The sequence below is a fragment of the Dipodomys spectabilis genome, unplaced genomic scaffold (assembly GCF_019054845.1).
Source record: "Dipodomys spectabilis isolate Male_0828 unplaced genomic scaffold, ASM1905484v1 ptg000513l, whole genome shotgun sequence".
Classification (NCBI taxonomy): Eukaryota; Metazoa; Chordata; class Mammalia; order Rodentia; family Heteromyidae; genus Dipodomys; species Dipodomys spectabilis.
In genome coordinates, this window is record NW_024871190.1 from 414193 (window position 1) to 486281 (window position 72089).

General features: G+C 39.4%; 1 pseudogene; it reads left to right on the forward strand.

The window, feature by feature from the left end:
* Window positions 1–18143: 18143 nt before the first annotated feature.
* Window positions 18144–18243, forward strand: LOC122099432 (annotated as a pseudogene).
* The last annotated feature ends 53846 nt before the right edge of the window (window positions 18244–72089 follow it).

Sequence of the window (72089 nt, forward strand, 5' to 3'; positions counted from 1 at the left end):
GGACCCATTCACCTCTTGGGCCTGCTAGGCCCTGAGTTCAGACCCCAACACTGCCAAAAGAATCATCCTGATATCAGAAGCCAATCGTTGCACATGTTTTCCTTTCCTGTTCAAGTTCGGGTCTCAGCTAGGATGGAGAATGCATGGGTTACTCTGTGGCCATGGGAATTGGTAGTCATCCATGTCAGCGCAGTTATACCTGTCATCATGTACTCAAGAAAATACGCACTACATCCGTGAATAGCATACAAAATAGAGAGAATAACTACACTAAATGATCGATGCAGTCCACACACAGATGTGAATATACATCCCATGTTTCAATGATGCATTGATGTCTATTGTGGCCTCCCTGGGGCTTGATCTCAGTTTCTGGGAACCGCCCAGCTCCTTCATGGCTCACAGGCTGGAGTGCGCACGTGGACCCATTGGCCAGTTGGGCCTCCTAGGCCTCAAGTTCAAATCCCAGCACTGCCAAGAATTCACCCTGATGTAAGAAGCCAGTCTTTGCACCTTATTTTTCTGTGCTGTGCATGTTCTGGGTCTCAGCTAAGATGGAGAATGCATAGGCAACTCTGTAATTATGTGAATAGATTGTCATCCAGGTCAACACGGTTATATTTTTTTTTTCTTTTTTTTTCTCTCTCTTTTTTTTTGAGGGTGGGAGCATTCCAGTCGTGGGCCTTAACTCTGGGCCTGAGCACTGTCCCTTGAGCTTATTTAGCTCAAGTCAAGTTAGCACTCTAGTACTTGAGCCACAGCACCACTTCCAGCTTTTTCTTCATATGTGGTGCTGAGGATTCGAACCCAGGGCCTCATGCATGCAAGTCCAGCGATCGACCACTGAGCCACCTTCCCAGCCCAACACATTTATATTTGTCATTTTGTGCTCAAGAAAATACACATCACATAAATGAATAAGGCAAAATAATGAGAAAGACTACACAGAATGCAAGGTACTGCCCACCCATGTATGGAAATAGAGGTCCTCTGTTTAAATTGGGAATTTATGACTATATTGGCCCCCACCCTGGGGGGATCGATCTCAGGTCCTGGGAATGGCCAAGCTCCTTAGTGGCTCACAGGATGGTATGCTCACCATGTCCTATTAACCAATTGGGCCTGCTAAGCCTTGAGTTCAAATCTCAGCACTGCCAAAAGCTTCACCCTGATGTGAGAAGCCAATTGATCAACCTGTTTTCCTGTCTTGGTAAAGTCCTTGGTATCAGCGCAGATGGGGCATAGTATATAGGCAACTCTATAGCCATGGGAATATGTTGACATCCATGTGAGCACAGTTATATCTGTCATCATACTCAATAAAACATACAATACATCCATGAATAAGACACAAAATAAAAAGAATAACTACACTGAATGCAATTTGCATAACATACCTGTAGATAAAGAGAGATCCTATGTTTAAAAAAGATGGGCTTGTTATTTTGTCCAATGCTGGGGCTTCAAATCAGGCCCGGGACCAGGCCTGACATTCTAGTTTTCAAGGATGGTGAGCTTCCCCTTCCATCACAGTTCAACAGAGCTACCCAGACCCAAATTCACATCCCATCACTGACAAAAGTTTCATCCTAATGTCAGAAGCCAGTCGTTGCAAATGTTTTCCTCTCCTGTGAAAGTTCTGGGTCTCAACTAGGATGGAAAATGAATGCATAGGCAACCCTATAACCATGGGAACAGGTTGTAATCCATGTCAGCACAGTTATACCTGTCACCAATAAAATACACAATACTTCCATGAATTAGGAACAAAATAAGGAGAAGTGCACTGAATGCAAGATGCTGCGCACACATTTATGTAAATATAGATCCTATATTTAAATTATGAATTTATGACTATTTGGCTCTCCCTGGCACTCGATGTCAGGTCCTGGGAATGGCCTATCACCTTCATTGCTCACAGACCTGTGTCGTCACCTTGACCCTTTCCTCAATTGGGTCTGCTAGACTCTGAGTTGAAATCCCAACACAGCGAAAATATGAATCCTGATTTGAGAAGCCAATCGATTTAGCTATTTTCCTGTCTTGCGAATGTCCTGTGTCTCAACTAGGATGGAGAAAGCATTAGAAACCCTATAGACATGGAAATAGGTTGTCATCCATGTAAACACTGTTATATCTGTTACCATACTCAGTAAAATACACAATACCTCCATGGATAAGACACAAAATAAGAAGTACACCGAACACGAGATGCTTTCCACACATATATATATATAAATATAGATCCTATATTTAAACAATGAATTTATAACTATTGTGGCCGACCGTGGGGATCAATGTCATATCCTGGGAATGGCCTTCCTTCTTAGTTGCTCACAGGATGGTGTGTTCACATTGACCTATTTGCCAATTAGTGCTGCTAGGCCCTGAGTTCAGATTCCAGCACTACCAACAATTGGATCATGGAGTAAGAAGCTGAGTGTGAAATTTGTTTTCCTTTTCTCTGAGAGTCCTGGGTGTCAGGCATGATGGAGAACACTTCTACAAATCTAGATGCTATGTTATAGGATGTCATTAATGTAATAAACGGAATGGGTGTCATCATCTTCAGTAAAATCAATGGTAAATAAATGAATACAACAATAAATACAAGGAACAACCACACCAAACTTGTATGGACTGAACATCTATAGGTAAGTACAAAGCCTATCTTTATATAAACAGTATGTTTTCAAAGGCTGGGGCTTGAATTCAGGCCTAGTGAACAGGCCTGAAATTCTTATCTTCAAGTAAGGTGAGCTTCCCCTTCATCCACTGCAGATTCACCCAGACCCTTAGTTCAAATCCAAAACCTGGCAGAATAAATGGTGGGAATTGCAAGCCAGGGAGCTAAATTTATTTTATTTTATTTTTTCCCAGAGCGTTCCTTGAACTCGGGTCCTGGCAACTCTGCTTCAGCTTCGATCTCCCTAAGCTGGGGTGCAGCCACTGGACCCACAGCTGATCCTGGGATCCTAGATCCCTCGACCTTGAAGAGAAAAAAAAATCACAGGAACAATGTGGAGATGGCCTTTTTATATTTTCTTTCTTTGTGAGGTGACCCTCCTGGGTCTGAATGACACTGTTGCAAAGGATATTTTACCTTGCATTGCTGAAGGCTGGTGGACTATCGGGGAAGCCATAGGACCACGTGGCAACATAGGCCCTGATTTCAAATCCCAGTCCTGACACCTACCAATGGCATGAGATACTAAGAGACTCGTTCCCACCCATAGGAATGTTTTCAATGTCAGGTTGAAGGAGTTGAAAGTGAATGATTCTCCTATAAAATTAGACAAGATGATTTGAGGAAGCTGATTGATTTTATTTAATATTTATGAAGCATTAAAAGAATACTATTATTTACAGGAATGCAATAATTTCAAGACACTGATTTAGTTAATAGTTCATTAAGGATGAAAACAATAACATTATTTACATGGAGGCATAATAAATACCCCAGAATTTGTAGAAATGTCGTCTATATAACTGAATAATGTATAGACATCTCTGGCACTATATAAACATATAGATTTATTAGTGTACTGTCATTCGCATGTCAATCTGTTCATATTTTGTCAACCCCTTGGGGCTTGATCTCAGGTCCTGGGAACTGCCTGTCAGCTCAATTTGCCCCAGGATGGCGTGTTGACACTCACCCATTCATGAATTTGGCCTTGTAGGCCATGAGTTCAGATGCCAGGACTCCCAAACCATTAATCGTGGCGTAAGAAGCTGATAGTGACACATTTTTTTTCCTTTTCTGTGAAAGTCCTGGGTGTCAAGTATAAATTGGAATACATATGCAGACCTATAATCCTATGTAATCAATGTAATCGATGTTCTATGTGTCATAATAGTCAATAAAATAAATTATCAATACAAGAAAAGACAAAAAAGAATAAGTATACTGAGTGTAATAGGGATTGAACATATGTATATGAATATTAATCATATATTTATAATGTTCATGAATAGGATGTTTTTTAGTGCTGGGGATCTAATTCAGGCCTAAGGAACAGACTTGAATTTCCTGACTTTAAGGAGGCAAGCTTCCCCTTCCCACACAGTGCAACAAAGTTACCGAGACAATGAGTTCTAATTCCAATTCTGGCAGAAAAAAATTGCATCTTTATATTATGTGAGGTCAAATTCTTAGGTAATTCATTCTGCCTCCATTTAATTAATGTGACTGTTGAAATGCTTAATGAAGTATTAACTAAAATCGATCAGTGTCCTAGGATATAATTGTGTATAATTTGATCCTAGAATCATTCAAGAACTACGCATTCAATCTTGACATTGATCACATTCCATTGGTAATCTTATGGATAAGAATGAGTTTCTTAGGTTCTCCTGCCATTTGGAGGTGGCAAGACCAGGATTCCTACTGTGGGCTCCAGCTCCCACCACTTCAACCCGAGGATAGGGAACTCAGGTCTGTGCCAGAACATCAGCAAGACCAATGATTTGGCAGGCACCAGTGGCTCTCAGCAGTCCTCCTTGATACTTACAAGGCTGTGATAGGAGGATCATGTTCAAACTCACCCTAGGCAGGAAAGTCCTTGAGACCCCTGTCCAACTTCAATGCCCACAAAGTCAGAAGTAGAGCTGTGTGGCTCCAATGGTAGAGGGCTTGTCTTGAACAAAAGCAGCTTACAGACTGTGCCCAGGTCCTGAGTTTAAGGTCCAGGACTGGCAACAAACAGACATACACAACAATCTAAAACCAGTCACTCTCTTGTCCCCAACTGAATTAGTAGACAGAGTTCCCTGGGAAAGGGGCTGAGGAAGCCACTGTCATCTTCACTCTGCCCATTCTGCCTGTATCACAGGATTCCGGCCACACTCCCATTCTTTCATGATTCTTTCTGACCAATGGGATATAAGAATGGTGGTCACACCCACATTCCATGCTGCTTGATAGCACTGGAATTCCTCTGTTGGTTGACACCACTACCAACAGTTGAGGAAGGTAGAGGTGGCTGAGTGGTGATCAAGAGACTCAAGCCATAGGAGGAAAGGCCTTGCTCAGCACTGCCATGCACCTGCCCACTCACCGGTCCCCTTTAGCATTCCACACGGCACTGCATTTCAAACCGAGCACTGCTTGCTTGGACCCATGGCACCTCTTGGAGTCCTCAGGTGATGGCACTCCACAGGCAGGCTTGTGGCCCCAAACTGGTCCAGCCCCCCCTGTCTCTGCTCCAGGCCTGAGTATTTGCCATGCTACTGCCTTTGCTGCTCAAACCCACCCGAAGCTGCCTCCAAAAGCTTCTCCCAGCAGCACAAGTGAATGGCCTCCTCCTGGGCCCATATCCTATGACCCCCAAACCACGTGATACTCCCCCTCCAGACTGGACCTCCGGATCCCCCATGCCCTACAGTCTGGCCAGGGCTGTGCCACAAATGTGCCCCAGGGGTGGGAGTGGGTGTTGACCAGTGTATCCCACCCCCATCCCTAGTTGCCAGTGTCCCAAGAAACAGGGAGATGCAGGGATGGGTGAGGAGGGGGCACCACAGAGGCCCTGGACTGGAGCAGTGGGAGCCACACAGCCACCTATCTGTACCCTTCATCTTCCTGTTGGGAACCTGGTGGCTTTAGTCAGAGGTGGGGTGTAGCACCTTCACACCTGCCTTCTTGGGTCTTTTCTTTTTCTGGGGTTGGGGGAACTGGATGCAGGTCTCTCTTGCTGTGTGAGCCCTTGTCCTCTGTGCTCGGTCACTCTTTCACCTGAAGAGAGGGTCCCAGAAGAGCCCATTAGGGAAGTGAGAGTGCTGGGGGTCAAGGCAGAATGTAAATATTGGGAGGAACACCCCCCCCCAAACACACATACACATACACCCAGCCTGTCCCCTCCCCCAACTCTCAACTGTTCTCACAGAGTGATCACATTTCCCAGCTCTGCCAGTTTCTGCTGGTGCTCCCAGTACATCTGGTCTCCTTGTCCTTCCCAAGAATCTGCCATGTGGACCAGAAGCATGCAGGCTGGATGTAGGGACTAAATCCATGTATGTATCCTTTAGGACCCCATCCATATCCCCAATACCGCCCCCACCTCATGTCAGATACCCCTCTGGGGTCACCATGACCCCCTGCTTGTTTCCTCTCCTGGCTCTGAGGAGCCACTTGTCTCAGAACTCCTTCACCCAGCGTCCTGGCCTATGCTTTTGGTGAATGGGGAGTCAAGGGTCTGGCCCTGGAGAAAGTGATAGGCAGGGTATGCTGCATCATTAGAGTGGTGCTCCCCTTGGGTGGGAGCTCCTGATTACTCCAAGGGAACCCCTGTGCTCTAGCTTGTACATTGTCCCAGATGAGGAACCAACAAACTCTGGAGAGGCACTGCTCTGAGTCTGTGTGTGTGTGTGTGTGTGTGTGGTGCTGCATCATTAGAGTGATGCTCCACTTGGGTGGGAACCCCTGACTCTTCTAAGGGAACTCCTGTGCTCCAGCTTGCACATTGTCCCAGATGAGGAACCAACAACTCTGGAGAGGCACTTCTCTGAGACTCTGTGTGTGTGTGTATGTGTGTGTGTGTGTGTGTGTGTGTGTGTGTGTGTGTGTGTGTGTGTGTGTGTGTGCATGAGAGAGAAAGAAGGAGAGAGAGAGATATAACATCCTCCTCCTTGTATAACCTGACTGTGCTCAGGTGAGTGATCATTTGGAAAATTGCAGGTGCTTCATGGACGAGTCTTCTGTCACTGGTCTGGATTTGTGTGTGTGTGTGTGTGTTTGTGTGTGTGTGTAGAAGTGGATTGTAATGAGGAGGCGTGGTCCTTTGGTAACTTCTGCTTGTTACATTTGGGGGATGCATGGGCTTTGTGACTGAGGTCTGGGGACCTGGAAGTGTGAGACACTTGAAGGGGACTCAGCAATATTATATTATAAGACCAAGGGACCTGTGTGCCTTGGAGCTGTCTACTCCTTTGGGCCTGGTTGGTGGCAGCTGGAGCTTGGTAGGACCTGAGTATGGGGCCCACAGGGGTTGGCTTCCCAGGGGGACAGAAAGCATGGCCAGCACTTAGTAAGGATGTGAGCCCTGCTGGTATGGAGTGCACCAGCATAAGTCAGACTCCGGGTTTTCTCATTATGACTTCTGATGGGTGAGGCCAAACCTATTTTAAATCTTTTGCTGTGATCTTCATATCTCAGCCTCCTGAGTAGCTAGGATTATAGACATGAGCCTCTGCCACCGGGACTCTTGTTCTTTTTGGTGTATTAGGGTTTGAACTCAAGGCCTTACGCTTGCCAGTCAGGTCTTCTACCATGGCAGCCAAGCCTTTCTGTCTTGGGCATTTCCGAAATAGAGACTCACTCAATATGTGCATAGGCTGGGCTGGATCGTGGTCCTCCTATCTGTGACAGGTGTGCACCACGAGGCCCGGTCCTCCTTAGTTGGGATGGTAGACATATAGCGCCATGCTCAGTCATCAGTTTAGATGAGTGTCCCAAACTTAGTTTACAGCAGCCATAGAGCTCTGGGTTGGGCCTCCACCATTGTACCTCAGGCTCATCTTGGGACAGTTGTGAGGAAACAAGGGATCAATACAGAGGGATCTCTGGAGCAGGGCCAGGCACAGAAGGAGCGGCTGTCAGATACGGTTCTTGGCAATATTGTGAGCATACGACAGTAAGATAACTGGGAAAGGGCTCAGATGAGGCCTGTTATTATTCCTGTGACATGTACAGGTTTATGAAACAAAACACAGTTCTCTTTCATCCTTATCCTATTCCTATGAGGAAGGAGATCCTTCCCTGTGTTCAGTTATGTACCTGGGGAAAATGAGGCACAGAGAAGCCAGGTGACCAACTCATGCCCTCCAGTTGACAGAAAGCTCAGCCTGACTTCTTTGCCATGGTCCCTAGGAAAATGTGTGGTATTCAGCAAACTTCTTGTGGTGGGAAGTCCAATTCTTGTCAATTGTGGGGCTTGAACTCTGGGCCTGGGTGCTGTCTTCGAGTTCCTCAGCTCAAGACTAGCACTCTACCACTTGAGCCCCAGTGCCACTTCCAGTTTTCTGGTGGTTCTTTGGAGATTAAGGGTTTCATGGACGTTCCCGGCTGGGCTGGCTATGAACCATGTTCATCATATCTCAGCCTCTTAGTTAGGATTATAGTCCTGAGCCACTGGCACCCGGCTTAATTGTAATTTTGACTTTCTTTCTTTCTTTCTTTCTTTCTTTCTTTCTTTCTTTCTTTCTTTCTTTCTTTCTTTCTTTCTTTCTTTCTTTCTTTCTTTCTTTCTTTCTTTCTTTCTTTCTTTCTTTATTTCTTTATTTCTTTCTCTCTCTCTCTTTCTCTGTCTCTCTCTCTCTGTCTCTCTGTCTCTCTCTCAGGAACTGGTTGAATGGGGACTGAATAGGTGGCCCAGTGTCCCCATGTGGCTGGAACCCAAGGTGGCCCTCTCATTCTGGAGGTGTGCTGTGGGTCCGCAACTGTCTTACTCGGCCTGTTGAACCAGCCCTATGAGGTAAGCCCTCTGTGCCCTGGCTAGACCGTGACAGTTACTCATTGTCCATCCAGCCTTATTGAACTTAATATTGTTTTCTATGTCCTTTTCTAGCAACTGGCCAAAATTATGATACATAGTTATGGAATGAAAATATAATACCATCTTAAGAAAGTCATTTAGAGCTCTGGGAATGTGGCTTCATGGTACGGTGATTGCTTACCATGCGTGAACCCCTGGGTTCCAGTCCCATGACCAACAAAAAGTCCAAATATGACTTTAAGTTTCCCCAAGTGGGAACATGAAGTATGAGGCCACTCCCTTTCTAAATCACACTTCCAATCGTGCAAATTTGTAAAAAGTAGAATAGAAGTATGATTCTGGTTCCATGCAATTCAGATATAAGAGAATGGACTTAACTGGAAAAAACATCCATCTTGAAAGAGCAGGGATTATACTAGCAATGAACCTGGAGGCAAAGATCATATTTCTTTTTATTTCCTTTATATATATATATATATTGTTGTTGTTGTTGTTTTTGGTCATGGCACTTGAACCCTGGGCTCTGTCCCTCTGCTATTCAGCTCCAGGCTAGTGCTCTACCAGTTGAGCCACAGTGCCACTTCCAGTTTTCTTGTAGTTAATTAGAGAAAAGAGTCTCTGGGACTTTCCTACTGTCTTTGAACCTCAATCCTCAGATCTCACCGCCACCCAGCTTAAGATCACATTTCTAACAGTGTACATTCAGCATATGTAATGTGTATGTTCATCTACCTTTATATGAATTCTTGAGTTAAAAATCTGGACTACAGGTTAGACTTAACACTCACAAAAATGTTTGTAGTTTAAAAGTTGATACTCTTGGAAAAATAAAACTTAAGAATGTAAAGGAGTCTGGGAAGTTCAGTTTGCATCCAGCCTGGGCAGAACAATCTTTGAGACACTATCTATAATTAACAGCCAAATCTGCATTGGAAGAACAGTTCAAGTGATGGAATACCACTCATGAGCAAGATTGTTGAATAAGAGCTTGAGGCTTTTGCATACATATATACAAACATACGCATACACACAGAGGCACTTATATGTACACCCACGAATACACAAATGAAACAACTCTCCGAATATGTAGAAAAGTTACAAAGCAATAGAAAATATGTCCTGAGTAATACTAGAATCAAGTGATAAATTTTAATATTAAAAAGTCCTCTAGTGAACTTTCTTCAAAAAAGTTTGAGACTATTATATAGGTAAGGACCAGAGATAGTAAGAAAGTCAAGAATTCATTATTAAAGGGATCAGATCCATGGAGGAATGAATCATAGACCCCTGCAGGTGCATCTGAAAATGTTCATATCCTGTGTCAAATGTTAGAACATCTTTCAAAACTGTACATAAACAATCTGAGCAGTCAATGGATAAGATCATCAGAGAAGTTCAGAATTGCTAGTGTGTTTCTAGATTAAATAAACCAACAAACTATGGCAGCGCAATGTGATACAAGCCTGGAATTCTAGCACTCAGACTAAGACCGGAGATTAGAGAGTGGAATTACATAGTGATACCGTCCTTGGACCAGGTAGTATAATTTTGTCTCAATAAAACAAACCAAATTACAAGAAAGAAATACACAGTTGGAAGTATGGGCTTATTTTGTCATTATGTTTTGAGAAGTGAAGTTTCCAGTTGAAATGCAACTAATATATAATCCTCAGTTGTGTTTTAAATCTCTCTTGATTACAGAATATTCTTAGATGCAAAATAGCTCATGATTCCCATCCAAAATTTGAAAAAGTAAGTAAGCGTCATTCTGTTGGATGCCAAAGAAATGATGAAGTTTTACAAAACTTAAGCCCGGAGAAATAGCACAGTTCTTCTAATGTAGGACTTTGTGGACCTTGCAAAATTAGAATTTAGATTCAAAATAAATTGTTTCTTTTTGTAATTCCATATTCTATTGGATACTACAAAATTCTTTTTAAGTAGAGGTTTTAACTGACAAATTCACAAATGATTCTGGCATTCAATTTGCCTAGAATATTCTTTCAAGAGAGTTATAATTAGAACTTAGTTAATAGATCATTCCAACAGTTCAGGTATAAAATGATAATGTGAATAATCTAGACAGAGTTGCCAACGAATGGATGATATTAATTTATAAATTTAGAAAAAAAACTTTTTGAGGGTTTGGTATAACATGGTATGAAGAGAATAATTGTGTGACATCTTCTTCTACTTATATGTTACACTGGAAGCAATTTCCTTAATTATGTGCCTCTGTATACAATGAGAAAAATGCTAGATTTGGGTTAATTTTTAGTTTTTTTTGGGGGGGGGTCAGGTCGTGAGGCCTGAACTCTGGGCCTGGATGCTGTCCCTCAGCTCTCCAGCTCAAGGCTAGCACTCTACCACTTAAGCCACAGCGCCCCTTCCGGCTTTATTTCTTTTTGCTTATGTGGTGCTGAGGAATCGAACCCAGGGCCTCATGCATGCAAGGCAATTGCTCTACCACTGAGCCACCTTCCCAGCCCAATTTTTGTTTTTGTTTTATTGGTTTGACCTAGGACTTTAACTCTGGGCCTTGACACTGTCTCTGAGCTCAAGGCTCCTGCCCTACCACTTCAACCTCAGTGCCACTTGTGTCTGGCTTTTTCTGAGAAGTTTATTGGAGATAAGATTCTAAGGGACCTTCCTGCCTGCATGGGCTTTGAACCATAATCTTCTGATCTTAGTATCCTGAATATCTATGATAGTTAAAAAGTATAAATATAAATAATATTTGCAAGAGTTCTGATCTCAAGAATACCACTGGGGGAAAATTGATGCAACTGAGTTTATTGTGGTGTTCTTTGCAGAACAAGGAAGGCATCACAATACCAGAGGTGCAGTATTTTTTCACAGTACAGATAAGCTATTCATGATGTGAAATAAGGGAATTTTAAGGTGCACCTTACAAGTTGGAAACTGTTGGGCTAAGATGACTTTATGGTATAAAGTTTGGGATTGCTTACTCTTGAAGAATTATTACAGATGATTCATAGTTTTATCCTCTACAAGAATGTGGCTATTTTTCTGTTGACTTCTCAATGTGTAACACCCCATTAGAATCTGCATCCATGGCAGAATTATATAACATGAAAACAAGTACTGTTTTGAATCTCTCAGGTATGGAATGTTCAGAATCTGAAAATGAGTAGTTATTAGTCATAGGAATTTTGAAGAACACATATATTCTGTCCTCACAACTTATTTAATTTTAAAAGTTATGGGTTTCCATAGAAGTAAATTGTTTTCGGTTTTATGTGTGTGAAGTGCTAAATTTATTTTTTTCCAAAATATGCAAATATATTGTGAAAATATTGTCTAGTTGGATAACATTCAAGTTGACGACCTTCTGATAAAGAAAGGGTAATTAAATTAGATGCCAAATAGTATTGATTTTTTAATTTTACTATATAAAGAATAATGTTAACTATACCAATACAGTGAAATTTTATTTTATGCAGCTTATTTTTTAAATATAATTTTATTGTCAAAGTGATGTGCAGTCGGGTTACAGTGATCGTATGGTAGTGAATACATAACTTTTCAAACTTGTTACCTCCTCCCTCACTTTTCTCACAGTTTTCCTTCACCTACGTACCCCCTCACAAGTTGTAATGTATATTTCCAACATATTGTCTTGTGAGTATTGCTAATGCATTGGTTTGGCCTTTGTCATTTGTGTCACCATTGTGATGTTCCTCTTCCCTTCCCTAATTAAGGTAAATGTATACACAATACACAGGGTACCAAAATCAAGTACAGCAAGGGATAAACCAAAGGGAAAAAACCAAAGAAAATAGAAATCACATAATACATAAAAAACAACAACTGCAAATAAAATTCTCTGATTCCATATCTTGGAGTTCATTTTGTTCAACATCAGCTTATATGGTCATATATATGCATAACGAAGCTACTGGAAAATAATAGTTGCATGGACACTATATCGTGAAAACAACATGTTAACTGTTTTTGATGGTAAAGGTGGAATTAGGATTGGTGAATTTGCGGTTTTGATAAAGGAATTTCAAAAGAGTTTTAAAAATATGACACATAAATTTTAATTGTTCAAACTTTTAAACAACGTAGCCTATTAAGAAAATTTAAAATTGCCTGGGAAAATAGGCTTTCATGCAAAGAAATCCATGGAGACTTAGTGGAAAGGGAGCAATGTGAGTGAAGATGGCTCATTTTCACACTAAACCAACAAACCTCAGAAACCTTGCTGTAAATCCTGTAGCTTTCCTTGAAAACTGTCCTTACCCAGGAAATATTCTCTCACTGTGTGAAACAAGGTTATAGTGCAATTTAATTCAAATTTCTTAAAAAAAAATGACATCAAAATTTGTGAATTGACCTTTAATTACCAAACAGTAATCCTCTGAAAAAGATAATTTGGGTCAAAATATTTAGGGAGAAAGTGCCCTCCACAATGAAAAAAGCTATTGGGTTTACACTTTTTGTTTGTAATACTTTCCACAATTTCTTTGCACGTGAATCATTGAAACACAGAAAAAATTCTGATTGGATACTTCAAACCAGTGATTTCACATTTCTAAGTGGCTCACAAATATAAATCCTTATTAAAATGAGATAGTGAATACTTCTCTTATTACATAAGCCAAAAAGTTTTGGGATCAGAAAAGAATTGACCACATGGAAAAAGTAAGAAAAGAGTGTTCTTAGAAGCCCTAGCTAAGCAAATTGGCTTCAACAGTGGAGGGAGGCCAAAACTTTTTGATATAGATTGTAATATTTTTGCTACCTAAAGTGATTTTACAGAGCAGATTTGGCTCACTACAATGCAGAACTGATTGAATGAGGACATGAAAATAAATCCCACATCCAATGGAGGCAACTTAAAGGAGTTTTAAAGGAGAAACCATGAAGATGTAGCAGTGGGGGAGGTCTTAGAGTCCTTCACCTTCACTAGACTTGGAGCCAAGAAGCTGTGATTAATCGGAAATCAGGCAAGAGCTAAGAGGAGGACATAGAAATAGGACATAGAAGCATTGTCCTTTGTAACAGACACTGTCATCCAAGGTATGGGTGCTTTAACTATATTCTCTTCCATATATCTTGTTGACCAAATGCAAGACTAAGAGAAAAATAATCTATTGAAATAATTTTGCAAAGAATAACTTCACTGTTTCTGATATGGTATCTAAGGAGAGTCTTAAGAGAGAAGATAAAAGTGGAGTATTCTGCGGTTTCCTCTAAGCATCTTATTAGCAAAGGATATCTTTGAGGTAAGACGTTATTGAACCAAAAAGTGTTGGAGTACTTATGTTTGTGGGCACTTTAGACACAAGAAGACTTTCTTTCTTTTTTTTTTTTTGGGGGGTCCGGTCGTGGGACTTGAACTCTGGGCTTGGGCGTTGTCCCTCAGCTCTTCAGCTCAAAGCTAGTGCTCTACCACTTGAGCCACAATGCCACTTCCGGTTTTTTTCTTTTTACTTATATGGTGCTGAGAAATCGAACTCGGGGCAGCAAGCATGCAAGGCAAGCACTCCACCACTGAGCCACCTTCCCAGCCCGACACAAGAAGACTTTCAAGGCAAAAGAAAAAAAGAAAAACGGATATCCAAACATTTGTGATCACAGTTTCTTGGACTGGGTTTTTTGGAGACAAAGTTTTACATTACAGTTTGTCCTGATTAACATCAATGTTGGGTTCTTATGGCAACCAAATGCAGGGGTGAAGTTTAATGGACTCCCTTGAACAAGTAAACAGCATGATAAAAAAATTGCAAATAATATTTAGTGAATTACTTTCACCAATTACTTTTCCAGAATAAAGAAGGAAATATATAATTCAAAATCAATTGACTTAAAAGTATGAAGAAAGAGTAGTGAAGAGAGATGAAAGGAAACACAGAGAATTGTTTTCTTTCCAGCAGAGTAATGGGTTCTTGATCTTTTCTCTTGCATTCTATCTTCACAAGCTATCAAGTGTGGCTCAGGAGTGGAGTATCCAGTTCAGAGAGAACTCGCAGAAGGAAGATAACTTTTGCAGCAGATATAGGTGATTTATAACCTGAGACAATCTATTTAAATCTGTTCAAATTTCTCCCCTACCCCTAACTGCCCTCTTTTAATAGTTTTGTTTGCTTTTCCTAATACTGCCCTTCATTAACTGCTTAAAATTTTGAGAGGTCATATTCATACTCTCTAGAGATTGCTGTTTGGTTATAATTTTTGTGTGTTTTTTAACTGAATTTCAAAAGGTTGTGCAAGTGTGTTACAATTAAATATGTCCATCTAATTGTCCAATGCTCCTGGATCAGATTTCACTCCTTCTATCATAGTCAACCAACTCCTTCTCCAAGATGTATTTCAGATTTACCAATTCCTTATCACATGTGTACATTGATATTCTAGCTGTGCTTGCCCCTTGTTCCATTTTTCATTCATTCTATGTATTTACAATTATTCCTCTCTAGCTTCAACTTCCTGATAGTCATTCTGTTAAACTCTCTGTTGATAGTTTGAAAGGTTTATATACATTCCATGGAGTTTCAATCCTGCATATACTTGAACTTATGTCAGCTTATATTTCCATAATTCATTCATCTGCAATAATAATTTGCAAGACTGGAGGCGTGAAGCACCAAGACATGATTTAATTCTCATCCATTTAGAAGATTAATCGTTAGTCAACAAGAAAGTTTAAAAATGGTTTAGAATGTATTCCAAACTACCAATTTTTATAAATGGCTTTGTACAAGGGTGTGTGATTATTTTATTTTACATGGGATAATATTTTGTACTACATTTAAGTTTTGAAAAAAAGAAAATTAAAATTTACTATTATAGAGGAATATGATAGAAATAGAAGACAGATTTTATGTTTGTCTCATCTCTGACGAGTACCCATATTCAAGATTTACTATGTTAGACAGATAGGAAAAACATAAAATAACATATGATAAGGCAACTATTTGTGACTTTTTAAAATGTACCTTATTAAATGATGAAATTTACTTTATTATCTAACGTTTGGGTTTGAAATATGGGAGGCTGATACATTTAACAAATTTGAAAGGCACCTAATGAATAACACAAATGGTGGGTGGTACTATTTCTACAGTTTAATGAATGGTTCAACCTGATTGGCATTAGTGCTGGGTAAGTAAATCAACTCTATTGTACCTCTATTGTAACTCTATTGCCACTAAGTATCATTTATTTGTCAAATGTTATTTTGGCGAATGTGATTTTTTTTTTGGTAGTTCGTGGGGCTTGAACTCTGGGCTTGGGCACTGTCCCTGTGTTCTTCAGCTCAAGGCAAGCACACTATCACTTGAGCCACAGTGCCACTTCTGATATTCGAGTGGTTTATTGGAGATAAGAGTTTAACGGACTTTCCTGCCTGGGCTGGCTTTGAACCGTGATCCTCAAATCTCAGCCTCCTGAGTATTTAGGATTACATGCGTGAGCCACTAGTACCTGGTTTGCGAATTTGATTTTTCAAAGATTATTTGAAAAAGAATACACTTTCAGGAGATTAAATATTTTGAGAATGACAACATTTTTATACCACAGAACCAAGTTTTACTGAAGTACCAGTGTATTTTTTTTATTGTGAAAATACTGTACAGAGGGGTTACAATTACGTGGGGAAGATAATGAGTACATTTCTTATCAAGCATTGTAGCCTCCTCCTTTGTTTCCACTTCTCATCCTTTAGCATCCTCCCCCTGCGCCCTGACCCAATCTTCCCTCCCCTCCCCCGCACCCAAGTTGTAAAGTTTGTTTTCGACATGGCAACTTGTACATATCACAGTGTTATCAAGCACTAAGGATATTCTCAATTAATTTTTTTCTGAATTACATTTGACCTCTAAGTCAAGTTTTCCTGACCTTTATAGACCAATTGTGGATCTATCCTTCCAGGAGCTATTTTTCAGGCCCACTTATGCTGGACTGAAATCGTTCATTAATCATTAGGGAAGGGGTATTAAAAATAGTCTTGTAACACTTTGTGATCTTGTTCACTCCTATGGGCTAGTCATCTGTAAACCGAAAGTTTGAATTGCAGTACTTTCTCATAGATTTTGTGGTCTCATCCTTCATTTTAAGTTGACTTGCATTTCACTATTGCTTACTGCTAATTCCTGCTTCTCAAGGAATTGGGGCCCTGAAATATTATTGGAAATGAGAAATTGACATGGCTCTTCAATTATTTCTGTTGGCATGTTGCCTGGGCCTAGTTGAGAAGTCTTGACCCTGTTATATGATGATGCGGGTAACTGGGACATGGGATCCTAGGACCCATACATCTTGCAGAAGATAATATCTTGTATACATAATATCAGAAAAATTTGGGTATAATCAATAGGTATGCTTCAGAAATATGGAGAAAAAACAGTTTGGAACAAGCGAGTTGAAACAATAAACAGAGCAGCAGAGTAAAATTTCTTATACTTTAGAGGAAATCAACATTTTTTTTTTACCATGTGAATTCAGAAGAACAAGAACACTTAGAAGGTATCAAAAGTTTATAGTTAAGACATTACATTGATACTTTTTATATTCTAGTTTGTATTCTAAACCTAATTATTTGTATTCTAATTCTCTTTATTGGAATAAATAATTATCAATTTATTTGTCAAATTATCAATTAATTCTACTAAGTTTCACTGTGTGAAATATGAAATCAGCACATATAAATATAAAATATATAACTATATATAATATAATAAAAAGGGCACATGTTTTGCATTGTTCTGTTGTGGTTAGGGTATCAAAGACAACTCTGTTTTAAAGTATTATTGCATTATCTGTACCTCAGTGGTAGGTAGAGTTAGACCTAAATCTTTAGCATTTGTAGATTTACAGCCTGGAGGCAAGAGGAAACACTGTGATTAAAACATTACCAATTTAAGGCTTAATAATGAGGAGAAACATGGACTTCTCCTGGAGCTATGGAAATATTTGGTGATAGAAAGGCAGTAGTGTAAGTTCCTGCCTGGTTGGAAGGTAGACAGTCCAGACATTAGGAAATCATGCATATGACGAATTTTTTTCACCTTGGCGTTAGTTACTTTTGAAATGGTAGGTATAATAGACACTTAAATTTTGATAAAATACCTTCTAGTCTGAACAGTTCTGCTGAACTGTTCATCTCTCTATGATCCCTTGTAACTAAGATTAGTTTTGTTCCAGTAAGACAATCTATGCTGTCAGGGTAGGATATTCTGGTTGGTCTGTTCCTACATGGAAGAAGGATAAAGGGTCAGGTAGAAATTTGTGCCAGTAAGACCTCATTTGGAAAATTTAAGCTGAAGAAGTTTAGAAGTAGCTCTTAAGCAAGGCTTACGTTGAATCTATTAGCTCCACAAAGCTAACTCAGTTACATAAATAAGAACTTGAAAAAGCCATCACTTTAGGACCTAGCTATAAGTGCTTCAAAGTATGATCAAATCTAAAATGAAAAAGCCTTAAAATTGTCATTGACAAAAAAACGCAAATGTGAGCAATCGACCGAACAATATAATTTTTTTCCCACTATACACATTATTTTATGGAAATAAGATCAATAGTATTGTTAGGAACAATAAGGTTTCCTTGCTACAAATAGGCACCCAAGGATATAAGCCTGTATAAAGATTGCATCATTAACTACTTAAATTTAGAGGATACTACATGCTTCAGCAGCACGTATACCCAAATTACAACAATACAGAGATTAACATAACACTTGCACAAGGATAATATGAAAATTTGTGAAGTATTCCATATTTTTCATTGTTCAGTTGCAGAAATGAGAAACAGTTATTAAAAGGTTAATTACAAAATTACAAGTGTAACAATATATGCAAGTGTTAGAATTAAACGTTAGTTTGACATCAGTGTATTAAATCTTCACCTTAGAAAGGCCTTTACATAGAACTTCACAAAACTTTTGAAATTAGTTAACATTATCATTTTATCCCAAAGAAACAAACTACTATAAGAACCTAAAAAAGGGGCTGGGAAGGTGGCTCAGTGGTAGAGCGCTTGCCTTGCATGCTTGAGGCCCTGGGTTCGATATCTCAGCACCACATACGCGAAAAGAAAAAAGTCAGAAGTAGCTCTGTGGCTCAAGTGGTAAAGCGCTAGCCTTGAGCTGAAGAGCTGAGGGTCAGCGTTCAGAGTTCAGAGGCCCAGAGTTCAGGCCCATGACTGGACCAAAAAAAAAAAAAGAACCTAGAAAAAAATAATCTTAAATTTTCTATATGAAATGCAATCTGAAATGACATATTTATTAATAAATAACATATTATAAAACAATGTTGAATTCAAAGTATATCTAGGAAAGAATTAAATAGATTATGGATATTATGCAAACACAGAATATAGAATATTTTAAAATATACCTTTTTCAGTCAAGAACCAGAAATATCTTTAGCTTCTGTACCACTCATTTCAACAGATAAGATCAAATTATTTCTGATTAAAAAATCACAAACTCTGCAGAAATCATTATAGATGTACACAAACAACTCAAATACATTTTGACATCAAAGTCAGGCAATTCAATTGGAAAAATTCCACGGAATTTTTACAGTAAGATATTGCTGTTATTTGGATTGTGAAAATATTTTGTATGGACACAAAGAATGGACTGGCATTTTGATGTTTAAGAAACGTAACTGATATCTTAGCTATGCTAAATAATGCTGCGATAAACATAGTTGTTCTGGTAGCTTTAGTATGGTCTTGTTTGATGCCCCTAAGTAGATGAATGGATTAAGAAAATAGAATTCTATGGAATGGAATTTTATGCCTCCCTCAGAAAGAATGCCATTGCCCCATTTGTTAGGAAATGGAAAGAATTGGAAAACAATATATTAAGTTAAGTAAACCAGGCCCAAAGAAACAGATCCCATGGTTTCCCTTATTTGCAATAACTAATATATGTCTGAGACAAACAGAAATGGTCAGATAAGTTGATATTAGTTGAATTGAACCCCAAGATAAGGATTCAAATGTTATTTTTTTCTTTCTTGCAATTGTTTCTAACATATTTATAAGACGATATCTTTGCTGCTTTGTATGTCCCTCCACCACCGTAAAACCCCTACTTTAATTTTATTTGATGTTCGTATGATTTGTGGAGGGGAAGGGAAAAAACAAATTGTTTAAATAGGGATACAGGTTGACCCATTGCAACAATGAGATATACAAGACGTCAGGTAGAAAAACGAACTTTACAACTTTGACGGGGGGGGAGGGGTAGTGAGGGGGGATGGGAGTGGGGGGTAGATGAGAAGGTATGGGAAGGGGAAATAAAGGAGGAGGCAACAATGCTTGATAAGAAATGTACTCATTACCTTGCCCATGTAATTTTAACCCCTCTGTATGGTGTTTTCACAGTAAAATAATAAAATTCAACAAAAAAAAAGATAAAAGAAAAGAAACTTAACCCGAACCATTACAACTTAATAGAACAATTCGTACAACCTTCCACAACTTCAAAGAGTAGTGATACATACTTATCCTTTTGATAATATGAAAGGCAGTTTCTTCCAAGTTTTTCTTCAGACCTGGTTTGATATAATGGTTCAACAGAAGGAGATCTAGTGTATCTTTGCTATCTATATTCCCAGCAGCAAGATGCAAGGGAGTCAAGAGGCATTTAGTTTGGGCATTGGTATCTGCATCATGATGAAGTAAGAAAGACGCCACACTGGTATTATTCCACGAGTAAGCACTGCGCAGGGGTATCCAGCCATTAAAAATTATTGCATGAATATCTGCTGCTTGAGCCACCAACTCATGGACAATGTCTACATGTCCACTGTAGGCTTCCCAATGAAGAGGGGTATATTCATTGTAATCCCTAGTATTCACATGAGTGGCCTTTATGGAAAGTAGTCACCACACTCTAGTAAGCCGATTATTTTCAGCAGCACAAAGAAGAAATTTGCTTGGATCCTACTCCATTTTTTTTTTTCTTGCAATTGATACGATTTCTCACTTTTTCGTTTTGTTACTCATCTTCATCAGAATTGCCTAACTAGAGTCTTTCAGTGCCAGTGGGAATAAGGTGTCCATGTATTTCCCCAATAGTTCATATTGGTTGAACTTGTGGGAAAAATACAGTGAATTTTCTGCATCTGTTTTTTTCATGATGGTTTATTTTCTCTTTTTACATTTTTATTATTCTAAGTCATTTTAACTGGAAAGTAGGGAATTGATGGAGAGCAAAGGAGAGATGTTCTTCCTTATCCAAAGGTACAGACTGAAAATGAGGATCATGTGCAGCTTCTCCTAGGAATGAGAAAATAGAAGGTGGCTCAGTGGTAGAGTGCTTGCCTTGCATGTATGAGCAACGGCAGGTCATGTCCACTTTGTAGCCTTGTCATTCAGACCCACGGTGCAAAGAAAAAGACATAATACCCCAGCCCTCTGAAGCTCGCCACTTTTTGTGGTATCCTACTTTTTTTTCTTCCTGCAAACCCTCAGGGCCTAGGATCCCAGGATGGGCTATGGGTCCAGAGACTGCACCACAGCCTAGGGTGATGGAAGCTGAGTCAGCATAGCCACAACCTGAGTCAAGCCCCGTGGTTAAAAATAAAGAATAAATAAAACAATTAATTACTTATTTAACTAAATTAAAAAGAAATAAAGATCTCTCATTTGGAATTTCTGCCAGTTTCCTTCCTTAACCTGGAATTTGTACTCAGTTCTTGGTAAATCTGTAGCAATGTGAGGGAAGGTGCAGCGTTGCCACTACTTGAGTTCAAACCCCGTGCCAAGCCAAAAATAAAGAAAAGTCACTGAGCTCGGCAGGGGGAGTAGTTGTGGAGATGGGAGGGAAGGGAAGGTAGGGGGAAAACAAACAAAAGAGGAGGCAACAATGCTCAATAGGAAATGAACTCATTACCTTGCTCATGTAACTGTGATCCCTCTGTACAACATTTTTGCTATAAAAATGTACAAAAAAAGAAAAAATGTAGTGCTCAGAGAAGCACTTTGGGGATAATGGAAGGATGTCTGAAAAGCTGTATGAAATTCTACACTGCTTTTTTTTTTTTTAATGCTCTGTATGAAACTGAATGAACATAACTGCTTTCAGTAAAAAAAAAAAAAAATTAAGCTACTGTCGTGGAACTGGGGTCAGTATTTCTGTAATTGCTGTGATTTGATCTCACCCTCCAGGTAACTCTTTTGCACCAAGAGTGAAGACGAAGCTTACTGTCTTTGAGGAAAACAAATTCAGGCTAGAGTTCTGAAAGCCCAAATGAATGCCCTGCAATTGAAAATAATATTACTATACATATGTAATATATGATATATACTTACATATGTATGTTTATTACATATAAATTTTATTATTGATTTTGTATTTTATTTTTTGTTTGATTCATTTATTTATTGTTTATTGCATTTAGTATTATTATACACATAATATTTAGTACATGTTTTACATCTATTATAAAATGATTCACAATAATTTAAGACATTGACTCATTTTCATTTATACTTTATTAAGTGTTGAAACATGATACATAATTAAATGGAAGCATTTGTTACAGTCTTCACATGTTTAGAGTCTCGCCCACAGATGAGCTTTGTCTTCTTTATCTTTGGAAACCTTCCTATAGGGATTTCTTTAGATGATTTATAATCAGAGGCCTTTTCTTGAGGATAGGCAAGTTGAGGTATAAAATTTAAGGGTGGGGCTAGAAATGTGACTTAGTGGTAAGGAGCTTGCTCAGCATGCATGAATGCCATGGTTTGAATCCTCAGTGCCACATACTCAGAAAAACCCAGAAGCTGTGGAGTGGCTCAAGTGGTAGAGCTCTAGTCTTGAGATAAAGAAGCTCACAGAGAGTGCCCAGGCCCTAAGATCAAGCCCCAGGATTTTCAAAAATAATAGGCCAGATTCTGGTGCTGACATCTGGAAAACTAGCTTCTCAGGAGACTGGGAGCTGAAGACCACAGTTCAAAGAAAGGCTAAGCAAGGAAAGCCTGTTAGACTCTTAACTCCAATGAACAACCAAAAGACATTGTGGCTCAAGTGGTACTGTTTGCCTTGAGCTGAAGGGCTCAGAGACAGTGCCCAGGCTTGAGTTCGAGACACACAACTGGAAAAATGTGAGGGTTAATCAAAGTACTTTTCCTATTTGCTAATTAAGAGAACATTCTCTGGAAAATGAATGCTGATGTATACCAGAATTGGAGTCAGAGCTCAAGGTTCAAGTTTAGTAGCTCCATATGCCCAGTCTCTGAGACTCTAGCATTATAACCTTGTGTGCTACAGGGTTCTGAAAGATCCAATGTTGAAAGGGTTAATATGCTCCCCAAGCCCTTTGTGATAAGCAGTTGACTTGTACTGAAAATGTCATTACAGTTCTGAACCTAGCAGAGAATCAGTAGCTCACGCCCATCACCCTATCTTAGGAGGCTGAGGTCTCAGGATCACAGGGTAAAGTCAGCCAGAGTAGGAAAGTCTATGACACTCTGACTTCCACTTCTGAAACCTCAGATGTTCAAGAGCTTCCTGGGTTTCCCTTGGTGATGAGAAGTTACTTGCCCTCTAAATGTTCTTAAAGTTCTCAAGCTATAGAAGCAGGAAAGAAACATTATTAACCCATCATGGGTTCAAATGTAGTTCTCAGGGTCAAAGCCCTGTTAGCAGGAAGAACTCCATTGTATCACTGTATTTGAAGGACAGAAAATAGTTGCAAAAGCCAGGCTAGGTGAAAAGACCAAGGCCTGCAGGATTAGGAGGCAGAATGTACACACTCAACAGGAAAGTGAGCTGCAAAACCACTTCATTAATTCCAGGCACAACCAGCAATGGGGGAGGGGGGACTTCAAACATTTGTTAGAGTTATGCCAGGGTCAGGCTTTTCTCAGCCTCTTCAAACAATGACTGATTAACCTTCCTCCCTCAGGTGAAGGGAGCCTCAAACTATATTTAGGTTACCAACAGAGAGCCAGTTTAGTGTGCGAGTGTGTGTGTGTGTGGGGGGGGGAAGGAACAGAGTTGAAAACCCTGATCTCTGGTTTTAAGGAGTGGGTTTTTCACTCTTCATTTCTCAGATTTGAAGGCCCTTCTTCTACCTCGGTGAGTCCAATCTCCTTCCTTCCTTCTGCACATCATTAATGCCAATCCCCAGTCCAAGGAGAAGCAGGGCCATTTCTCTTCTCTCTCCAAGCACCTGGCTCTTCCCTCTTGGCTCTGGGGCCCTCAGCTGCCTGAGAAGTGGGAGAGAGACAGTCTTCCTTCTCTGTGGTTATGTGAATGCGATGCTGGTATCCTGGCACACTGCAGAAGGCCTCATGACTGCTAATTGTTCCCTTCTTCCCTCTTGACGTCCAAGAGCAGATTCATCGATCATGTTTGTATCTATCTATCTATCTATCTATCTATCTATCTATCTATCTATCTATCTATCTATCTATCTATTATCTACCCACCCACCTACCTACCTACCTATCTATCTCTTTGTCAGTTCTCCGTTGAACTCAAGGCCTGGGCACTATATGTAGCACTCTATTACGTGAGCCACAGCACCAATTCTGGCTTTTTTTGTGTATGTCCTACTGAGGAATCGAACCCAGGGCTTCTTGCATGCTAGGCAAACAGTCTCTCACTAATCCACATTCCCAGCCCTCTCATCTTTTTCTTAATGGTATTTTTTACATAAGTATGCTGCCATTTTTCATCCGCAAGTTAATTTTTCTGAATACCGGTTACTGCTAAGAAACCTGATCTTGTCTTCCCTTGCCTGATTTGTGATTGTTCCTGTGTTGGCCTCATAATAAAATGTAAATAAACCCTGCTGAAAGCCTAAGTGTGCATCATATAAAGACACAGGCCTGAAACCCTGGAAGAGAAAAGCGATGGGCCTGAAATGAAGATTAAGATGCAGTTCATGCAACAGACATCTCTGAAAAATAAATCAGTAAATAAAAGCAGAAGCATTGCATATGGTCTGTTTGCACTCAGGGAGGTAATACACACATAAGTAGGTAAGGCACTGATACATAACTTGGCCTTCTCCCTTTGAATTTTTTTGTAGTCATCCCAAGGCTTAAACTCAGGGCCCTATACAATCCTGAGTTGTGTTACTCAAGGCTGAGGCTCTACCACCACCACAGCTCCACTTCCAGCCATCTGGTCGATAAAAATTGGACATAAGCACCTCCCAGGCTTTCCAGCCTGCTCTGGCCAATATCTCCTGCTTGGCTTTCTCTCTCAAAGCTGGAGCTCTTCCCTCTAGGCCACTGCTCCACTTCTGGTTTTCTGGTGGTTTATTGGAGAAAAGAGACTCACAACTTCCTGCTCAGGCTGGCTTTGGACAGCGATCTGAGGAAGATTCAAGCAACTTTCCTCAGGGATTCGCCGAGGAACCGCTCCACACAAACCTTTAGTCTAAATCTCGAGAGGTACTGGAGAAAAACAGAAACAGGAAGATGTTTCTAGTGTGTCCTAGATACTTAAGGTTGGAAACACTCATAATTAGTAGGTCATTTTATAGGCAAAAGGAGCAGTGCAGACTGCATGAGGATCATTCCAGCTTTTGTTCCACTCATCCTGAGACAGTAAATTTACTGCAGCTCAATGCAAAGTGACTGAACTGATGTGTCCTGTGGACATTTGCTCCCAAATCCTGGAACACTCATTTCTCACTTTTGGTTGCAAGCCTGTGACCAGAGGAGAAGATGAGGAGAGAAAATCGTTTTCAGAGAAAGCAGCTATAAAGAACATTGGGTAGTTTACTTATAAATTCAAACCAATGGAATGACCCTGTTAAGAAGTCAGCTTGTCCAGAGTAAAAAATGAAGAAGGAAAGAAAGGGAAGAGCCAGTGGCTGCTGACTCTAATCTCAGCTCTGAGGAGGCTGAGATGTAGAGAACCTTAGTTTGAATCCAGCCAGTATTGGAAAGTCCATGACACTGTTATTTCTAAGAGCTCAGAGAAAAGCCCAGATGTGGGGCTTTTAATGCAGTACCTGAGCAAAAGCAGCTCAGGAACAATGCCTACGCTCATAATCCAACCCCAGGACCTGCCCCCACAAAAAGGTCCTGTACCTCATGTGTTTGCGTGTGTATGGATGTTCCTTTAGGTGTAGCTCCAGAGTAGTTATAATGAACAGCACCAAACTAGGAAATTTGTTTATAATACAATGATTTCATAGCATAGAAAGTGCTTTTGAAACAGTGCATGTTCAGGTACTCCCCTTACTGTTCCGTGTAGCCTGAGGGTTTCTCTCTACCCCATGCTGTGGGAAGAAGTCTCACTCATTGTCTGAACAGGAAAACAAAAGGCCTTACTCCTGTACAGCGATGAAACAACTCCATCTGGGCCAATTAGTGAGGATGAGTGTGGGTAGGCTCTGAAGGCCCAGAGAAAAAGGCCTCTTTGTACCCCAAGCTATCTCTCTCCCCAGTTCGCTGTTTTGACAGGATGCCTTCATTTGTGTAACCTCCATTGGCAGGCCAAGGTCCCTGTACTTATCCTGCCTTTGTGAGACTATATTCCGGTGTTCAGATACAGTGCTCAATAAAATTCAGGAGTTCTTCTGGCAGAAAACTAAGATATTGAACCTAATGAAATGTTTAATTGCAGGTGATGATGGACCTATGATGCGTTTCCTAGGTTTCTGGAATATTGGGAAATCCAAGCACATATCACATAACAGAAAGCTTCCTGTCATCTAGGGCTGGTGAAGCTCATCATGTTTTGAAACATTTGACCTCTCCTTGTTGGGCCCTGGGTGGCTAGGTTTGGGTTGAACACAGGGCCTGGGTGCTGAACATGAGCTCAATGGAGAAGCCCAGTGCTTTACCATTCTGTGTCTCAGTTTCACTTCTGGTCTGTGTGTGTGTGTGTGTGTGTGTGTGCGCGTGCGCGCGCATACACCAGTCCTGGAGCTTGAACTCAGCACTGTACTTTGTTTTTCTTGCACAAGGATAACTCTCTCCCACTTGAACCACGTAGCTAATTCAGGCTTTATTCTAGTGAGGTGGTCCTGAGAAATGAAGCCCAGGGTTTCATATATGCAAAGCACTCTACCCCTAAGGCCCATTCCCAGCCCTCTACTTCAGGTTTGTTAGATTTTTTTCTGCTTTTTTGTTGTTGTTGGTTGTCGGAGATGATGCATGGGCCTGCGTGCTGTCCCTGAGTTCTTCAGCTCAAGTCTAGTGCTCTACCACTTGAGCCACAGAGCCACTTCAGGTTTTCTGGTGACCCATTGGAGCTAAGTGTCTAAAGGACTTTCTTGCCCCAGACTAGCTTTGAACTATGATCCTCAGATTTCATCCCCCTGAGTAGCTAGGATGACAGGCATGAGCCAAAAGTACCAAGCTTCCACTTCAGGTTTCTTAGGGGTCAATTGGACATAATAGTCTCATAGGACCTTTTGTGTCTGGGATAGTTTGTAACCTAGATCCTCAGATCTCAGCTTCCTGAGAAGGCAGCTATCGACCCCTAGGTCATGGCACTCTGCTGCAAGGGGATCCGTGGTTCCACATGGTGGAGTGGTAGCCATGTGCCCAAGAGGTAAGGGTCAGAGCCTAGGCCCTGAGTTCAAGGTCATGACTTAGCCAAAGCAGAACAAAACAATTTTCTTCAGGAGACAACTCACTAGTCTTCAGTAATACATAATTTTGTCCCTGCCATGGAGACATATCTGAGCTCAAACTTATTGTCTGCATAATCGTCTCAGTGTGTAGCTCTTACAAGGCCCCAATGAAAGAATGCATCCTGAGAAGGACTCAGCACATGGCACTCTTAGCTTGACTCAGCACACAGCATCCTGTGAAAGACTCAGAACACAGCACCCAATGCAAGACTCAGCACACTGCACCTTATGAAAGACTCTGCACATAGCTCCCTGTGCAAGACTCAGCACAGAGCATGCAATGAAGGACTCAGCACATAGATCTATTCCACAAGCTGTCATTAGAATTAGGGAAATACTAGAAATATACTGTGACATCATGAATATTGTGACATCTCATTGTTAGATGTAATGACTGTTGTGTCACATTGTCACATCACAAATCTGTTCTGACTTCATCACATTTGTGCCAACAAATGCCTTTGGAATCCTCACAATCACATTCTAAAATTATATACTCATTGTGAGTTAATGACAATTGAGGTCTGGCATGCCATTGTCACATCAGCAATCTATTGCAACATCACAAAGGTATTTTGAACTCATCACTATTATGGCATCACCAACTAATTGTCACATATCACTCATGACATAATTTGACACCATATTGCAGTTGTGGTATTACTGTACCATCATGCTTTCACAAATCTATTATGCCCTCATCACATCTTAGAAAATTCATGGCCTTTAATCAAACAGGATTCATTTCAGGGATGCAAAGCTGGTTCAATATACACAAATCAATTAATATTATTCATCACATCAACAGGAGCAAGAATAAGAACCACATGGTTATCTCAATAGACGCAGAAAAAGCATTCGACAAGATCCAACACCCTTTATGATGAAGGTTTTGGAAAAATTAGGAATCCATGGAACATTCCTCAATACAATAAAGGCTGTATATGACAAACCTACAGCCAGCATTATACTCAATGGTGAAAAACTAAAGCCATTTCCTCTTAACTCAGGAACAAGACAAGGATGCCCACTCTCTCCACTTCTCTTCAATCTAGTATTAGAATGCCTAGCTACAGCAATAAGACAAGATGCAGACATAAAGGGGATCCAAATAGGGAAAGAAGAAACAAAACTCTCCCTCTTTGCAGATGACATGATCTTGTATTTAAAGAATCCCATAGACTCCACTCCCAAATTACTCAAGCTGATTCAAAACTTTGGCAAAGTAGCAGGTTATAAAATTAACCCCCAAAAATCAATGGCTTTTCTGTATGCCAACAATGAGAAAAGTGTGGCTGAAATTAGGAAAGCAACTCCATTTGTAATAGCCCCACAAAAAATAAAATACCTAGGAATTAACTTAACTTAAGAAGTGAAGGACCTCTATGATGAAAAATTTAAAATCTTGAAAAAGGAAATCAACACAGAACTTAAAAAATGGCAAAACCTCCCATGCTCCTGGATTGGAAAGATTAACATCGTGAAAATGGCAATACTTCCCAAGGCTATCTACAAATTCAACGCAATACCTATCAAAATTCCACCCTCATTCTTCAAGGAAATAGAAGAGGCAATCCAAAAATTCATATGGAACAATAAAAGACCCCGAATAGCAAAAACGTTCCTCAACGGAAAGAACACTGCTGGAGGAATATCAATACCAAATTTCAAACTCTACTATATAGCCATAGTAATCAAAACAGCTTGGTATTGGCATAAGAACAGACCTCAGGACCAATGGAATAGAATTGAAAACCCAGAAATGAACCTACAGACCTATAGCCATCTAATCTTCGATAAGGGAGCTAAAACAATAGAATGGAAGACAGACAGCCTCTTCAGTAAATGGTGCTGGCAAAACTGGTTAACTACATGTAGAAAACTAAAGCTAGATCCTTATATATCACCTTGCACCAGAATCAACTCCAAATGGATCAAAGACCTTGAACTCAAAGCAGACACTCTGAAAACATTACAGGATGGAATAGGAGAAACCCTGGGTCTCCTTGGCTCAGGCCGAAATTTTCTGAATAGAGACCCAGAAACACAACAAATCAAAGAAAGGCTGGACAAATGGGATTGTATAAGGTTGCAGAGCTTCTGCAGGGCAAATGACATAGCTAGCAAGATCAATAGAAAGCCCACGGACTGGGAGAAGATCTTTACTAGCCATACAACGGACAAGGGTCTCATATCTAAAATATACTTGGAACTCAAAAAATTAAACCACCCAACAACAAATCCTCAAAGAAACAACTGCCCAATAAGTAAGTGGGCGAAAGACTTAAAGAGAAGCTTCTCTGAAGAAGAAAGAAGGATGGCCAATAGACACATGAAGAAATGTTCAACATCCCTAGCCATAAAAGAAATGCAAATCAAAACAACATTGAGATATCACCTCACTCCAGTTAGAACAGCAAAAATCAAGAACTCTATCAACAACAGATGCTGGAGGGGATGTGGACAGAAAGGAACCTTACTTCATTGTTGGTGGGAATGTAAACTTGTTCAACCACTTTGGAAAGCAGTATGGAGGTTCCTCAAAAGACTCCACATAGAGCTCCCCAATGACCCAGCAATCCCACTTTTGGGCATTTACCCAAATGATCACAAACAAGGCCACACTAAAGCTACCAGCACAACTATGTTTATTGCAGCATTATTTACCATAGCTAAGACATGGAACCAACCCAGATGCCCCTCAGTAGATGAATGGATCAAGAAGATGTGGTATATATACACAATGGAATTCTATGCCTCCATCAGAAAGAATGACATTTCCCCATTTGTTAGGAAATGGAAAGGCTTGGAAAAAATTATATTAAGTGAAGTAAGCCAGGCCCAAAGAAACATAGGTCCCATGGTTTCCCTTATTTGCAATATGTAGTATAGGTATGAGTCAAGCGGAAAAAGTCAGAGAATGTGATGTTAGGAAAACGAAACCTCAAATATGTATTTTAATGTTTTTGTTTCTTTCATGCATGTGTTTCTAACGCATTTATAAGATTATTTCTTTGTTGCTTTGTATGTCCCTCCCCCACAGTGTAACCCCCGCTTTCACTATATTTGATGTCATTATAACATGTGGAGGAGATGGGGACAAACAAGTCGTTTAAGGATTCAAGTGGACCTGTTGCAACAATGAGAAGTACAAAAAGTCATGTCAAAACCAGCTTTATAATGTCGGTGGGGGGGAGAGGGGGGGTATGATTGGGTGGGAGGGAGGGGGGAGGCTGGGAAGGGAGGTGAAGGGTAAACAAAGGAGGAGGCTGCAATGCTTGGTAAGAAATGTATGCATTATCCTGCCCATGTAATTGTAACCCCTCTGTACAGTATGTTCTCAAATAAAATAAAATAAAATTTAAAAAAAAAAAAAAAAAAAAAAGAAAATTCATGGCCTTTGGGATATCAAGCTCTTTCTATGAACGTGTTTCATTATGAACTTGTAGCAATTGAAATTTGAAATAAGATGTGACATTACAAACTAGTTTTGACATCACTAACCCATTTTTATATCATTAACATTTTGAAAACTGAAATCTGTTAGGAATTTTAGCACTTTTGACAAAAACACATGGCCTTTGTGTCATCACAGTTCATTTGTGTATGTCATTATGATTTCATTCTCATATCCTCACTATAAACTAATGGCAATTGGGATTTGACATGCCATTTTGACATCACAAACCCTTTGTGACATCATCACCAATTTGACATCAGACTGTCATTATGACACCATCAGCTCATGGTGACATCACCAAGCTACAGTGACATCATAGCATTGTCATTTTGCTGCCATAGACACACTGTGAATGTATATCCTGTGATTTCATAATATTTCAAATGTGGCATATCAGTTGATATCAGAAACACATTGTGACCTCATAACCATTGTAACATTATAAACCCTGTGTGACGTCATAACCAGTGTCATATCACATTGTTATTATGACATCTTTAGCTTATGGTGACATCACAAAATGACAATGACATTATAGGATTTGCCATTATGTCATTGTGATATCATAGTCACATTATGAGTGCCTGATCTGTGATTTCATTGTATTTGAAATGTGGCATATGGGTTGATATTAGAAACTCATTGTGATGTCATAACCATTGTCACATCAAAATCCCTTTGTGACATCAATTTGGCAATGTGACATAACAAAGGCAACGTGATGCTACTAAGGTACCGTGATATCACAATGGTCATGAACTCACAATGGGTTTCTGATATCAACCAACATGCCACATTAGAAATAGAATCAAATAACATAATAGGCAAACACAACGTGTATATGACATCAGAATGACAATGTGATGTTACAATGCTATGATGTCATTGTAGTTTTACATGTGAAAATTAGCTGATGGTGTCATAATGGCAACATGATTTCACAATTATGATGATGTCAGAAAAGATTTGTTATGTTTCAATGGTATGTCTGATGTCAGTTGTCATTAGTTCCCCATGAGGATATGGATACAAAAAAGTTCTGTGATGTCACAGAGGTCACGTGTGTTTTCAAAGGTGGTAAGAAGTCATAATAGGTTTGTGATGGCAAAATGTGATCCATAATGTCACAATGGGAATGAGATGTCACAATGGAAATGAGATGTCTTATTGGGTTTTTGATGTCACAGTGGTGATGAGGTCACAAAAGTCTTGTGATGTCAGTTTATTTATAATATCAGAATGATATATCCAATTCCAATTACTCATAATTCAATGTGAGGATACCAGGTGATAGAAGAAGCTTCATAGAATGAGGTCATAGCATGTGAAAACCCAATAGGACAGTGATTTTACAATGACAATGTAATGTCTTAACATCATGTTATAATAATGTTTTGAGGTCACAATTGGTGACGCCATACGGATAAGGGGTCTCAATAGATTTGAGATGTCCCAAGGGGTTGGTGATGTCACAATGGCATGTAGGATCTCAATTGTCATTAACTCATCATACATATATGAGTTTGGGAAGGGATTCTGATGGCACCAAAGTATATGTAATCAAAAAGGTGAAGAACTTACAGGTCTGAGATGTCCAAATGTCCAAAGTGACACAATGGTTATGATGTCCAGTGCTGTGATATCATGATGTTACATTGGATTTTAGATATCTCATGTCATATCTGAAATATGAGGTTGAACACAATATTTCAATTCACAAAGGGCCTAAGATATCACAATGGCATGTCACAAAAATTATGAGGACAGGAGAGGTATTTGATGTCACAGTGGGTTAGTGATATAACAAAAGCAATGTTCTGTGACAAAGAAATTTGATGTCACAAAGGTTATGAGTTCACAATGGTTTCCTGATATCAACTCACATGGCACATTTGAAATTGAATGAAATCAAAGAATAGGCATTCACAATGGGTCTATGACATCCAAATGACAATATAATGTCAAGGCAGCAATGTTTGATAGGATATGTACTCATTACCTCGCTAATGTAACTGCAATCCCTCTGTACACTATACTTACAATAAATAACAGAGAAGAAAATAAAAAGAAAAAATGATATGGTGTCATTGGGGTTTGGTGATGTCACAATGAGATGAAGATGTCATGATGACAATGTGATTTCACAGTCATAATTATTGCTCAAAGTATTTGTGATGATACAATGCTATGTGTGATCACAATTTTCATTAGTTCACTATGAGGATATGGGTACACAAAGGGTCTGTGATGCCACAGAGGTCATGTGTTTTATAAAGGTGCTAAGAGTTCACAATAGCTTTGTGATGTCACAATGTGATTGCAAAGGCACAACAGCAAGGTGATGTCACAATGGGTTTGTGTTGTCACAGTGGTGATGAGAACAAATGAATTTGTGATGTCACTATGAGTTTGTAATATCACAATGACATGTGTAATTTCAATTTCTACTAGTTCACAATGAGGAAACAATTTCGAAGAAATAAATTTAAGCTCCAAAGACGTTGAGTTTTTAATCATAACTTGTGTGATATGCTGCCTTTAGTAAGCTTATAATGTTTTCAAACTCATAATAATTCTGGTATGACATATGATATTCGAAATTGACTCTGACATCATGAATATTGTGACATCACATTGATAGATATCAAGACCATGGTATCATATTGTGAACTCACAAATCTGTTAGGACTTCATCACATTTGTGCCAATACATGACTTTGGAGACAACACAGTCCCTTTGTGAACTCATATCTTCATTGTGAATTAATGACATTTGAGATCTGGCATGGCATGGTGACATTTCCAACCAATTGTGACAACACAAACCTATTATAGTAGAAACACGTTGTGTTCTAATAGCCATTGTGGTAGCACAATCCTTTTGTGATCCCACATTTTCATTGTGATATCACTAACCCACTGTGAAATTGCAATCCTCTCATACCCAATCCAGGAACGAAATGTGATACCTGAATTCAGTTGACATCTAGATCATGGTGACATCACACTGATAGATGTTATGAGTATTTTGTCACATCCTGACAACACACACCTGTTAGGACTGCATCACTTTTGAGACAACGCATGCGTTTGGAGACATCACATTCCCTTTGTGAGCTCATATACTCATTGAGAGTTAATGACAATTGAGATCATATGTGTCATTTTGATAGCACCAACCTATTGTGACCTCACACACCTCTTGTAAATTCATCACCAGTGTGGCCTCACCAATTGTGATATCAAAACTATATTGTCATCATATTGCAACATCCATTACCATTGTGATATCACTGTTCCATTGTTTTTTCAAAAATCTAGTATGTCTTCATAGCATTTTAGAAAATTCATGGCCTTTTATATTTCATTCTTCTTCTGTGAACTCATATCCTCATTGTGAAATAGTTGCAACTGAAATTGGACATGTGATTATGAGATGTGACTTCACAAATCTATTTGACTTCATCACCAATGTGACATCACAAACCCATTGTGAGCTTTCATTGTCATTTGACATCACTATCACATTGTGACATCCCAAACCTATTAGAACCTCTTAGCACCTTTGAAAAAACACATATCCTTTGTGACATCACAATCCCTTTGTGTAACTATACCCTCATTATGAACTGACAATTGATATCAGACATGCCATTGTAACATAACGAACCCTTTGTGACATCACCAATGTGATATAACATTCTCATTATGACAGCATCAACTACTTTTGACATCACAAAACTACAGTGATAAGCGGACACATTTTCATTGTGATGTTATAGACAGAATGTGAATGTCTATTTTTAATCTTTTGTGTGTGTGTGTGTGGGTCGTGGGTCGTGGAGCTTGAAATCTGAGCTTGGGTGCACTCCCTGCTCTTCAGCTCTAGGTGAGCATTCTATTGCTTGAGCCACAGCGCCACTTCTGGTTTTCTAGTGGTTTTTATTGGATATAAGAGTCTCATGGACTTTCCTGCTTGAGCTTGCTTTGAACTGTTATCTTCAGATCACAGCCTCCTGAGTAGCTAGGATTACAGGTGTGAGCCACCAGCGCCCAACTTTTTCATTGTATTTCAAATTTGACATGTGTGTTGATATCAGAAACATAATGTGACCTAATAACCATTGTAGCATTATAAATCAGCAGTGACATAAAATTGTTATTTTGACACCATCAGCTCATTGTGACATCACCAAACGATAATGGCATCATAGCATTATAAATCACAGTGACATTGTTACATCATAGATGTAACAGTGTGAAGGCCTATTCTAGGAATTCATTCTATTTCTGAAACCCATTTTGACCATATAACCATTCTGATATCACAATCCTTTGTGACATCACATTGGCATTGTGATATCATTAACCTACTGTGCCATCACAAACCAGTCCTGTCCTTATAAGTTTAGTGACATGTTGCCATTGTCATATATTAGGCTCTTTGTGAGCTCACAATCTGTTTTCAATTTCATGTTTCTGGTATGACATGTGATATCAGAAATCCCCTGTGACATCATACTGCCAGAGGTCATGACCATTGTGTCACATTGTGATATCACAAAACTGTTAGAATGGCATCACATTTGTGACAACACATGCTTTTGGGGACATTACAGTCCCTTTTTGAACTCGTGTATTCATTGCCAATTAATGACAATTGAGAACTGCCATGCCACTCTGACATCATGAACCCATTGTGACATCACAAACTTATTGTAACCTCATGATGACAATGGCATCAACAACTAATTGTGGTCTTAAAGCATTGACATGACATTGTGGTATTGCCAGCGTGATATCACTGTCCCATTGTGTTTTTACAAACCTATTATGGCCACATCACATCTTAGAAAATTCATGGCCTTTGAGACTTCAAGCTCTTTCTGTGAACTCCTGTACTTATGACCTCTAAGGCAAGGAGAAAAACCATTGAGTCACATTTAATATAATAAACCAATTTACACTAGAAAGGGGACTGATTACCTTACCCTGGACTTGATACCCAGGTCCAAGAGCAGCCGTAACCACCAAACCTCAGACCTCCAATGGGCACCCTTTCTTAATTGGTCTGCAAACCAACATCCAAAAAATTATCATCTGCAAAGCTCCAAACTTCAATGGGCAAGGCTTTTTACTTTTCCATTCCTCCCTCCTTCGCCACAGACCTGTCCTTCCTTCCTGGTCTTTCCCTTTTTCCCTTCTACCACTTCCTTCTTCTGTTCAGGCCACTCCACTCTACACAGGCCTGCCCTTCTCTGTTTCAGTGACCACTTGCCAACCTTCTGCTCTCCTTCAACTTCCTCTCTTCTCAGATTTTTTCCTTCCTGCTGTCCCACCACTTTCTTCCATCCGTGAGCTCCCATTTTTATCTCCCCTTCCAGTGCTCTGAAAATGCAACCTATATATAGGTTGTAACCCTCCTCACTCAAACGGGTCTCCTGCCTAACAGTTTTCAACCATCACTTCCCAAACTGCCCAATGTTCAATCACTTCTTGACAGCTCACCATGTGAGGTTAGACACCTCCACCTTTGGCAGCATTCCCCACACTCTCCGGGGGGCCAGGCCAAGAATTTAAAATGATAATCAGCTCCCACAGATAATTCTGTCCCCACTGGTTATTACAGTATCCTCATAGTGAGTTAGAAGAAATTGAAGTTGTATATGTCACTGTTATATAACAAACTTGATGAGACATCACTATCCCATTGTGACCTCATCACCACGGTGACATCACAAACTCATTGTGATATCACATTGCCATTGTGCCACCATGATCACATTGTGATGTCTCAAACTTACTGTGATCTCAAAAGCATTGAAAAAAGCATGCCCTTTGTGACATCACAGACCTTTGTGTACCCATATCACTTTGAGCTAATGACAATTGAGATCTCAAAACCTTTGTGACATCATTACCAGTGTAACATCACATTGTCATTATGACAACATCAGCCCATTGTGACATAATAAAACAACATTGACATCGCAGCATTATGACATCACAATGTCATTGTGATGTTACAGATACCTTGGAATGCCTATTCTGTGATTTCATTCTATATCAAATGTGGCAGGTGAGTTGATATCAGAAATACATTGTGAGGGCTGGGAAGGTGGCTCAGTGGTAGAGCGTTTGCCTTGCATGCTCAAGACCCTGGGTTCGATTCCGCAGCACCACATAAGCAAAAAGAAAAAAACGGAAGTGGCGCTGTGGCTTAAATGGTAGAGCGCCAACCTTGAGCTGAGAGCTGAGGGACAGTGCCCAGGCCCAGAGTTCAGGCCCCACGACCGGACCCAAAAAGAAAAAAAAAAAGAAATGCATTGTGACCACTAACCATTATGATATCACAATACTTTTATGACACCATATTGGCATTATGATATCACTAACCCACTGTGACATCATAAAACTGTCCTATCCTCATAATTTTTGACATGCTTCCAGTGTGTTATCTTTGGCTTCTCTGAGATCATAAATTGTTTAACTCATAATACTTCAGGTATGACACGTGATATCATAAATCCACTGTGACATCATGACAATTGTGACATCACACTGCCAGATGTCATGACCACTGAGTCGCATTATGACACAATCCTGTTAAAACTCATTAAACTTGTGCCAATATATTCCTTTGGAGAGACCATTAACACTTGTGAACTTATATATTCATTGTCAGAGATCTGGCATGAGACTGTGAGATCACCATCCCATTGTGAAATCGCAAATCTATGTGACCTCCTCACCTGTATGGCATCACCAACTGTTTGTGACTTCAAAAAAATACTATCTCATGTAATGGTAACATCACATTGTCAATGGGATTTTCACCATTGCATTTTCACCAATCTATTATTTCCTAGTATTTTACAAAATTCATGGCCTTTCTGGTTTCTAGCTCCTTATGTGAACTCGTATCTTGTGATCTAGTAGAATGAAATTGGACATATAATGGTGATATCACAAATTCATTGTGACATCACTATCCATGTGTGACCTTATCACCAAAGTGATATCACAAACCCTTTGTGACATCACCTTACCACAGTGATATCATGATCACCTTGTGACATCCCAAACCTGTTGTGACCTCTTAGCACCTTTGAAAAAGCACATGGTGTTTGTGACATCACAGTCCCTTTGGATAACCATGTCTTCATTGTGAACAAAGGACAACTGACATCAGGCATCCCATTGTACCATTACAAATGCTTTGTGACATCATCTTGAGTGTGATCACGTTGTTATGATACCAACTGCCCATTGTGACATATCAAAATGACAATGACCTCATAGCATTATGACATCACATTTTCATTGTGAGGTCATAGAGACAATGTGATTGCCTATTCTGTGATTTCATTCTATCTCAAATGTGGCATATAGGTTGATTTCAGAAACCTATTGTGACCACGTCACCATTGTGACGTTACAATCCCTTTGTGAACTCATGTTGACATTGTGATATTATTAATGCAATGTAACATCACAAACCTCTCTTGACCTTACAAATTTTGTAATAAGCGACTACCTTGACCTGAGCTGGATGCCCAGAGCTAAATGCAGCCTCAACCACGAATCCTCAGACCTCTCAAGATCAACCCAGCCATTTGTTAACTGGTCTGCAAACAACCAGCCCCCAACATAGTGAACTCCAAAGCTCTACACTTCAAAGGACAAGGCTTTTTCCTTTCTTTTCATCCTACTTCTATCCAGACCTGTCCTATCTTTCAGGTCTTTTCAGTTTTTCCTTCAACCATTCCCTTCTTCTCTTCAGGCTGCTCTATTCTTGACAGACCTGCCCTGCCCTGTCCAGGTGGCCAGTTGCCGTCCTTCACCACCTGCTCTCCCTCAATTTCCTCTCCTCCCAGGTCTTTACCCTCCTGTAGTCTCATCACTTCTTTCCTTCCAGGACTTTCTCCTTTTTCTCTCCCCTTCTGTTGCTCTGAACATGCATCTTATATATAGGCTGTACCCTTCCCCCAATGGAATATATTTCCTGCATAAGAGTTTTCAAACATAACTTCCCAAATGTCCATGCCAAATCACTTCTTGGCAGCTCACCATGTGGGGCTTGACATCCGATCTCCTTCAGCAGCATGTCCTTCCCCCTCCAGTGGCATGCACTCCCCTCTCCGGTGGTCTAGACCAGGAGGCCATGATGACTATCTGTTCCCGTGGATTATAGGGGCACTGCTGGTTATTACAAGGTCCTCATGGTGAACTAGGAGCAATTGAAATTGGACAAATAATTGTGATATTACAACTTGTGACATAACTAACCCATTGTGACCTCATCACCACTGTGACATTACAAACCCATTGTGAAATCACATTGTTGTTTTGACACTAGGATCACACTGTGACATCCCAAATCTATTATGACCTCTTATAACCTTTGAAAAAAATACATAGCTTTGTGGCATCACAGTCCCTTTGTGCACCCAAATCCCCACTGTGAAATAGTAACAATTGAGAATCATACATGACATTTTCACATCAAAAACAATTTGTGAGATCATCACAATTGTGACATCACATTGAAGTTTTGACACCATCTGCTCATTGTGAAATCACAAAACGAAAATGATATGATAGAATTAGAACTTCACATTGTCATTGTGACATCATAGACACAGTATGAATGCCTTTTCTGATTTCATTCTATTTCAAATGTGGCCTGTAGGTTGATATCATAAACAAATCATGAACTCATAACCATTGTGACATCACAATCCCTTTGTACATCACGTTGCCATTGTAATATCACAAACCCACCGTGACATCACAAACCTATCCTGTCATCATCTTTTGTGACATGCTGCAATTCTGATACCTTAGGCCTTTTTGTCCTCATAATCTGTTGTCGACCTCATTAGATTTCACATATGACATTTGATATCACAAATTCCCCGTGACATCATGACCATGGTGAGATCACACTGCCAGATGTCATAACCATTGTGCCAAATTCTGACATCACAAATCTTTTAGGATTTCAATATATGTGAGACAACACATACTTTTGGAGAAGCCACAGTACCTTTGTGAATTCATATACTCATTGTAAGTTAAAGACAATTTAGAACCATCATGTAATTGTGACATGCCCAACACATTGTGACATCACTGATCTTTTGTGACTTCATCACGAATGTGGCATCATCAACTAATTGTGACACCAAAAGAATATTTTGAAATGATATAGTGAGTTTATATTGCCATGGTGATATCACTGTCCTATTGTGTATTCACAAACCTAATATGACCTCATAACATTTTTAAAAATCCATGTCAATTAGGACTTCAAGCCCCTTTTGTGAACTTTATGCACATTGTGAAATACTAGCAATTGAATTGGGACATGTGTTTGAGATATTACAAAATCATCATGATATCAAAAACCCATGGTGACCTCATCACAACTGTGTATCATAAAGCTATAATGACCCCTAAGTACCTCTGAAAACACACATGGCATTTGTGACATCACAGTCCATACGTGTACCCATATCCTCATTGTGAACACATGACAACTGAATTCATATATGCCGTTGTAAAATCACAAACCCTTTGTGACCCCATCACCACATATTCATTATGTCATCATTACTTCCTTGCAACATCACCAATTTACAATGACCTCATAGCATTATGACATTATATTGTCATTGTGATGTTATAGACACATTTTAAGTGCCTATTCTCTTATTTCATTCTATTTCAAATGTGGCATGTGGGTTGATATCAGAAAACCATTGTGATCTCATAAATATATGGCATCATAATCACTTTGTGACATCACAGTGCCATGGTGATATCACTAACACACTGTGGCATCACAAATCTGCCCTGTCCTCATAAGTCTTGAGATGTGCTGCAATTGTGATGTCTTAGGGCCTTTATAAGCTTGTAATCTGCTTTAAACCTTATAATATTTCAGTTATGATATGTGACATCATAAATCCACTGTGACATCATGATCATTATGACATCATACTGACAGACACCATGAATATTGTGTCACATTGTGACATCACAAGCCTCTTAGGACATTTGTGACAACACCTGCCTTTGGAGATACCTCAGTCTGTTTGTGAACTCTTATTCTCTGTGATTTCATGACAAATGGGATTCTTTTTATCATTTGGATATCACCAACCAATTATGACATCATAGACCTACGATTACCCCTTATCTGTATGGCATCAGAAACTAACTGTGACATCAAAATTTGTGAAGTCGTAATATTACACGATGATCATGACATCTGTCAGTGTGATATCACAATGGTCATGATGTCACAGTGGATTTCTGGTATCTCATGTAACACATGAAATATGAGGTTGAAAACAAATTCTGAGGGCAAAAGGTCTAAGATATCACAATGTCAGCATGTCACAAAAGTTATGAGGACAGAAGTTTGTGTTGTCACATTGTGTTAGTGATAGCACAATGGCACTGTGATGTCACAAAGTGATTATGATGTCAAAATGGTTGTGTAGGCACAAAAGTGCCTTTCTCATATCAATTCTCATACCACAGAATCACAGAATAGGCATTCACAATATGTCTATGATGTTATCATGAGAATTGTTGTCATAATGCAATATGTCATTGAGTTTGGTGATGTCACAATGAGCTGATGTTTCCATAATGAAAAAGTGATATGACACTGTTGAGGATGTCACAAACACTTTTTGATGTTATAGTGACATGTCTGATCTCAATTGTCATTACTTAACAACAAGGATATGGATACACAAAGGGCATGTGATTTTTCAAAGAAGTTAAGAGATCATAATAGATTTGAGATGTCACAATGGAATCATGATGTAACAATGACAATGTGGTCACAATTGCTTTCTGATGTCGTGGTGGTGATGATGTCAAAATGTGTTTGTGATGTCACAACGAGTTTGTAATATCACAATCAAATTTCCAATTTCAGTTGCTACCAGTTCACAAGGAAGATATTGTAATAATCAGCAGGGTCCCAATAATATATAGGGTCCAATAATAAGCGTGGCCCTGTCTCCTGGCAAGCTGGAGAGGACAAAGTATGCCACCAAAGAAGGTGGGGCATTTGGTGGGAGGTGCTGGTGCATTAATCTCCACGTGTTGAGCTGTTAAGAATTTATTGGGCTGTGGGCAGTTTGGGATGTGACAGTTGAAAAATGTTAGGCAGTTGGAGTGGAGAAGGGTTACATACTTCAATAGAATTGGAGAGAAAAAGGGAAAAGTCCTGGAAGGAAAAAAGTGGTATGATAGAATAAGGGGAAAGACCTCGGAGGAGAGGATGTTGAGGGAGAGCAGGAGGTGAAGAATGGCAACTGACGTCCCAGGCAAAGCACTTCAGGCCTGTGGAGAGTGGAGAGGCCTGAAGAGAAGGAAGAACTGGTAGAAGAGAAAAAGGGAAAGACCTCGAAGGAAGTATAGGACTGTGAAGGAGAGACAAAGGAAGGGGAGAAAAAGGCTTGCCCTTTGATGTTTGGAGCTCTTGATATCATAATTTTGGGGGTTGATGGTTTGGAGAACATTTATTACATTAACTGTGTCTCGATGGATTCTCTTGAACTATAAAGGTCCTAATTTTTAGAGACCACATTGACATAATCCATTTGGATGGCAACAGGCCTTGGCCCCAGAGAAAAATCCCCATAGGAGAGAGTGTCAGCACTCAGGGTTGAGAGTTTACCTCGAGTGTTTGTCTCCAGAGGACCAACAGGGACAAAAGTCATTTAGGAACCTCTAAGGCTACGTCTGGGCAAGCTTGCCAGCCTGTTTTGAGGACCCCCTCTAAAGGTCAAGTGTGGCTTCCTTGGGAAGCCATCTGGGAACTCTTTGAGAGGCTGTGTAGGGCTTCCAAAGAAAGCCATCTGGAACCTCATCAAGAGTACATCTGTGACTTCCTTAAGAAACCATCTGAGACCTCCTCTGGAGTTCATCTGGGGCCTTCTCCAGGGGCCATCTTGGACTTTCTCCAGAGGTCATCTGGGGCTTCTTCAGGAGGCCACCTGAGACCTCTTCAAAAGTAGTCATTGGGGCTTCGTTAAGAGGCAATCTAGGACCACCTCCTAGGTCATCTGGAGCTTCTTTGGGTGGTCATCTCGAGTTACCTTGATGAGAAATGTATGACTATCTTCGGACATCATCTGTGACTTCCTTGAGGAGCCATATAGGACCTTCTCTGGATGTAATCTGTGGCTTTCTCAAGAGGGTTATCTGGAACCTCCTCTGAAGTTCATATGTGGCCTCTGTGAGTGGCCATCTGGGAGCTAATCGAGAGGTAATCTCAGCCACATTGAGAGGACATCTGGGATATCCCTTGGAGGTCATCTAACACTTCCTTGGGAAGCCATTTGAAACCTCCATGAGAGGTCTTTTAGGGCCTCCTAGGAATGACATATGTGACATCCTCCAAAGATTATCTGTGGCCTCCTCAAGAGACAATCTGGGACATTCTCTCTGTCATCTGGGACCTCCTGTAGAGGTCAACATTGAGAGGCATGGGAGATGTGGGTTGTCTGTGGCTATTGGTCTGTGTATGTATGCTGATAGTTCTGTGTCCTGTATGCACCTCTGTTTACTCCTTTTCTCAGGATGGGAGAACAAGGCCTAAAGGTGTCATATCCAAAACATATTCTCCTCCAGGTTTACAGAATTCCTCAGAGGAAGATGCACTGATGTACTCTCTCTCCTATTCTTTGCCATCATCACCTCTAATGTTAAGTCCTCCCATACCAAAAGTGGTTACTTGTACAAATCTGAGGTGGTACAATGTGGTATGTTACCCTTATTACCTTTGAGACAGGAACATGGAGGAGATGGTGGGCAAGCCCCATTTCTAATATATGTTCCCTTTACAACTAGTGACCTGTATAACTGGAAACAGCAAAATCCATGATTTTCAGAAAAAAGGGGCTCATTACTTCGTTAGAGACAGTAATTTTCAAACACAAGCACATCTGGGATGAGTGTCAGCAAATTTTACAGTCACTTTTCACCTGGTAGAAAAGGGAGTGAATCCTGCTTGGTGACTTGAAGGTGGTCCTTCGACCAGAGAGTAGCCCCACTATTGAACCAGCAAGTCTTTGCACAGACTTACCCAAGCTGAGACTAACAGCAATTGAGGTATGGAGGTGCTTACCTATTATTGCCAGGTTCTGTTAGCAGGGATACCGCAGTGGCTAAAAAGCCAAATCATCAATCTAAGGTGGGTGAGATTTTACAGTTCCCCAGTGAGTACCCTAATGCTTTTCTGAAACTTCTCCCAGAAGCCTATAGAATGTATAGGCCTATAGATCTTGAAGCCCTGGAGAATGAAAGAGTCCTCCTAAATATGGCATTTGTTACCCAGACAGCCCCAAATATTAGAATAAAGCTTCAAAAGTCAGAAGGTTTTGAGGGAAAAGTTTATTCTACTTTGGAATTAGTCGCCCAGAGGGTGTTTGTTAACAGAGATACCTGGGAAAAAGAGTCTAAGAAAAGGGTTTGAGTTTTGGTAGGAACACCAGAATAGGGATCAAGAAACCCTTGGCAAAGACAGTACAATTCATTTGCAAATGGCAATAGGAAACCTCTAGGACTACATCAGTGTGCTTATTGCAAACAAAATAGACATTGGGAAAAGGAATGCCCAAGGAAGAGAAAGATAGAAAATGACAGGTTAATTAATCACATTAACCACCTGGAAAATGTGTTCATATATCTGGAGAAACATGCAAAGGAGCTTGGGGCTCTGAATTCCAACTATGTTTAATTTAAAAAGCAGCCCTCTGAAGTTAAGAAATGTGGCAAAGAAAAAATTCCACCATTCTATCTCAAAACATAGTCTTATAAAAGACTGAGTCTCCAATATATACCAGTTAAAACCCACTAAGAGATTAAAAGCACATAGAAGAGCACATTGGAGAAAACAGAGAAAATTATTTGACGTGAAGAAAAGATTTAAAGATATAAATTAAGAAATTGTGCGAGTCAAAAAGGAGAAGAAAATCCTCAAAAGGAACCTAGAAAACACTCAAAATCAAATGAAATTCAAGTACATTAGCCTGGGTGAGCATGAGGCAAATTAGGGGACCACAGGTCAGAGGCAAACAAGCACAGGACAGCAATGCTGCCATCCTTGCTAACCACAAGTGAGGCCAAGAAGAGATCCTAATGCTGCATTAAGAGACCATCGCCATGACAAAGGAGCTGGACCTGCTATAAGAATGTATTAGGCTGAAGTACATGTTGGTTATAAGCTTTGAAGAGTGTCACCAGAAATTCAAAGCAACAGAGAAAGAAGGAAAGAGTAGTTAGCAGAGAAGACAGGGAAGTGCTGTGTCATAGAAGAGGAGGCCAGGAAAAGTGAACTGGAAAATATCAGGCTCAAGAAAGAGATTGGTACTATTCAGAAAGAGTTAAAGGACCACATGCTCTGACAGAGAGTGCCGGGGAAAGGAAAAGAGCATTAGGAACAAAAACAGAAGAGCTAAACAAACAGTTGGAAGATCTGTCACAAAAATACACTAAAGTGGAAAACTAGAAAGAGAGACTACTAGAATAAAAAGCCAAAAAGACTGCTGAGATCTTCACCATAAATGTAATGCAGAAACTTCATGTCCCAATGGAACAGGTGGAGGTGGGAAAAATTACCTCTCAATAGCACCTTTGTGAACTTAAGGGAGGAGCTGAAGAGCAAGCAAAGGTGTTGTGAGAAGGAGCAGCAGTTGGCTAGTCAAAGAACTCTCCTGTGACCCTGCCAAAACACTTGCAGGTCAAGGAGCACATTGAGAACTAGAGTGGGATCACGAAAGCAAGTTTGAGAGAAAAGGAGGAGAATAAAATGGAAGAAGACTCCAAGGTTCAGAGTACAATACAGGAAGTAAAGAAACTAGAGACCCTAAGATACAGGGAAACATCTGAGCTGATCACATAGCTTGGGAGACCACTCTAAAACCAGTTGGTTCTCTAGAGCTACTAGTTGTTAAGATTAAAAGAAGAAGCGAACACAATAGTAATAAGTGTGCAAATGTTGATACTGAACTTGTGAAAATAACATACAGGCTCAAGCTTTCTGTCAGTTTACATATAGATATTTGCACCCAGGTAAATTGAGTGAGGCCACTGCCTAAAACTTCTGAAACTAGTGGGGCCTCAGCCTGACAATTCTTTGTAATGTGTGTAGGTAATTTCCATCAGGTAAATGCTGAAAAGCTGGAACCTATGGAAAGAATTCATATATGAAGAACCTCAGATCATGAATTTGGGAAAGTGGACTCCACAGATGTAAAGCCTGGAAAGTATGGCTATTGGTATCTGTTAGTAATAGTGGACAATTTTTCAGGCTGAGCTGAGGTGTGTACTAATTCCTTGATTTGGCTTACCCTTAGATTTGGGGTCCAAAGATGGCCCTGCATTCATGGTCCAAGTTCTTAATTATTAACTAACAACCTAGGAATAAATTGGAAGTTACAATCCATTTATAGACCTTAGAGTTCAAGGCACTAGAAAGAATGAATATGACCTTAAAGAAAACTAACTAAATTAAATAAAGATACTGGCATGGCTACGTAAGCCTCCTCCACTTTGCTCTCCTTTGAGCAAGATGTAGCTTCTATGTTAAAGTATTTAATCCCTTTGAAATACTTTAGTGTAGACCACCCCCTTTGGTTCCTAATCTTGGGAAGGTTATATTAACAGAAATGTCTAACTACAGACTGCAGGCATTAAAACATATTCTTTTATGTACCTATCCTTTGGTAATCAAGGCCCACTGGCCACCTAAGAAAAACTCCACCTGAAAGGGAGGGGCCAAGATGGTGATGGAACAGCAGGGAAACACCTCAGCTCTCTCCAACCAAATACAGAGTTTGGATTTCAATGCTCTGTTTCTCGAAATGACCCACAAAAAAGGCAATTACTCAGAGAGATACAGGAAGTGAAAAAAGAAAAGGGAAAAACCTACACAGACAGTAAAGTGGGAAGACCCTTCCCCCACCCATTGTTGGTGATGGGGCTCCACACTAAGCAGCTTAATTGGTGGGGTTTCATGCCCGGCACCTTAAGTGGCCAGGCTCTGGACTGTCTGTGGACCACACACTCACAAGCATCCCAAGGCTCTCAGAAGACTGCCAAGAGGTGGTGCCAACCTAGAGAATACAAGCAGAAATCTCAGAAGGCAGAGCCAGCACAAAAACTCGCCTCACCCTCCCTGACATAGCACTTCTTCCTGGCTGGTACAAGCAGCCCAATCCAGTCAGGAGCAGCAGCAGCTGTGAGCAGTGGCAAATGACCCAAGACTGGCAGCGTGGCTCCTCTGTCCTGGTGGTTTAAACAGCCTAGCCTAACCTGGAGAAGCAGCGGCAGCTGGCAGTGGTGGCAAACCACCCAGACTCCGGGCACAATGCCTCTTGACACTAACCCACAGGAACAGCCCAGACCAGCCCGGGGCGGCAGCAGTGAATGGGGCGGGGGACAGCTGCAGTGAACAACTCCAGATCCGTGACGGTTTGTGCCTCTCCATACTGGTCCGCATAAGGAGCCCAGCCTAGCCTGAGGTAGCAGCAGTGGTTAACACCTGACTGGTGGTGGGGTGCCTGGCTTGCATAAGTGGCCCAGCTGATCTTGGAGCAGTGGCAGCAGCTAAGGCAGTGGCAACAGCTGTGGCAGCAGCAGCGGCATCAACAGCAGCAGCGAACAACTCTGGACCCATAGTGGGGTGCAGCGCTTCTCCATACTGGTTTTCATAAGCAGCCCAGCCAGGCCAATGATGGCAAAGGGGGTGAACAACCCCAGACTTGAGGCAGGGTGTGGTCCTGAAGAACCCCAGAAAAGTCTCATGAACTTTCCTGCCTGGACTGGCTTTGAACCTGAATACACATATCTGAGCCTTCTGAATAGTTAGAATTACAGGCATTCACACCAGCAAGGTCTTATTCTTGCCAACCCCCTATTTTTTTTCTGAAATAGATCATTTCTTAGTTCATACAAGGAATTTAAGCAAATACAAGAGAATAGATATAATACCCTGTATTCTATCTGACCATAGTGGAATCAAACTAGTTCTCAATAATAAGGCATGAAGTAGAAAAAACTTAAACACATGGAAATTAAACAGAACTCAGTTGACCAATACATGGGTCACAGAAGAAATTAAAGAAGAAATTAAAAACTTCCTACAATTCAATGAAAATGAAGAAACGTCACAGCAAAATCTATGGGACACACCAAAAGCAGTCCTGAGGAGCAAATTTATTGCTCTCAGTGCACACATCAAGAAAACAAAGACCGGATTGGGAAAGTGGCTCAGTAGTAGAATACTTGCCTTGCATGCATGAGGCCCTGTGTTCGATTCCTCAGCACCACATAAGCAAAAAGAAAAAAAGCCAGAAGTAGCATTGTGGTTCAAGTGGTAGAGTGGTAGCCTTGAGCTGAAGAGCTGAGGGACAGTGCCCAGGCCCAGAGTTCAGGCATCATGACCAGACCCCACCCTCCAAAAAAAAAAAAAAAAAGAAAAAAAGAAAACAAAGATCAAGTAAACAATCTTATGATGCAACTAAAACTGCTAGATAAACAAGAAAAATTTGAACCTAAATTTGCTAGACAGAAAGAGATAACTGAAATAAGAGCTGAAATTAATGAGGTAGAGACCAAGAAAATTATAAATAAAATTAATAAAATAAAAAGTTTTTTTTTAAAAAGTTAATAAAACTGAAGGACCATTGGCAAGAGTAACTAACAAAATAAGAGAGGAGACCCAAATCAATAATATCAGAGATATCCCAGGAAAATTACAACAGACACCCAAGATATCCAAACAATCGTAAAGAAGTAATTCCAGACTCTAATCACAAAGGAAGGAAAACCTAGCAGAGAGGGATAAATTTCTACAGAAATTCAAATTTCTATTCTGCCCTTTCCTTTTCAGCCATGCTTCTCTACCATGTATTGTGGGTGTAGCAGTTCGGTAAACAAACATCTTTTCCTGCCTGAATAGCATGTGGTGTTCTCTTCATTGGCTTCTTAATGAAACCTACCTATTTCATATACCTTACATATGGTGCCATGATTCGGATGTGGTTTTTGAGTCAGAAATGTTAGAATTTCCTAACCACCACTTTTCTGTGAACCAAACTGCCTTGAGACTTTTAACCAATACCATTGTTGGCCTTCACATCCACATCCACATTACTTGTCCAGTCTGGTGAGTGAAACTACTCTCTATGGCTCTCTGTTGGTCAATCTCTCTGCAGATGTGGCACCATGACAGATAGCTCGTATGGCCTTTAGCAGAAAGGCTGGTCACCTATGAAGCTGAGGATGCTAGGTTTGTGGGGCTTGGCCATTTCTCTCTAGAGGTCTCTGTGGAAAGTCGGAATGCTGCTTCTGCCTGGACAGCTCTTCTTCATTCACCAGACTGACTCTCCTACACATTTACTGGGGTGCTGTGAGTCATGCCCGAGCCGTGAAACCCCTTTGATATGCCCCCTGTGCTCTTTGGATAGCCAGAGCACCTAATGTTTTAATACTGTTCTCAGATTTAGACGATTATTGCCTCTGCAATGGTACATGGTCAGAAGTCTGTTTACTTTCAGGTTCTCTATGCTCTCTGCTATTCATGTCCAACTTTCTATATCTCTCCCTTTCTTTTCTACAACTTTTTGGATTGTGTCCTGAAGAATGGAATATGGGCTGGGTTCCAGGGATCCCCTCCGGGTTCCCTCTCAAAGGCTTGCCAAACTAAGCTTGATTTTTTTGTTTAGGCTTTCTTTGCATTTTTTTCAGAAATTTGCCATCTTGAGTTCACCATCTTGGCCACATGGTTGATTAAGGGTTTGGCCCCACACAAGCCTTTCAGCTCCACCAAGCTTACTACTCCTCCAACCACCTATTCTAATGTGCCTTGCTATCAAGTTGCTCTTTTCACAGACCCTGGTAACTGAGGCCCAACCATCTGATGTGATTTGTTAGCAAAGATGTCTAAAAAATATTGTCAAAAAATTTAGGTTTTGCGTTTTGCCTTTTTTGTTTTGTGTTGTGTTCTAGTACTGACAACATGATTCTAAAATATTGGGCATATGTGTCCTAAGATTCTCTCATCTAATGAGTTTTTTCATTGCAGAATATTTGGTCAATTCTTGATAAGGACCAGGTAAGCTCTACTTATTCTATTTGATCTCCTTGTTACTTTAGTTGGAAATAACAAAGGGCTTTTGTGGCAAAGATTGCAGTTCAAAGCCAGGCCGGGCTGAAAAATCCCTCAGACTCCATTTCCCAACTAACCTGCAATCAGCCAGGCAGGAAGCATTTGCTCAAGCCTCTTATCTCTAACCAGCAAACACTGCAAGTGGTACTATAACTCAAAGTGGTAGAGTGCTAGTCTTGAGCAGAAGTGCTCAGGGACAGTGCCCAGGTCTTGAGTTCAAACCTCCTTGAATACCAACTGGGACAAACCATCCCAGTAACAAGCACCTAGATTCAGCCAGTCTGGGGAACAAGGAAAAATGGAAAGGAGTAAGAGGAGATATTATCACATCATCCATTTTGTGCCTGCACTTTAAAAATTAACCAGAGCCGGGAGATCAACAGAAGTAAGAAGACTGCCCATCTAATGTCAATACCTGTTTAACTTTCAACTGGAAAGGAAGTTATATTCTTGCCTTTGTTACTTGACTTATTCTCTACCTAGTCACCAGATGTCAGAAATAGCTAGCGACATTTGTACCAACATTTTCAGCCCCAAGTCCTTCCTCTTGTTATTTATTTGCTCTATATTATTTTTTTCAGTCCCTCAATGCCTGAGTCTTCTCCAGACTTCATCCAAGAGACTTGTCTCCTCTCGACTTCATCTAAACACTCAATGCCCAAGTGACAGCTGTTTCCTGCTGCCTTCTCCTAGAGGGGACCATATCTCAGCCTTTTACCCCTACTGTTGACACCCGTGAAAACAGGAAGTAGCCAGAGAGAATCTTCGCCCTTTTTCATAATTATCAAAAGGCTGGAATATAAGGTGTGAACAGGGACACCTTCCTCCCTCGTGGCTAAGTTTCAGCCCAGTATCTGTTACATAGGTAACTGGCAGACCTGGAAGCAGTCACTTTCCCCTCCTCTTAGGTCACATCCTGGGCCACCTGTGGTCACATGCCTCCCATCTGATCTTAAGAGGGTACCAGATCCTGAGGTCACATCTGGATCCAGTGTGACCACACCATTCCCCCACCTGGCCACACCTTCTCCTGTTCTTGGCCTAGATAAGTCCTGGTCCAGAGGTGGGTCACCCCTTCCTTTTCAGCCATGCTTCTCCACCATGCATGGTGGGGGAAGCAGTTCGGTAAATAAATTCTTTTCCTGCCTGAAAAAAAAATTGCCCAAACAGAACCAAGAAGAAAAAAATCAATTAAACATGTCAATAACCTACAAAGAGATAATAGAAGTAATCAGAAGTCTTCCAACTGTAAAAGACCAGGACCTGATGGATTCACTACAGAATTCTATATGGCCTTTAAAGAGGAACTAATTCCCATACTCCTCAAGCTCTTCAGAGAAATAGAAACAGAGGGAGTAATCCTAAACTCATTCTATGAAGCCAATATCACCTTCACACCCAAACCAGGCAAAGACTCAACAAAAAAAGAACTATACACCAATCTCTTTTATTAAGACAGATGCAAAGCTCCTCAATAAAATTGCAAACAACAGAATCCAGAAACCTCACAAAAAGTATCATACATTATAACCAAGTAGGCTCCATCCCAGAGATGCAGGGATGGTTTAACATATGTAAGTTAATAAATGTAATCCATCACATCAACAGATCCAAGGTCAAGAACCACATGAATATCAACATTGATGCAGAAAAGGTTTTTGATGAAATTCAGCACTCATTCATGTTAAAAGTTCTGGAAAAAAAATAGGAATATATGGAACATTTGAAAAGACCATAAAAGCCCTACACGGCAGATCAAAGGCCAATATTATACTTAATGAGGAAAAACTACAACCAATTCCCCTAAAAACAGGAAAAAGGCAAGGATGCCCAATATCTCCACTCTTCTTCAGTATAATTCTGGAATGCTTACCCAGAGCAATAAGGCAAGAAGAAGACATTAAAGGGATCCACACAGGAAAGGAAGAAGACAAACTATCTATTTTTTTTTCAGATGGCATTATTTTATAAATTAATGATCCCTAAAGCTCAGCCCCAAACTCTTAGAGCTTATAAACCAATTTGTCAAAGTAGCAGGATACAAAATTAACCCACAAAAATCAGTCGTCTTTCTGCACACCAACAATATACAAGCAGAAATGGAAATCAAGGAAACAACCCTATTCACAATAGAAAAGTATATAGGAATTAAACTAACCAAAGATGTAAAGGATCTATTTCATGGAAAGTGTAAAAGCCTTAAAAAATGAATCATAGAGTGTGAAGACTCAGTGTCTATGTTGAGGGGGCAGAATGATACAGGCTCCAGCCTCAGGATTATCTGAGGACTGTGTTTGGGATTAGGAAAGCTCTTAGCACGCCGGGCTAGAGAGGGAAAATGTTCTCTCTCCCTATCTCAAAACACATGTCACATACTCCTGGCAGCTGAGGAAGTAGCTCTTCTGCTTGCTTAAGCATAGATGAACAGCTGGTCAAGCATTTTCCTGAGATTGGTGAAGTGTTTTGAGCTTGCTCTAAAATAGTTTAGATAATAATATACCAAGAAATTTTCTCATAGGTCAAGTAAAAATGTATCTGTTGAAATTTTTGTGTGAAGGTCTTCTGACCAAATCTTGGCAAAGATCATGCTTGCTTGTCTTTAAATACCTACTAACAATAAAGCACAGCATGCAGTGGCAATTGCTGTTTGCACTCTGCATCCCCTGTGTCCTGGTGATTTCCTGACCCTTACCCAGGGACCCCAATGAACTAGACGTTGACAATTGGCGCCCAAACAGGGACCCTGCATTGTTGAATTCAGGAAGGGATATTCAGGTAAGTACTTTTAATTACAGGGTGATGGGACAAGTTAAGTCTACTCTGTACTTACATATGCTTAAACATTTTCTTTCTGCCTATGGTGTAAATATTTCTTCTTTTGACATAGAAATGTGTATTAATGTAGTTAGGGAATGGAATCCTTGGTTCCCCGATAAAGGAACATTAGATGTTGATAATTGTAAACGAGTAAAGAATAATGAAGAAAGAGCTGTTCGAGAAGGGGAAGAGATTAGATTTTGGTCCTATTAGATTTTGGGCTATTTTACATACCCTTTTTAAAGCTTTGAATGAGGAAACATTAATAGCAGACTTAAAGAAAGAGGCCACCCCATCTATTGTAGATTTACAATTGGACTCTGAGGTTAAGGACGCAATAGATGAGGATGCATTGCAATTAACAGAGAAAAAACTAGAGGTAAAAATGGGCTGAAAAGGAACAAACTGAAAGTGTAAATAAAATGTCTGAGCAAATGGAATTGATTTTATCAAAATTACAACATATGGAGTTGGAAGTTAGCAGAGTGAAAGAAGAACCTGAGAAAGTGAAAGTAAAGCAGCCTTCGGCTCCTCTGCTGGCTGATACAATTTTTACAGCGTCACTCCCTCACGAAACAGAGGACTCAGACAGTGAGTTTGATGATGAAATGCCTATTTTTTCTTATGCTGTAATTCGACCACCCCGTATGAACGGTATAGCTCAACCAGCCAGATATGAAAGTGTTGCTGTTTATGATATTGGTAAACTTAAAAAGACAGTGACTTTGTATGGACCTCAGTATCATTATGTTAAGGAATTGCTTAATGGGCTTGCTCGACATTACAATAATTTTGCTCCCGAGGATTGGAAGATGCTTTGTAGAGCCTTGCTTAAGAAACCTAAATACCTACAATGGCAAATGTGGTTTACTGAGTTATGTACAGAAAGGTCTAGACAAAATGCACAGAGCAGTAATCCACGCCTACAGGTCATAACCTTTCCCATGTTGAGTGTAACAGAACAATATGTGGAGGCTCGTATGCAAGTGAACCCTCTGAAAGAGATCCATGAGCAGTTACAAGACAGAGCATGGGAAAGGATTCGGACAGTAGAAGAGCATTATGGCTTTTGGACTAAAGTAATTCAAAAAACTAATAAACCCTGTGTTAAATTTTTATCACAATTAAAATAGCACCTAAAAAATACAAAAAGATACAGTGGTTAAATATTTAGGATATGTTATTTCCAGACAAACAGTGACACCTCAAAAATATCTTTATGACGTGATCAATTACATACGTTAAATGATTTTTAAAAGCTATTAGGAGATATTAATTGGATGCGACCAGCCTTAGAAATTCCTACTTATCAATTACATAATTTGTTTTAATTGTTACAAGGGGAGCCTGATTTACATAGCAAAAAATTTTAACTAAGAAGGCTAAAAATAAATTACAATTTGTAGAGCAAAAAATAAAAAAGAAATGTTTTTACATCGAGTAATGCTGAATCAACCCATAAATTTATATATTTTGGATACATGGAAATACCCAACACGAATTATAGGACAAAATGAGCTATGATTAGAATGGATTTATACACGGCATAGATTTACAAAGAATATTATGCCTTATGAACAACAGTTGACAGTTATTATTCAACAGGCCAGGCAACGGGTATTTACACTATCGGGGTACGATTTATTTAAAATTATTTTTCCTTTGCCAAAAGACCAAGTAAAATATTTGTTAAACATGTATGAAATGCTACAAATAGCATTAGTAAATTTTAGTGGGCAATTTTCCTATCATTTTCCCAAAGGTAGATTGTGGGATTGCTTGCATAAACAACAATTTGTCATTAATGATATAATTACCAAGGCCCCTATTCCCACTGCTATTACCGGTTTTACAGATGGCTTGAAAAAAAAAAAGTGCTTATTGTGCAACAAATAAATATTGGGTACAAACAACTACTTTAGCATCAGTTCAACAAAATCAACTTTTGCTATTATTAAGGTGTTGCAAGATTTTGTGGGAGATATTAATATTGTTACTGATTCTGACTAAGCTGTAGTAGATGTGACTAATATAGTCACTGCTATTACCTATTCATCTAAACCCCAGCTAACTCAGTTATTTAAACAATTACAAGCATTACTGCAACAACGTAAAGCCAAAGTATTTGGAACTCACATTAAGGGTCATTCTTCATTACCTGGGTACCTTGTATATGGCAATAATCAGGTTGATAAATTAGTTAGTTTTGCTTCTGCTGAACAGGATCATGCTCATTTACATACAAATGCTGGCCATTCACATATGCATTATAAAATACCTTATTCTCAAGCTAAACAAATTATTAAAAGGTGTCCTATCTGCAGACCAATGCATTTGAGAGTTGTACCTGTTAGAGTAAATACTCGAGGATTCCCACCTAACAAGCTCTGACAAATGGATATAACCCATGTACAAGCCTTTGACCATTTTTCGTTTGTACATGTTACAATAGATACTTATTCAAAATTTGTTTGGGCTTCTGCCCTTATAGGAGAAACTGTTAACCATGTAATAGAATACTTCTTGGAAGCTTTTGACATTATGGGAGTGCTTGCCAAAATAAAGATTGATAATGGACCAGCCTAAAAATATCAAATTTAAAAGATTTTGAGAACTTTATGATGTGGTACATATTACAGGAATAGAATATAACCCCGAAGGACAAACTAGTATTAAACGAGTTCATGGCACACTAAAACAACAAATTAAAAAATTAAAAAGGAGGAAAAGGTTGGATGAAGGTATGAATAATTTGTGGTTTTCCATGCAAAAACCTAAAATAATTTTACATCAAGCTCTTTTTGTTCTTAACTTTTTAAACTTACCAGAAGGAGATATTTTAACTAGAGCTGAGCGCCATTTTGAACAAATATCACAAAAACATTATTTAAATGCTCCCACATGGATTAAGATTACATTGAAAGCAGAATGGCAACTAGGAACATTATTACATAAGGGGCGAGGATAGAGTTTTGTGTCTACACAGGATGGCAAACAATACTGGCTTCCTGTACGATGGATATAGACGCGGCCCAGTGAGGACAGCCCCATATCCTGCAAGAAATCGTCCACCAGTTGAGGAAGAATAAATCACCACTGCCCACCTGGGGGCAGGTTTAAAAGTTGACTGGAGACGGACAAATGATGTTACAACACACTGGTAAACCTGTCACAGGTGAGAACTTGTTCTGGCCATGTGTGCCCTGCTTACTGTGAATCCTGTCCATGCTAATGCTAATGTAAGTTATTGGGCCTTTGTTCCTAACCCTCCTTTTTTGGAACCTGTTGTTTGGGGAGACATGGATATAACCGTCTATACTGTTCCTGCTGTTTTATCTCCTCCTTGGAATAATTTGACATTTTACAGTAAGGATAATGATAGCTTTTTAAATTTTACTTACTATACTCATTCCTTGCCTGTTTTTCTGGAGCCTCCTCCATGTTTACTTATGAATTGGCAACATTGGGTTTTACCTGGAAAACACACTTCCAATTCTAAAACACAGCTGCAGCGATTAACTACTTAGTCCATTAATAGTAGCTGGGAAAGAGTCACCTTTGATGGCGAGTTATCCTTACCAATGTGCCCTGATTTTACTTATATTGATTTAAAATATCAGCCTTTTGTGTGGCAAGAGTGTAGAGGAACATTTGGAAAAATGTTCAATAATTGTATTAATTGGGGAACTTTTGGACAATTTATTAACACATGTTCAGAATGAAATATTACCAGATGTGATTTATCAAATGTCACTAGGATGCCGGATGCCATTAATGGATCGCTTACTGGAGCTCGATTGATGGCCTGGTGAGATGGGGGCATTACAGATGCTCGATGGCCTTTCATGTCTGTACCCACTGCTGATCAAACTCATCTTTAGAAGATCGCAGCGGCGCTGAAACCCATGATGCTACCAAATGGAGTGTTTTCGGGATGGCGAACTCTGCATCCACTTATAATTTTACTTTGTTCAAATCTTATAATGTAACTGCTTGTGTGCCTCTGCCTTATGTATTTTTAGTGGGAAATTTTACATTTTATCCTACTATTTTTTGTTTTAATTGTCCCCTGTATTCTTGCATTAATTCCTCTCTTAATTTTAATGACAGTGATAGTATTATGATTTTCCACAAAGAACTCATATTTGGCTACCTGTTAAATTAGGAAGAGAATGGTGCCAAAATCCTTTGGATAGTGTTGTTATTGAATTTTTTACCAAACTACTAAAACGTACAAAACGTATGATTGGAGCCATTATAGCTGTGATTTTAATCGAAATTGCTATTACCACTGTTGCTGCGGTGTCTGGAATTTACCTACACACTTCCTTATAAACTAAACACTTTGTGAAAGAATGGCACCGGGATTGACATAAATTGTGGGTCTTACAGGCAAAAATTGATGCTCAATTACAAACACAGATTAATATTATTAAACAGACAGTGGGATGGTTAGGAAAAAGTTATTGGTTTTGGAGAAACAGTTATTGTTAAAATGTGATTGGAAATCTACTACCTTTTGCATTACTAATGTAAAATATAATAAATCTATACATGATTGAAATGGATTACAGCAGTATTTATCTGGAAATTCTACTGCTGCTCAATTGATTGCTCAGTGACAATTTAATGTACATGGTATTTTTTGTAAACAATTTGCCAATGATGATGCTTCTAATATTGCTGATACATTTATTAAACAGTTGGAAGGATTGGATCTGAAAAGAATACTACAAACCATGTCACATACTGCTAATGGTATGGGAATTATGATTGTGATTATTCTGTTTGCACTTGTGCTGTTATATTTGATTTTTATGAACCCAATGCAAGCTTCATGATAACCCTGTGGAAAGCTTTACTTTTAAAACAAAAGAAAAAAGAAGGAAATTGTGAAGACTCAGGGTCTATGTTGAGGGGGCAGAATGATACAGGCTCCAGCCTCAGGATTATCTGAGGACTGTGTTTGGGATTAGGAAAGCTCTTGGCACGCCGGGCTAGAGAGGGAAAATTTTCTCTCTCCCTATCTCAAAACACATGTCACAGACTCCTGAAAGCTGAGGAAGTAGCTTTTCTGCTTGCTTAAGCATAGATGAACAGCTGGTCAAGCATTTTCCTGAGATTGGAGAAGTGTTTTGAGCTTGCTCTAAAATAGTTTAGATAATAATATACCAAGACATTGTCTCATAGGTCAAGTAAAAATGTATCTGTTGAAATTTTTGTGTGAAGGTTTTCTGACCAAATCTTGGCAAAGATCATGCTTGCTTGTCTTTAAATAACCACTAACAATAAAGCACAGCATGCAGTGGCAATTGCTGTTTGCACTCTGCATCCCCTGTGTCCTGGTGATTTCGTGACCCTTACCCAGGGATCCCAACACACTAGACCTTGACAATAGAGGATACCAGTAATCAAAAGATTTCCCGTATTCCTGGATAGGCAGAATTAATATGGTGAAAATGGCCATACTGCCAAAATTAATAAACACATTCAATGCTATTTCCAATAAAATTCCAGTGACCTACTTTTCTGAAATAGAGAAAATAGTCCAAAAATTCATATGGAACAACAAAAGACCTAGCAAAGCCAAAACAATTTTAGGCAAAACAAAGAATGCAGGAGAGATCATGATACAGGACTTCAAGCTATACAATAGAGCCATATTAATAAAGACAGCTTGGTACTGGCACAAAAAGAGACCCAAAAATAAATGAGACAGGTTAGAGGAACCAGAAATATAGCCACATTTGAACAGTCAGTTGATATTTGACAAAGGAGCCAAAGTCATACAGTGGAAGAAACACAACCTCTTCAACTACTGGTGTTGGGAAAACTAGCCACATGCAGAAAACTAAAAGTGGATCCTAGCCTATCACAATGCACTAACATCAACTCAAAATGAATTAAAGATCTTAACATCAAGCCTGAAACTCTGAAACTACTGCAGGACTGAGTATGAGAGACACTTGAACTTATAGGCATAGGCAGGAACTTCCAGAACAGATTTCCAGGGTCACTACAAATTTGAGAATGACTTGATGGTACTACCTTGAAATAAATAGTTTCTGCACAGATAAAAAATAGCAATCAAACTAGAAAGAAAGCCAAATAATTGGGGAAAATATTTACCAGCAATTAACTTGCCCATGTAATTGTAACCCCTCTGTACAGTTTTTTCACAATAAAAATAAAATAAAATAAATATTTGCCAGCAATATATTAGACAAGGGTCTAATAGACATTATATATGATGAACTTAAGAATCTAACTCTTCATAAATCCAACAAACCAATCTTAAGATGGTCAAGGGAGCTAAACAGATAGTCCTCAGAAGAAGAGAAAAAAAACAGCAAAGAAACACATGAGGAAATGTTCATAATCCCTGGTTTTAAAAGAAATGCAAATAAAAACAAATCTGAGATACCACCTTACTCCATTCAGAATGGCCCACATCCTAAATTTAGCTAATGACAAATGCTGGAAGGGATGCAAAGAAAGAGAAACATTACTGCATTGCTGGTGGTAATGTATATTAATACAACCACTTTGGAAAGCAGTCTAGAGGAACCTCAGAAAGCTCAATATCGACCTCTCCTATGAACTGGTCATACCACTCCTAGGCATCTACTATGAACAACAGGAACCAGTATACAAAGACACACACCTCATTGATTATTGCAGCACTGTTCACAATAGCCAAGATTTGGAAACAATCCAGATGAGCCACTACTGATAAGTGGATCCAAAAATTGTGGTACCTATATACAATGGAACACTATGCAGCCTTTTAAAAGGACAAAATGATGGCATTTGCAGGGAAATGAATGGAACTAGACCAAATTATTTGAGTGAGGTAAGCCAAGAACAACAAGACAAATGGCACAGGGTCTACCTGATATGTGGAGGCTAAAGCCAAAATGCAAGAAGTTATGACAAAGTAAACAGGACTCGAGAAACAAAAGACAGCCACTCATTTTGTTGTATCACCATTAATGACCCCATGTTCTTGACCATGTACACGGTTGAAATATGCACACAATGGAGGGAAGCCAGGAGGAGGAACACAATAAGTGGAAAATGGAACAACATACAACAAAGTGGCCCATCAGCTGCACTGGACATAGAAGAAAAATAACTAAGCAACCCAAACACAGTGATGGGAAGGGAGGAATGAGTGGGAAAGAGGGAAAGAGGGAATAGCCTACACTAAGCAAAAGGAAAAAATGTAAACATCATCTGAGGTGGGAAAAATAATTTGGATTGTCAAAGCTCATATAATTAACAAATTTTAGACCATGATAACAATAATTTGCCTTGTCAAGGTTAAAAAGTGTTTGTGACTTTACTAAGTATCACAATTCCACAATACTGTGAAATATGTGAAATATATGTAATCACCTATCTCGATTTTTTCAAAACGTGTGAGAAGGGAAGGGTTATGAAGGATGAGTGATAATGTTGTCAGACACCTTGTATTCATGTACTGTTTTGTAGGATGGGAACTTCTTTGTAAAACTACTTATAGATAATAATAATAAAAACTGTGTAAAAATAAATAAACATTAGGTTGACGATAAAATAAGTTCAAATATAAAATAAGAAATTAAATCCAGTTGGAAGGAAAATTTCTTTGGGGAGAGTAATGTAGTGTATTCTATAGCAAGTCTCACTTCAGCATTAAATTCAAAAGCTAGACCTCAAGTAAATGAAATAAACTAAGAAATTGAGTTGAAAAAAGAAAAAAAAGAAACTCCACCCACTCTTCCTAGCCTGGACAGCTGGTGTGTGTAAAACTGCATCATACTCCTGAATTGGAACCGAAGTAGCAAGGACCTTACTTGGTCGTGCTAACTTCACTGTTGCCTATTATATTAGCACGAAAAACAGCATTAGATACATCAGTCTCTAGTGAAATAGGCAGTGGACCCATATAAAGAGAAGGCTACAAGATGGACTGTGCAGACACTCCGAGGGTCCCTTAAGGATAAGACTTACTAAGTGTTAATTAGTAATAACTAGTGTGTTTTTATAATTTACTTGTTTAAAATTAAATTTACATTTTAAGCCTGTTCAGTGGGTGGAGAGATGGGAATTTTTAGGATTTGGTAAGAAGGAATCAAGGATTTGATTTGACATGAAAACCAGTAGGGGATGTATAAAGCAGCAAAGCCCTAATAATCAGCATGACCCACTAATCAATGTGGCCCCATGTCCTGGCCCACAGGAGTGCATGGGTCATGCCACAAACGGGGACAGGGCATGCTGCTGGAGGGGGTAGGATGTCATTCTCAAATGAGCTGTGAAGAAGTTACTGAGGAATGTGCAGTTCATGAAGTGATGGTTGAAAACTGTTAGGCAAGAGACCCACTGGGTCTGAGAGGGGTTCAACCTATATATAGGCTGCATGGTCAGCGCAATGGAATTGGAGAAAATCAAGTGAAGACCTTGAAGGAAGGAGGTGGTGAGATAGCAGGAGGGGAAAGACTTGGGAGGAGAGGAATTTGAGGGAGTGCAGGAGGAGAAGGATGCCAATTGGCCACCAGGCCAGAGAAGTGTAGGCCTGTGGATAGTGGAGAGGCCTAAAGAGAAGAAGGAAGTGATGGAAGGGAAAAAGAGAAATGAAGGACATGTCTATAAAGAAGGAGGGAGTAAGAGAAAAAGGAAAAAGCCTTACCTATTGAAGTGTGGAGTTTCGAGATGATAATGTGGGGGGTTGGTGGTTTGCACACTAATTAACTATGTGCAGGGTTGCCCACTGGAGGTCTGAGATTTGGTGTTTGGGGCTGGCTTGTCAATGTGTGTACAGCCCAGGACAAGGTAAATGCAGGCCCATTACTAGCATAAATAAAGTTATCCTCAATGTGCCTTATTAGATTGTCTTGTGTTTTGTGCAACATAAGTATACGAGTTTACAAGTTAATAGTGTCAAAGGCCATGAATTTTGTAAAATGTTATAAGGTCATAATAGGTTTGCAATACCCAATGGGACAATGATATCACAATGGCAATATGATGTCACAATATCAAGCCATAATAATATTTTGATGTCATAATTAGTTGGTGATGCCATAATGGTGGTGAGGTCACAATAGGTTTATGATGTCACAATGGATTGATGATGTCACAATGGCATGCTAGACTTCCATTTTCCTTTAACAAATGTGAATATAAATCCAGAATGGGATTGTGAGATCTACAAAGTTATGCATTATCCCAAACGTTATGAACTCCCAACAAGTATGTAATGTCACAATGGATTACAATGTGCATGATATCTGACAAAGTGATGACATAATTTTCATGATATCAGAGTGCATTTCTAATATCACATGTCATACCTGAAATAAGTAAAAAACAGATTATCAGATCAAAAACGGTTTATGTATCACAAGGGCATCATGTCAAATTTATGAGGAGAGGACTGGTTAATGATGTCACACTGGTGATTCTGATTCGAAGGGTTTGTAATATAACAATGGTATAACTGATCTCAATTGTTAGACCACAATGAATACATAGGTAAACTAATGAATTTTTTTGTCACAAAGGCCATATGCTGTTTCAAAGATGCTAAGAGGTCATAACTGATTAAAACGTCACAATGTGATGGTGATGTCACAATGGCAATGTGATGATGCAATAGGTTTGTGATATCACTGGGGTCATGAGGTCACCCATGGAATAGGGATGTCATTATGAGTTTGTAATATTACAATCACATGTCTGATATCAATTGCTACTAGTTTACAATGAGGAAAAGAGTTCAAGGACGGAGATAGAAGTCCTAAAACCCATGAGTTTTCTAACATGTGATGTCATAATAGGTGTGTGAAAACAGAATGGTAGAGTAATATCACAATGTCAATATGATGTCACAATATCATGTCATAATAAAGTGTTAAGGGAGTTCTGAGGAAGATGGTGGAGGAGAAGCTGGAAACTAAAAAGCTTTCTCATAGATAGCAGTTTTAGTGTTCCAGTGAACAGTCCTAGGGTAGAGAATCACACCAAATGTGCCATCACAGTACAGAGAGTGTGTCCAGAAAGGGAAAATCCAGTCATGGAGACAGATCTGAGCACTTGCTAGTAGCCGTGGCTGCTGTGGCTGCAGCAGCAGCAGCAGCGGCCATAGCCATCATCCCTACAACAGAGAGATCCCAGGACAAAGGTGCCAGACACAGCGGACAGGGGATTCTACTCAACACCAGCAAGAACTGAGAAGGAGCAGATACCTTCATCCTTCAGATTGCAGACCAGAGAGTGCCCAGGAACTAAGATACTGACAGGAGTAGAACCCTGAAATCCTCACTCCTTCTCAGGGAGCAGAGGTGGGAATGCCAGCCCTCTCCCCTTCCACCACTGGAAATCTCCATCTTTGATATTGACAAAGGCCTGGCTGAGCAGGTAGCTACAACTCAGCCCTTTGAAGAAAACAAAAGAGTCATTTTGCAAATCACAGGAACTAGAAGGGACCTGCCAGGCTCAGTTCCACCCAGGGGAAAGTCACCCTGCCCAGGCAGAGAGAGCTCTGTCCTCAGAGAAATGACTTTCTTCACCGTGTAAACAGAGGCAGAGTCTGTCCCTCCCTACAGAAGCCTAGACAAACAATTGAAATTCAGTAAACATAAATCCTGAGAATGACTCAAAGCTGGACTCTGTGTCTCAGGAGCTAGCCCCTCAGGGAAAAGCTACTGTTTGTTGAAAGGCCTCAAATCTACACAGAACCTAGCCTCATCACAGCTTCTCCAAACTAGAGGAAATTGCCATTTCCCTCTTTTTCGATACTCAAAGCAGATCTCCCTCCCATTGAACTAGCCTGGGAGGAGGAACACAAAATCCTGCCTAACACAGAGAATTTTCTGCCCAAACAAACTGACTTAAGAAACCAATCAAGCTATAGGAAAACCAAACACCACAAACAGACCAGAGACTCGATGAAGAGACTGGTTATGGACACAGGGGAGATACAGGTTCTTCCCATTCCCCGCCCCCCTAAAAAAAACTCAAAAAACCAAAGACCTCTTTTATGATTTTTTTAAATTTTCATTTTTAAAGTGTTTTCTGTAAATATTTTTCTCATAATTTTTTTTTTGGTGTATGTGTGTGTGTTTAATATCTTTTGACCTTTTGGTCCTTTTTATTGTTTTCATATTTTCTCTTTCTTTTTTGCATGACTTAATTGCTGTTCCGCTCATCCCCAGATATATGCCTGTTGTCAATTATTACACCTTATCCCCCATTTTGTACATAATTAATACAGAAATTTATTACTCAATTCACAACCTCTTAGGCTTAAATTCTTTACGAGCAGTCTTATCTCTTTATACCTACATAATTTTCTAGTAACCAATATAAAAAATTATTTTTTAATTTTTCATGTCTCCTTCTCTCCTCCCCTCTTCTCGTCCTATTCTTTTCTTCTCTCAATATCATTTCTTTAAAGTTACATAAATTGTGTTTCACTTCTTAAACTTGAATTTTTGTTTTCCCATTTTTCTTTAAAATATCTCTCCTATAATTCTGCCCAATCCATTTCCCTCTCAGACATCAGGACTTGGTTCAATTTACTCTCCTTTAATCTGTCCACATCCCTCTAGTCCTATTTTTCCACACATTTCTACCTAAAGCTAATAATTTCTGGTTTGCCAAATCCTTCTTTGCTGTTTGTAACCCATTAATCCATGGTTGTTTGATGTTGAATAGATTGTATCTGTTGAACTATATTGTATTTGAAGCCATTTTGATTGTGCGACTACAGGACTCTGGTTGATGCTTACCTTAAAATAATATTCTAGCACAAAATTGGTGTTACTTTCATACCAAATTGGCACAATAAGCTGGAAGAACACAAGAAAAATGGCAAGTCCAGGTGTCTGAACTCCCACTCATGATAATCAGGTGACAGAACAGTTAATGAATAATTCAGAGGAGAGTTATCAAAAGCTCTACAAACACTGCTGGTAAACATGGTGAATGAAATAATTGAAAACTTGCAAAGGACTCAGTGTGAGTATGATAGAGAGCGAGAGGAGGCAAACAAAAATTGATACAGGAATCTTGTGAGCATTAGGGAGCTACTTAAAGATTAAAACAGGAATTGCATAAGCCGGTTGAGAACAGTTAAAGAGAAATACAGGGATAACATGAGAAGGCTGAAAACAGTCATAGAGAATTACAGGAATTGTGTGAATGTGAGGAAACTTATCAAAGTGTAATACAGGAATTGAGAGAGTGGGATGAGATTAGACGAAGATCAATACAGGCATTCATGGAATTCATAAACAGACAGCTGAAACAATTCAGAGAGACCACAAAAGGAATGATGAATGGAGCCCAACAGAAGGAATGGGAGTCCAAGGAAACAATAACCAATCAACTAAGTGATTTGAGAATAAACACTGAACATCAAATTAAGCAAGTAAAGTTCAAACAATATCTAAAACAAATCTCCAACAAAGAATTTGAAGCCATCAAAGCAAACCAATTAGAAGGAAAAGAAATAAAAAACAAAGTAGAAAGATTGACAGTAAGTTAGACCATGCAGAATATCGAATCTCGGGGATTGAAGAGAGCCTGGATATTATAGAGAAAGAACATACAATTATCCAAGACAAATCCTAGAAATATGATCTATTCAACACTTGGGAGACACCATCAGAAGGCGAATGTGAGGATACTGGGTGTAGAGGAGCACCTAGAGACAGACGTTAATGGTCTAGGAAATTTATTTAACAGAATCCTAGCAGAGAACTTCCCAAACATGCAAAAATATTGGCCTATTCAGATACAAGAAGCTTTTAGAACCCCATGTAGACCAGACCAAAATAGAACATCCCACCGTCATATTGTAATCTGCACAGGATCAATTCAGACCAAGGAAAGGATCCTTAAAGCTGTCAAGGAGAACAGATCAGTCGCCTCTAAAAGGAAAACAATTAGAATAATCTCAGATTTCTCAGCAGAGATGAATAAAGCAAGAGCTTGGCATGATGTATGCCATGCCCTAAGGATAGTAAGTATCAGCCAAGAATACCGTTCCCAGCTAAACCCTCCTTCATAACCAAAGGTCAAATAAAAAGAGTCCATTTCAAAGAAAAATTGAAACAATAAATCTCCACCAAACCAGCTGTACAAAAGATACTTAAAGGTGTCCTACTCATAGAAAATGAACAAGACCACAGTAAAGGGTGAGAAACTGCATTCAAGGGAATAAAATTAGAACTCAACACCAAAAGCCACAAATGAAGTCCTGAAACACATGGAGGTTGAACAACACACTGTTGAATCACAAATGGGTCATGGAAGAAATTAGAAAGGAAATACAAATGTTCATGATATTCAACAAAAATAAACACACAAATTACCAGCTCCTCTGGGACACAGCAAAGGCAGTACAGAGAGCTGTGATTTCCTACATCAATAAATTAGAGAGATCTGAAACCAACAATTTAATAAGACATCTGAACCTCCTTAAAAAAGAGCAGCAAAGATAAACCCCAATCCAAGAAATGGAAAGAAATAATTAAAATTAAATCAGAATTAAATGAATTAGAATCCAAAAACACCATATAAAGAATCAACAAAACAAAGAATTGGTTCTTCAAAAAAATTTAACAAAATTGATAGACGCTTAGCAATTCTTACCAAAGAAGACAAGACACCCAAATAAGCTCAAAGATGAGAATGGAAACATCACCACAGAAACAACCAAGATTCAGAACACTGTAAGGGAATACTTCTCAAACCATTATGCTAATAAGTTTGAGAACCTGGCAGAAATGGACATTTTCCTAGCTAATATCGACTTGCAGAAACTCAACAAAGATGAGATAAATCAAGTAACATGACCATAAGAAGCATAGAAATAGAAAGAGCAGTAAGAAACCTCCCATCTAAGAAAAGCCCAGGACCAGATGGATTTAAAAAGGAATATTACAAGGCCTTCAAACCAGAGCTCACTCGAATACACCAAAAACTCTTCAATGAAATTGACAGAGAAAGTTCGCTACAGAAATCTTTCTATTAAGCCATCATAATCCTCATCCCAAAGCGAGGCAGGGACTCATCAAAGAAAGAGAACTATAAACCCATTTCTTTGATGAACATTGATGTAAAACACCTCAACAAAATTTTGGCCAATAGACATCAACATTTCATCCAAAAACTCACACACAACGATCAATCAGTATTTATTTCCGTGATGAAAAGTTGATTCAATATATGCAAATCAATTAATGTAACTCATCACATCAACAAGAGCAAGGGTGAGAACCACATTGTTATCTCAATAAATGCAGTGAAAGCATTCGACAAGATCCAACACCCCTTTATAATGAAGGCTCTGGGAAAACTATGAATCCAGGGAACATTCCTCAATACAATAAAGGCTTTATATGACAAACCTACAGCCAGCATTATACTTAATGGTGAAAAACTAAAGCCATTTTCTCTTAGGAAGGAGACAAAGATGTCCACTCTGCCTGCTTCTCTTCAATCTAGTATTAGAATGACTATCTACATCAATAAGAAATGATACACATAAAAAAGGGATCCAAATAGGGAAAGATGAAGTAAAATTCTCCCTCTTTGAGATGACATGATCTTGTATTTAAGAAATCCCATGGACCCATTCAGAAATTACTCATGATGATTCAAAACTTTGGCAAATTAGCAGGGTATAAAATTAACTCTCAGAAATCAATGACTTTTTTGTATGCCAACAATGAGAAAAGCGTGGCTGAAATTAGGAAAGCAACTCCATTCATAATACTCCACAAAAAATAAAATACCTAGGAATTAACTTAATCAAAGAAGTGAAGGATCTTTATGATGAAAACTTTAAAAGGAAATCAAATCAGAACTTAGAAAGTGGTAAAAAAAAAAAAAAAAACTCCCATGCTCCTGGATTAGAAAGATCAACATCATGAAAACGGTAATACTTCCCAAGGCTATCTACAAATTCAATGTGATACCTATCAATCTTCCAAACTCATTCTTCAAGGAAATAGAAGAAGCAATCCAAAAATTCATATGGAACAATAAAAGATCCCGAATAGCAAAAACAATCCTCAACAGAAACAACAGTGCTGAAGGAATATCAATACCAAATTTCAAACTGTACTACAAAACCATAGTAATCAAAACAGCTTGGTACTTGCACAAAAACAGATCTCAGGATCAATGGAATAGAATTGAACACCCAGAAAATGAACACACAGATCTATAGTCACCTAATCTTGAAGAAAGGAGCTAAAAAATAGAATGGAAGAAAGCCTCTTTAGTAAATTGTGTTTGCAAAGTTGGTTAATCACTTGTAGAAAACTAAAGCTACATCCTTATATATCACCCTGCACCAGAATCAATTCCAAATGAATCAAAGACCTCGGAGTCAAAGCAGACACTCTAAAAACATTACAGTACAAAATAGGAGATACTCTAGATATCCTTGGAACAGGACTAAATTTTCTTAATAGATACCCATAAACACAACAAATCAAAGAAAGGTTGGACAAAAGGGATTGCATGAAATTGCATAGCTTCTGGAAGGCAAAGGACAAAGCTCTCAAGATCAATAGAAAGCCCATGGATTAGGAGAAGATCTTCACTAGCCATAAAAGGGACAAGGGTCTCATATCTATAATATTCCTGGAACTCAAAAAATTAAATCCCCCAACTACAAATCCTCAAAGAAACCACTGCCCAATAAATAAGTGGGCTAAAGACTTACAGAGAATCTTCTCCGAAGAGGAAAGTATGATCGCCAATAGACACATGAAGAAATGCTCAGCCCCCATAGCCATAAAAGAAATGCAAATCTAAACAACACTGATATACAACATCACTCTAGTTAGAATGGCTATAATCAAGAACTCTAATAATAACAGATCCTGAACGGGATGTTGGTGAGATTGTAAACTTGTTCAACCACTTTGGAAAGTAGTATGGAGGTTCCTCAAAAGACTCTACATAGAGCTCCTTGATGACCCAGCAATCCCACTTTTGACATTTACCCAAGTGATCACAAACAAGAACCATACTAAAACTACCAGCAAAACTATGTTCATTGCAACATTATTTACCATAGCTAAGATATGGAACAAACCCAGATGCCCCTCAGTAGATGAATGGATCAAGAAAATATGGTATATATACACAATGAAATTCTATGCCTCCATCAGAAAGAATGACATTTCCCCATTTGTTAGGAAATGGAAAGACTTGGAAAAAATTAAGTGAAGTAAACCAGACCCAAAGAAATATAGGTCCTATAGTTTCCCTTATTTGTGATAACTAGTATATGTCTGAGTCAAGCAGAAAAGGTCAGATAAGTTGGTGTTAGGGAAATGAACCCTAAGATATATATTCAAATGTTTTTTTTTTCCTTCATGAGATTGTTTTTTAACACATTTATAAGATGATTTCTCTGTTGCTTTTTATGTCCCTCCTCACTGTATTACCCCTGCTTTCACAGCATTTGATGTCTGTATAATTTGTGGAGGGGAAGGGAAAAAACAAATCGTTTAAATAGGGATACAGGTGGACCCATTTCAACAATGAGATGTAAAAGTCGTTATGTCGAAAATGAACTTTACAAATTTGGTGGGGGGAGGATGATGGGGGTGCGGGAGGAGGATGGGAAGGGATGGGAAGGGGAAACAAAGGAGGAGGCTACAATGTTTGATAAGAAATGCACTCATTATTTGCTCATGTAATTGTAACCCCTCTGTATAGTACTTTTCACAATTAAAAAGATAAATCAGTCATACTGATTCTGTATTTATTGTAAATGTTGATTTTTTCATTAATTATTTCCTTTAGTTTGCTATTTTTAAAACATTGTGTTAAATGATGTATAACTTGGTAACTAATTTTGGATGCCTCCTTAAATTTTGTTCTGAGTGTAATGTCTCACTTCCGTTCCTAACCCGTGAAATGATGTTGATTACAAAATAATTCTAATAGCCACTGTTTATAATACACAAGCATGACACCAAAAGCATTGGTTAACATTTGGATATCAGGGTCTCATGACTGATGAGGCCTATCTGCATGAGTATCATTGTACCTAGATACCTCAGCCTAAATTCAGCCACTGTTTAAAAATGTTTATATCTTTGTCATCCATCAGAGATTAAGTCTGAATATAAAGCCTAAGGAAAATGATAAAGTAAGAATTTAGCTTTTCTGGATATAAAATAACAATATGCATCATAGAGCAACTCACTGGTTTAAAGTCAACCTATTTCTCCAAAACATTCTAAGTATTTCCTTAAAATGTGTATTATTCTCTTGAAAGGAATGGGGAATGTGAGAAGAGGACTAACCAAGCATTGCCTTCAAATATACGTAATTTGGATGTACCTCTACAATTCGCTTTAAGCATTACTGATAAAATATGTTTAAATAATTGATTTTCTGGTCAGATATGATATATCCTAGTTTCATATACTAAACTACATTCAGAAAATGGTATATACCGATTAACTAAAGAAAGTCCTGGAAGAAAAAATGGCATCTCTATACTATGTGATGCCCAATTCTTAGGTATTTCATCCTGCCTCCATTTAATGAATTTGATTGTTTAAATCCTTCATAATTTAGTAATTAAAATCGATCAGTGTCCTATAATATAATTGTGTATGATTTTATCCTAGAATGATTCAAGGAGTGCCCATTCAATCAGGACAAACATCACATTCCATTGGTATTCATTCATATGGATAGGAATGAGTTTCTTAGGCTCTCCTGCCATTTGAACGTGGAAGGATCAGGATTCGAAATGTGAGCTCCAGCTCCCACTACTTAAACCTGAGAATAGGGAACTTACCTGTCTGTCCAAGAACATCAGCAAGAGCAGTGATAAGGCAGGCACAAGTGTCTCTCAGCATTCCTCCTTGACACTTATAAGGCTGTGATAGGAGGATCATGGTCAATGTCACCCTAGGCGGAAATGTCCTTGAGCCCATTTTCCTACTTCAGTGCCAACAAAACAGAAGTTGGGGCGTATGGCTCCAGTTGTAGGAGGCTAGCCTTAAGCAAAAGCAGCTCATCGACTGTGCCCAGATCCTTAGTTCAAGATCTGGAACTGGCAACAAACAGATATACAGAACAATCTGTGCAGCCATCCAGGTAAAGCAGGTGACCCTCAGCAGCCTTTATTTACATTTTATGCTGAGGCCAATGCAGGAACAAGCACAAACCAGGCAGGGAAAGAGAAGATGAGGTTTCTTAGAAGTAATCAATATTCAGAAAATTAAACTTTGGAACATAAAATGGTAGCATAAAAACTACCATTAAAAAAAGATGAAGGGGATGGGAATGTGGATTACTGAGAGTCATTTCCTTCCATGCAAGAAGACCTGGGTTCGATTCCTCAGTAGCACATACACAGAAAAAGCCAGAATTAGTTCTGTGGCTCAAGTAGTAGAGAGCTACAGACAGTGCCAAGGCCTTGTGTTCAACCCAAGAACTGGCAAAGAGATAGCTAGGTATATAGGTACGTAGGTAGGTAGGTAGATACATAGATACATAGATAGATACATAGAAAGATGAGAGATGAATCTGGTTTTGGATGTCAGGAGGAAAGAAGGGCTTTCCTAACTGTTTTCTACCTTCAAATACAATGTTACCCTGGAGTTCTTCCTGCTAACAAGGCTAGGGCTCAGATCCTGAGAACTTCATTTGAACCCAGGATGGGTCAATAATGTTTCTTTCCTGCTTCTATACCTGGAGAACTCTAAGAACATTTAGAGTGCAAGTACTTATCACCAACGGAAACACAGGAAACTCTTGAACTTCTGACATTTCAGCAGTGGAAGCCTGAGTGTCATAGACATTCCTGCCCTGGCTGGCTTCACCCTGTGATCCTGAGACCTCAGCTAGGATGACAGGTGTGAGGTACTGGTGCTCCGCTAGGTTCAGAACTGTAATGACATTGACAATACAAGTCAAGGCTCATCATAAAGGGTTTGGGGAGCATATTAAGCCTTTCAACAATGGACCTTTCAGAACCCTGTAGGACACAATGTTGTAATTCTAGAGTCTGAGAGACTGGGCATATGGATGTGCTACACTTGAACTTGGAGCTCTGACTCCAATTCAGGTGTACATCAGCGTTCATTTCCAGAGAATGTTCTCCTAATCAGCAAATAGGAAAAGTAATTTGATTGACCCTCACTTTTTTCCAGATGTCTGTCTAGAACTCAAACCTGGGCACTGTCACTGAGCCCTTCAGTTCAAGGTGAACACTCTACCACTTGAGTCATAGTGCCACATGTGGTCTTTTTGTGGTTCATTGAAGATAAGAGTCTAACAGGCTTTCCTTGCCTAGGCTGTATTTGAACTGTGGTCTTCAGATCTCAGTCTCCTGAGAAGCTAGGTATACAGTTGTGAGCCACTGGCATCTGGCCAATTGTTTCTACTCTCCTGGGGCTTGATCTTAGGGTATGGGTACTGTCTCTGAGCTTCTTTTTCTCAAGGCTAGCGCTCTACCACTTGAACCACTCCACAGCTTCTAGGTTTTTCTGAGT